The sequence below is a fragment of the Athene noctua genome, chromosome 3 (genome assembly GCF_965140245.1).
Source record: "Athene noctua chromosome 3, bAthNoc1.hap1.1, whole genome shotgun sequence".
NCBI lineage: Eukaryota > Metazoa > Chordata > Aves > Strigiformes > Strigidae > Athene > Athene noctua.
The window spans coordinates 28513168-28581916 of NC_134039.1; the positions used below are offsets into that span (position 1 = coordinate 28513168).

Below are 68749 nucleotides of genomic sequence, written 5' to 3' on the forward strand. Positions count from 1 at the left end.
ATCCAGTCTTCAAAAGATCCAAAAGTAGGCCAAAAGACATGTGGTTTCTTCAGCCATTCAACCATACAATATTGGACTAATTTTAATTTACTTTTTCCTTTTCTAGGACCACTTTCATTCCAATTTCTAATCATTATGCCTAATGGACTATCTGGTGGTATATCTGGTAATTTACTCATTTTTTTCTGGTCCTGGGTTTTTGATTCCTTTTGACCCATCTAGGGGTTTTACTGTGGCAACTCCTACAGCCCTTGTAGGGGGTTAGATCGAGGGAGTTGAATCTCTTACCCACCCACATATCTCCTGGGAATTTTCTACGGCAACTCCTCTCACCCTTGTAGGGGGTTAGATCCAGGAAGTTGAATCTCTTACCCCCCCATGTATCCCTTGGGAATTTTCTACATCAATTCCTCTCGCCTTGGGAATTTTTTACGTCAATTCCTCTCACCTGGGAATTTTCTACGGCAATTCCTCTTGCCCTTGGTTACCAGTAAGAGTGTCTTGGGGGGGGGGGGGGGGGGGGGATGAACCCTTTACCCACACGCACATACCCCTAGAACCCGTGCTCCCACCCATGAGTCCTATAGGATCCGCTTCGGTCCTTCACTGGCCAAATCCCCCACAGGAGTTTGGAACCGCGGTTAGAAGACCTCCACACTCGATTCGCAACTCAAATCCTGGTTCCAAAACTACTTTCATTTCCAGAATGAGGTTCTGTCTCAATCACATTCTCACACACAAGCAACCGAATCCCACCCAGTTGAACGGTATCCCTTATACTCACGTCTCCATCGTCTTCATTCGGGTCTTCATGCACCAGAATTACGGGTATTTTATACTACAGTCTTTCCTTTGGAGCTCCAATTCCTTTGACTATTGCTTCTCTTTTGTCCATTGATCTCTGGAGACTGACCCAGACTGCTACTTTCGAGCCACAATCTGTGGGGCGCCCCTCGAGAAGCCACAGTCCAGGAAAGCACACTGAGATCACGTCAGGGTCACCAAACTGTTATAATCAGAAAAAGCCAATTTTTATAAAAATATATAGTTTTATTTAGGTTCAATCGATTTAGGGTAGGAAGCAATAGGCAAAGCAGCGCTGGGTGCATGGAAAGCCGCAACTCTGCCACACGCATCCCGAGTTCCAAATCCAGCTTTTTTTATACTCTTTTGCCATCGTCTCTAACCCATCTCCTCCCATCAGATAGTTGTCCTGCTCTTCTCCATTGGGTCATTTGAGTTGCTGGGGTGCGTGTCCTCCTCCTATTGGGTCTTTTGAAAGTCTCGAAGCCTTGGTCTCCTAGCGCGCTTTTCTCCTATTGTATCTTTTAAAAGCCTCATGATCTCATCCTTTTGGCGGGCTTTTCTTCAAAGAGCAGTTACATGTCAGCTCTAGGTGGGGTTTCCGAGACACGTTTACATTGTTCTAATCCGAATGGCACACTTTACATTTAACTGCTTAACATTTACAGATCATTCAAGTGTATCGTACCCGCCTTGCCCAACCTAGCAAATTAGCTACAGTAGTTTATTACAGCACCCGCCCTGCTTAACTTAGCAAATTAGATACAATAGTTTACTACAGCACCCGCCTTGCTTAACTTAGCAAATTAGTCACAATAATTTATTACACTGACAACATACACTGCTGTTAAGTTAAACAGCAAGAGCCCCTGGATACACTATTCACGAATCAAGAAAGCTCCAGCACCATGGACATGCCAAGAGGAAGCCCCTTTAAAGCTCCAATTCAAAAGGCAGTAACCATTTTATTGTTACAGCTGGTGATGTATCAAAGGGGCACTTCACAAAGCTTGGGGACACTGTGGAATGATAATACCCATGTACAACTAATAAAACGAGTAGCACTGGCAATCAACATGAGCGAGCGCTGGGTATGTGCTAAATTTCCAAGGCACAGCTTGGCTACAAATCTTTCATTAATTGGCATTCCCACTCCTTTCAATACTACCTGGAATGATCTCTGGGGTACTCCCAGGGATTACTTTAAGGAACAAAATGAGGACCCTCAAATTTGGGAAGTTAGAGTTCCTAAACTAAAAGAGAAAGTTAAGTGTATGACAGATCAAAAAACTACGCTACAAGGTAATCTCTCAGTGGGAAATTATCCTCAGTGCGATTGGTATTTCCAGTTTCAATTACTAAAGAAACATGAAAATTACAGAGACATGTATTGTTAAGTTCCAAAAGGGTTGGTATTTGCTTTGTGGAAACGTAGCCAGAAAATCACTACCTCCTTGATGGACCGTCTGCACATTAGGAATAGTCCTTCCTCAAATTAAAATACTACCTCAATTACAGGGAATAGAGTGGGCTAGAATAACTATTGGAAGGCAAAAGAGGAGTATACCAAACCCACCCATTAGTTACACGTCCCACAGCCTTCCACTCTTTTGTAAGATGGTTTATTCCTTCACTAGGGATTAATGAGAGAAAGCTATAGTAAATGGTTCTGGTGTAATGGAAGAAATGGGGAATGCCACAACCAATGCAACTGGAGCTTTACAGAGGGAAGTTACAGAACATTCCAAGATTACTCTTCAAAACAGGATGGCTTTGGATATGATGCTTGCTTCACACAGTGGAGTTTGTGCAGTTGTAAATGCCAGCTGCTGTACTTATACAGATGAAACAGAAAGAATAAAAGCAGATTTAGGTATAATAAAACAACAAGTAGGCATATTACAGGAAGTGCAAAAAGATGATACTTCCTTTGGATTTGAAGAAATTTGGAATAAGCTCACTTCTTGGTTGCCAAATTTTAAATGGTTAAAACAATTGCTTTCTTTAATCCTAGGAATCATTGTAATGATAGTAGTAACCTGTTTGACTGTACAATGTTGTGATTGTTGTACTCATTGCAACAAATATGTATAACCCATACCTTAAAGTTACCTTTAAGAGTGTTAAGAAGTATTTGTAACTATTTGCTCACATGTTGGAATTAATCTTTAGTTTCAATAATGTTACTTTAGGTTGCATCATATAAATTCTTCAACCATGAGGGGAAAGGGGGAACGATATATGAAATGTTAAGAAATTTAGCACATAACTAGTAAGATGGTTAGTAGTAGTAGGCCTAAGAGTTGTCTGTTTAAGCTAAGAAGTTTCTAAGCTCTAGGAACAAAGAAACTCGCATAAACATAGGTAAAGGCCCCAAGGACAGAAGATGTGGAACCATGGCGACAGAAGATAACATGCATTTTATGACTCAAAGGAGTAGGCCCAGGCCCTGGCAACAGAAGATAACAGACATCACACTTCAGATAAGGTGGGTGACAAAGGATTTAGTCAGAGGGGTCAGGCTTTTAGGGGCTGGCGATGTTGAAATTGGGGAAAAGGTGATGAGGAAGACTACTGACCTTCCTCCTGAAGACCCCCGAAGACCACCACCTGGAGGCAATGCACAGCGCAAGAGTGACATGACTGTTTTAAAACTGCTGATAAAGTTTTTTGGACTAACCACACCTTAATAGTAAATATGTATGTTTGTGTTGTGCAATCCTATGAGTATGTGTAAGGTACCAGCATTTAAGTGGTAAATCTAAGGGGCTTGGTGTGCACGCTTGTGGAGGAGCGATCCCCTGTGCACCCAGCTCTGCAATAATGCCCACTTTCTAAAGCTCTGAGTCTTAGAGAGTTTTTCTTCAAGCGGCTTTTCCGTATCAGTGTCCATGCACTTTACACGAGGTGGTCAGTGCCAGAGCCGGGGCCGAGCACATGTGCCCTGTGTGTGGCCCACTCATGGCTCCCATGCCTTTGAGGGGGCACCCAGAAAAACCACGCTGGGGGTGCCTGGAGCACGGTGGGTGGCCCAGCCCTCCGTGCGAGCAGCAGTGCACTGCAGCCCCTCACTCTGGTCCCAGCCCTGAGACCGTGCGCTTGCATCAGCGGGGCATCGAGGGGTCGAGGGGGAGGAGGCCCCAGGCCAGGTCCGGGGCCAAGCCGTGCGCCCGGCGCACGGTACTCCGAACCCCACCTACGCTAGGAGCGGCGGGCCGTGGCGGAGAAGGCTAAATGCGCGGCGGCTGCCGCCCGGAGGCCACACCGCCCGCCCGGTGCGGGGTTGCGGCACACGAGACGCCCTCAGATGCTGGGCAACGGCGCTGCCCTCCCGGCCAGGCTATCGATGCGCTCGGCACTCCTGCACGCCGCCTTCTGACCCGCCCTGCGGGTGCCAGGTTGGAGGTGATCGGCGCTCGGCTGGCTGTCCCTGGTCCTGGCGCCGGGCGGGGTGTCCCTTGTCTCCCTCTCCAAGATGGCGGCTGTGGGCGGCGGCACGGCGGGAAGCGGCAGTGCAGCGTGAGGCGGCCGCGGCGCCCCCCATCCTGCGGCTCGGTACCGGTGGGCCGTCAGGCCCTGGCGCCGCTTGGCGGCCCCGCCGCCGGGGAGCGCTCTGGCCTGTTACGGGGCCAGAGCCGCAGGCTAGAGTGAGGCCGGAGCCCGCTCGGGTGAGAGGGCGCGCGGGCGGGAGTGGGCCGGCCGAACCCGCCTAAAGCGGCGGCGGAAGGTGTGTGGGCGGCAGTGGCGGGGCCCGGGCCCTGGGCCCTGGCGGTGTTGGCGCGCATGCGCGGGGCTGGCCCGCGGGGCGCCCCGGTTGGCGCGGGACGGTTTCGGTCTGCGTCTGCGGAGGGGCCAGGGCTGGTGTTTTCCTCTTCCGCCGCCCTCGGAGTTCCCGGCGGGGCCCGCCAGCCCACGCGGCTTCTCCAGGTCGCAGGGAGCGCCAGCGGGAAGTGGGGTGAGGGAGCCCGGCCCGAGCCGCTGCCGCCGCCCTTAAGCTTCCCCTCACCGCAGTCCTGTCGCTAGCGGGCTGTGCCGCCTCCCGAGGGGGACCGAAGTGCGGAAGCCCCCCGTACGGCCCGGGGGGCTGCAGAGGAGCGACGCTGGGCCTTGATCCCGCAAGCTTGTGCGTTAAGGAACGGGAGACGTGAAGAGAGCTTCTCCACTGAACCTGTACTGAAACCGAAGTATTTGAAGTGGGGGAACGTAGTTAGGGTTTATAGAATGAGACTAGTTAAGGATATGTTGTGTGCCTGCAGGGTTAGAGGTCTAGGTTGTAAGCCCCTTTGGGCATTATTTACCAGCCTTTATACCTGTCAAGCACATGAGATTTAAAAAGAGAGTAAAAGGTATACATGTAGCTATAAACAAATCTTAGTTTCTCCAAGTCATCCTTTCATGAATGACTGTCTTCAGCTTTGTTTTGCTGAGCAGTATCTAGATTAGGCCTTTATCCTCTTGAGTACAATGCTTTAGTATCCTGTGTTCCCACTGAAGTCCATATGACAACTGAACGTCATGAAATGTTGACAAGATGAGGTTCCGGATTGTGAGCCCACAATGGCAAGATGCTCTTTTTTTATTGCAAAGTGCAGTGCTCTTGTGGCTGTTTAATTTCTTTCTTTTTTTCCCCTTTCACATAAATCTTGGAGTTCCTAGAGAGTGGGCAAAGTGTTGATGTGGGACTACCAATAAATAAATTCTAATTCTGTCTCCAAATTGCTGTGCTTGCTACCAACAACATATAGTGGTCAGAATGCTGACTTAAAACATCTTGTGGCAGATGTTTTCCAGTATCTGAAGAAATAACATGTGTCTCTATGAATTTAAACAAAAATATCTCCTCTGTACCTGCAAGTTTGATTTAACTGAGACATTGTTTCACTTAAGTAACCACTATAGGATGAGTATGTTGTACTTTCTCAGTCAGTTATTCATAAAATTGAGGCATATGCAGGGATTTACAAGCACAAATTCCCTGCTCTTACGGTATTCAAATGTAACCAGTGTGGCAAGATTACTGTGACACTAGGATAAACAAGCTGCATGGTCTTTGTGGTTGAATGCTTACACATGTTTGCACATACACACAAAATCAGTTAGGTGCAATTGGTGTAATCACTTACGAGCAGAATCTTTTCATGTTTAGCTGGTTGCTGACTGAAGAACAAAAGCTGTTTGTTCTGAAAGAACCAAGAGTGCAGTTCTTCCATAAGGGCTCTGTCCTGCTATACGCCAGCGGTTGTGGAACAGAATGACTCAGAGGAAGCCTGAAACCTGGGGCCTGACAGGGTTGGTGTGCCGCAGGAGGCCTAGCAAAAAGGAGTGCTTTCTTCTGTTCCCTCTCCCAGGCTGGAATTCAGAATGGCTGCAGTGGTAGTGTTGGGAAACACATCAAAAGGATGCACACCTTCACTACAAACTGTGCAATCCTTTAGTTAAAAAAAATTGAAATAATTCTTTTGTATTACGTTGATTTCTGCCTGATTCCTTCTTGTCCTTCACTTCATCTGAGATTCAAGGGTTTGAAATCTCTCTTTAAACATCCCTCTCTTTGCTACAGTGGTTCCTGACAAAAAATGGCTTTGACACAAGTTTGGTGTGTCTTGAAAATCACTCTCAGCTCTCTTCTCACCTCTTTCTGTTTTTCTAAATAAACTACTTCAGTACTTTGGAGTTTTTACAAGGAAGAGGTGATCTTTTATATCTTTAAAATAATAGAACAACCTCCAATTTAACTTAAAAAAAAATTTCTGTCAAGCCTGAAGAGTGAGCATGAACTGACCAGAAGGTAGACTCCTTTCCTTTCCCACTGTCTTCCAGAGAATCTTCACTTGGTTGAGAGGAAATTTCCCATTTTGCATCATGATTCTTTATGGGAGGGTTATTTTCATTCTCTGTTTCTCAGACCTTTTCCTGTAGATGGGAACGGGGAAAGGAGCCCAGACGTGGCAACACAATCTCAGGCTCCTGCAGGACCACCATGGCTTATGATGACTTCAAGAAGAAAGAAGGTATGACTGCTTCAAAATCTCAGAGGGAGTTGCCAAAAAAAAAAAAGAGGGTACCCTCTGCAGCCCTTGCCAGGCCATGCAGTCAGAGTGTGAAAGGAAGCTAGTATGCTGTGGAGCCCTTAAATTTAACATGGCCAAGTTTCTGGAGGATCCCAAGCCCTTGACTTCCAGGTGTAAAGTGTGGGGATTAGAATTTGAGAGAAATGTGTGGCATTTCCTAATGCAAACACCTTGAATGGAAACTCTGCCACTGCAGCCTTTCTTCTCCCTGACAGGTCAGTGGAACAGGAGACCAGGGATAAGGAGATGTTTAGTCATGGTAACATTTCTAGGTCCAGTTGTCTTTAGGAAGAAGTATACAGGCATTAGAAATGAAGTCTTGAGTGACTGTGTTACAGCATTAGAGCACTGAGCCCCATCCCTGTGATCAGAGAGTACAGATTATTATCTTTTAGGTCCCTGTGCTTGTTGGGTCTTGTGCATCACTTTGTGCCAACGTCCACTGCTGTCTTTTGAGCATAGTCCACATGTCTATCTCTATCATTCCTTAATGGGGTATTTAATTTCTTCCTTTTTTCTCATTTCACGTAAATCTTAGATTTCCTAGAGAGTGACGGAAGTGTTGATGACGTGGGGCTGGCAACTGGCAGGATACAGCGAGAGAAAAAGCGCTCCTGCAAGGATCTGCTGCAAGAGGAAGATGAGATAGCAACTCAGGTCAGGGAGCCCTCAGAGGAAAGGTTGAAGGTTTAAGGATATGTGTAAAGCTAGTGATGGAATGGAATGGATGGGTTTCTTGTTCTTTTGCATATAGAAATGCGTGTAGAAGACAGCAAGAGCAGCTTATATTCAGTAACTGTCCTGGGGAAAAGGAGGGGTCAATCCCAATTACAACTGATTCTGATTTTTTTGGCCTCAGAAGATAGAGTAGTAGGATGCTGTCCTAGTCTTGATGTGGAACCCTGGAGTCATAAGATAGCATTAATAAATTTTTACACCAAAACAAAAAGTTTTAAAATTGATGGTTGTATAGATAGCCAGCAAAGAATGAATATGTTAACTGATGCGCTGTTGTCTTCCTGATTCTGCAGACAGCCTGAAACGATAGCTCTTGAGAGGGGGCCTTAACTCTGAAATCACATAGTGACAACTTAAGTTTCTTCAAAACTTTCCACTTTGAGCTAAAATTTCTGCTGCTAGCTCAAAGGTGACTATCTTTTTTTTCTTTTTTTTTTTTTTTTAAATCTGGAAAAGAAGTTCTAGTTTAAAATTAAAATCTTCTACCATGCAGATGGAATTCTGTAGAGGAGCTTCATTTTCAAACTGTGAATTGGTCAAGAGACAAATAATAATTAGGTCACATGACATATTAAAGACAATTTTTTGCCCTGTCATTTTAATTGTCACATTTCTACCTCTTTTCATTTCTTTTATCTTTTTCATCATATTAAACATGAACTGCTCACCTTCATTTTTAAGGCTTGACAGCCTATGCATGCTTTGTTATTTCTTAGCTTTATTAAGAGGTAGATGTCTGTCTTTTATCAACTCATCAGCTGATCTCCAAGTGCTGGCTTTCATTGCCCATTTCTTAGCACTTTCCAATGTGCTTTTACAAGTGTACTTGTGTATTGCTCCTCTTGCTTGGAGGAAGCTCCCTATAGAGATGTGTCTTTTAGTTTCCTTATAGCCCTGTCACACTGCAATGCCTACAGAAAGCATAGTGCTGGTTAGGTGGCTGATGTGCCAAAACCAGTCCTGACTAATACTGGTTTTTGTATTCTCCCACCTATCCATACCATGCTTTTAGTCTCTTACCTTAAACCTACACTGTGGGCTCTTGGGGACAGAGTATGTTTTCTTTGCTTGTTTTAGCACCTAGAATAATGATCCTGGTTCATACCTAGGGTTCCCTGGCGTTACAGTAGTACAGGTAACATTTGATATCTCCTCCAAATTATTATCTATGTCAGTAGTACTTGTAGATCTCATGTTATTTCCCTCTTCTTTGTCAGCAACTTTTTTCTTCCTATTCTAGGACAGTGAGCTTTTTCCAGGGACAGAACCTCACAAAAAGAAGAGAAAGCACTCCTCCGATGAGTTCTGCTACAGAGGTAAGATAGTAAACAAGCAGGGGAAGGGGCTAACAGATCATGACTTTGAGGAAAGGATGCTGTTAAACCAGTGTCATCAAGCTTTGTGGTTAGCACTTTATGGGGGGAGAATAGATCAACCTGTCTTAGGACAAGTAATCAGAAACCTGATGCTGATCAGCACCAGACATCAAAAGATGAGGGAATGATATTTTCAGAGTCTAACTTAACCAGTTGCCATTGTTGGGGGTGGAGATCTTCTGCCTTCCCTTTTGGCATTTGCATTTATTTTTTCCCTATTGCATTACAAGTGTGAATTTACTTGCAGTTGGTAATTACTTGCTCTGAATTTATAAAAGTAGAATGCATCAAGGTGAAAAATAAAGGCTTCTGGGTTCAGTTTAAATACAGAAACATTCTCACAATTAATAAGCTGACCAGAAAATGACAATTCAGTTCATAAAAGCTTATCGTTTAAGATTTTTTTTTAGCCCAATTTAAAGAGAAAGCTAAGCTGAAATTTTGTCAGAATCTGTTTTCAGTCTCACCTTAGCTAAAAAATTACACTTAAAACCTTGCACTCAGGGTGTTATTTCAGGCTCAGTAAGGTACATTTTCATCAAAATATGTTATTTCACAATAGAATATAGAGTTTGACAAAACTTCAAGAACTTTCCTACTCTTGTCTTCCTGCCTTATATTATTTTACCAGCTTAGGTTTTAGATCTCCTGAATTGTATCAGTAAGGCTGTGCTGAGCTGGCTACATTTTTCAGAGATCTGTTTAAGCCAGGATTTAAATCTGTTAGCTGCAATCATTAAGTCTTGCAGGATTTCCACTTCACTTTGGGCCAGTGTAATGCTGTCTTTAAGGGAATCATCTTGATGTACATTTCTCTTTATGTTTTTCAGGTGTTTCGCCTTTGGATCTACCATCAAAGAAGAAGAAAAAAGCAGTCTCTGGCCCATCCTCAGCTGATACAACCATGGATTTACTCAAGGCTATTACCTCACCTTTGGCTACAAGCTCAAAGTCTTCAAAGAAGACATCTGAAAAATCATCTTATTCCTCCTCTGGCCATTCCGAAAGCAAAAAGGAGCACCACAAGAAGAAGCTGAGTGGGAGCAGTGGGGAGCATTCAGTGGACGATGGCAGCTTCCACAAATCTAAAAAAATGAAACCTCTCTATGTGAACACGGAGACACTTACTCTTCGTGAACCTGATGGCTTGAAGATGAAGCTCATCCTTTCACCAAAAGAGAAAAGTAGTGCAGGAGATGATGATTCTTTTTCCTACTCTTCAGCACCAGCAGCTGCAAAGAAATCTTCAAAGAAATCATCTCGAGATGAGCAAGGTTCATTCCTGCTGGGTCATGAACTGCAGAGCTTCCTGAAGTCATCCCGGAAGAAGCACAAACCACCTTCAGATTCACATCCATCTTCTGAGAGTTTTGGTGCTGACACCTCCCTTTTTTCAGAGGGCCATGGGAGTGAGTATGAGATTTCAGGTGTGGAGGCACCACCAGAATCTGGTTCCTCTTCTGGTGGGGAGTTGGAGGCTGGAGAGCTAGTGATAGATGACTCCTACCGGGAAATCAAGAAGAAGAAGAAGTCAAAAAAAAGTAAGAAAAAAAAAGACAAGGAGAAACACAGAGAGAAGAAGCATTCTAAGTCTAAAAAGAGTTCTGGCCACACTCCTGTGGCCGTAGCAGAAGTAACAGTGTCACCACCACCTCCTCCCGGTACCCCTTATGTTCTTCCTCCACCACCTGCTGCTGTTTTTCACTCAGATGGTCAAGTTGAGAAGAGGAGGAAAAAGGAGGACAAGGAGAGGGACAAAGCTGAGAAATGGGAAAAGGAAAAGGAAAGAGAAAAGGAAAAGGAAAGAGAAAAGGAAAAGGAAAGAGAAAAGGAAAGAGAAAGAGAAAAAGTAAGGAAAAATCGGAGGGGAAAATAGAAATTGGGTGGTGGGTAATGGTGAATTAGGCACTCCATTACAAAGGCATGTTAAATTGAAACAGAAGGATAACTAATACCAGGATCAGTGATTTCACTGAAGCGTGTTTGGAAAAATGTGTCAGCCACTGATTTCTGTTTCTAGCAGTCTTTAGCCGATAGAGGTTCTTTGAAAGGTTTTGTACCAAGCACAGCTGCATCATTTTCTAAGGTAACTGGTTCTAGCTATTGCCAGGCAAAATTTTGGACTAGGTATCTAGTCCATCATCACAGTTCTGTAAAAAGGAATTGAGCTCTGACCTGAAAAGTGAAGATATTCACCCATACTCATATATTCAAATGAAATTTAATTCTTACAGACTACCACATTCCCAGTTTTGTCCTGTACTCATAAATTCAGTTTTCCATGGTCAGTGTAGAAAAATATGAGTAGGATAAATGGTAGCTAGCATATGCATGAGTTTACGGTGATACAAACTGAGGCCGTGTAAGTATATAAATGGTAAAAGCAGTTTCTTTATGTTCAGATAGACAGAGAGTTGCTTTGTGTCAGAAAATGGGCAGATGTAGCCCAAATTTGTTCAGCCATTACTCTCTTCGGTTTAGTAAGTTTTTTCTAATCATAGCTTGGCAACTGCTTATGCCTATGTTGTCAGTGTGCTTATACTCTCTATTTTCCTGCCAATTTGAAGTGTTTTGTAAGGATGCAAGGAATGGAATAAAACATTATGATGAGGACTGAATTGTTTTGACAGATATGTAATAGGTACTGTGAATAGTATGGCAGACTTTTTTTATATTATTTTAAGTTTTAAAACTGAGATATATTAACAGAGTTGTATGTTGATCCTGGATTTAGAATAGCAGGTTGTTGTAACTTATGAATGAAATGCATTGATAGAGTTGTTGCAAGATAAGCCTTGTACTGAGACTGATTCTGGCTGATTCCTGTCTTTCATAAACACTAAATTAATCCAGAATATGTAAAACACTTCTTTTTTAGGTTCCTGATCTAAGCACCACATCTTTAAGTCTTTAACAAATGCCAGATTCTTATTAAATTCAAGTAGGTCTCATGATAATTAAAAATCTTTGTTTCCTTTTCTTCTTCTGACTAGCCAAAGAAGAAAAACATGTCTGCCTATCAAGTGTTCTGTAAGGAGTATCGTACAACTATTGTGTCTGAGCACCCTGGAATAGGTGAGAGAATAATCTAGCTGCCTCTTTTGATTATACCCCAGTTAGATTAATTAGCAGAACATTCTGTTTCATACCAACCTCTTACTAATTTTGACAGAATGCAAAGAATCTGGCAAAGGGGACAGGAGTGGATTTCATTATTTGATTTCATTGCATTTTAACCAAGCTGTGAATCTGGATAAAGAAATTGCTAGCTTGTTCTTTCTTTACTTAAAGAGTTACCTTCATTGTGTCACTTTGCTGTATATACATGTGACTTTATATTCCCAGTATCAGCTTTATTTTAATTTTAAACAGTAATGGGAATGCACACTGTCAAGGACAGTGTGGAGAGTTTTGGTTGTGGAATGGGTTGCTTCTTAAATGTGTATGCATGGACCAGTAAATATTTTATGTTGTCTCCTTTATTTTATGATTTTTCTTCTTCTGCCAGATTTTGGAGAGCTAAGTAAAAAACTGGCAGAAGTGTGGAAGCAGCTACCTGAGAAGGATAAACTGGTGAGTGTGTTTGAGATGTTTTTGTAAAATTGTTTCTATAAACTAGATGCTTAGGTCAGAATGTGCTGGCAGCATTGTTACCATACCTTGAAAAATGCCACCTATGTTCCCAAAGTATGTAAAGATGTAAAGTATGGAAACCTTGCCCTTGTGATCATAAAAGTATCCCATTTTCTTCTCATGGTATTGCTTCACCAGTTAGCTATGTAAATCATTCTGCCTTCAGGTCCTGGCATCAGATTAACAGAATAACCTAATGTTATGGATCTCTCTTTTCATACCACGGTATCTGTAGATCTGGAAACAGAAGGCTCAGTATCTCCAACACAAGCAGAATAAAGCAGAGGCCACCACTGTGAAGAGGAAGGCATCATCTTCAGATGGTGCACCAAAAATAAAAGGTAATTGTTACACTTTATTTGCTCTGGTCTTTTTTCTCGGACAGGGAAGATAGTGTTGCCTGTGGAATAAGGAACAAAGGTCCTTTCCTGCTTTACACCTCCACCTCCTTTCTCCCGAGGCTTGACATTTAAATCATCACATTACTCAAAAATAATTTTTCTGTGAGAGCAAGCAAGATGTCAGCATTTTTCAAAAATATTTCCTTGTCTAATTCATAGAATGATACTGGTTTTAGCAGTTTAGGGATTGAAATGTAAAATAAGAAGATGCAGCAGGGAAGTTCTAGGGGGATTAGTTTCCTGCTAGAGGAAGAAGGGTTGTCTTGGGTTGGCACCTATGTTTATCAAATCTCCCAAACCAAATGTCCAAAATCGCATTCAGCTGAGGTAGGTGCTTTGTACATGTAGAAGGAAAGTTTTGACTCCAAAGACCACAGGACCAGGTCCACAGAACTATTTAAGCATCTCAAGCCTTTGAGATTTGAACTTTACTAAGTAAATAGGCTTGTGAAGAACGAAAGAAGAGAATACGAAATTTTAATTTGTGTGTTTCCAGCTTCTCCAACAGGAGTGATTTCCCCTCATAAGAAATCCCCCACCAGCACCATGGTGGTGTCTTCCTCACCAGCCAAAGTCCCTGAGACAGATCCTATTGATGTAGCTGCACACTTACAGTTGCTGGGTGAATCTCTGAGTCTCATTGGACACAGACTGCAGGAAACAGAGGTAAGTCTGTAACCAGCAATGTCACAGTGATGTCATGTAATCTACACACAGGATTGGGGGGGGGGGGGGGGAGTCATTATTTTGTTTTCCTTAAAGGTTTAACCAATGCTTTTCAGTTAGGAAGGGAAATTAGAAATGGCATGTTGTGTTTCTTTGATCCACTGCTGTTTTCAGTGAAATAAAAGGCCTTGTTTCTCAGTAAACAGTAGGCATCAAGGACAGACAGGTCCTTTGCAGCTTGAGGTCCTTGAAGGCTGTTCTTAGCTCAGCAAACTCTTCAGTCTTTTCTTACCATATGTTCACCTTTAGATCTGGTATTTCCTTGCTATCTTTGCCAGACTCTGGTCCAGTTTCTGCTACTGTCTCAAGCCTTCTTAGAAAACTGTCAGCCAAACTAAGATGTTTTTTGCATGTCCTGTTGCTTTCTGGCAGTATCATATTGCCAGTGCATCGGACAGGGGGCTACTATGGTTTCTACCTGGCAATGTAGAAGATGTCATATTTTAATGGTTTCCTACTGTTAGATGGTAGTGATTCTCTGCATGCACACACATGCACTTTCAGAACGCAGGCCAGCCTGTAAGGAGAACACATAATTTGGCTCAGGTAATATAACTGAATTTTATGGCTAGCATGATCATCTCATCCCACTATGCTTGCTTGTTTTGTCAGCAGTAAAATAACTTCTTGCATTTTGTTTCTAGTATGACAAATTGAGGTAATTTCTCAGAGTAAAATCTCCCCCTTTATAGAAAGGCACACAAAGAAATTCCCTTTCCTGAAAGTATATCAATGACTAAAGCATTTGTTACAGATTTAGCATTTCTTTAGACTTAAGTAATAAAACTACTGTCTTTAGGACTCATGTAGTTAACAAAACAGACAGTATGAAATGGCAAAGAGGTTGCATTACAAAAAATTGTGGAATTAAGTGCTTTGTGTAACTGACAACTCTCAGACCTTTTATGTTATTCCCTACTTTTTTCCTACACCATTTGGTTGCCTACTAAATTATTAAATTTTTTAAGCCAGCTGTCTCTCTGTGAAGTGCATGACATAGTTTTGTTACTGTGTAAATAATGAAAGTGGACTAGAGGAGCTCAAGAGTGAAGATACTGTATCTGCATGAGAATTCAATGCAGTTGTGAAAGACCCATAATTTCCATTACTCATTCCTATCTAAATTTTTCTTTCCTTACTTCCAGGGAATGGTGGCTGTTTCAGGAAGTTTGTCAGTACTTCTAGATTCAATCATATGTGCTTTGGGCCCATTAGCATGTCTGACCACACAACTACCTGAGTTGAATGGCTGCCCTAAGCATGTTTTGGTGAGTTCCTTGTGGTTATTTCCCTTCTGTTAATTTCAGAAGAGTCCAACTAGAGTTTTTTGACCAATCAGTCCTATGATGTGACAATAATTTCAGTGCAATAAGAAAATTGTTTTGGTCATACACTTTTTATAGAGGAATATTTCTTGACATTCTTTCAGACGTTACTGTTACATGGTATTGTGCAACATTTTTTTCCCCAGTGTCAACTTACCTAATGTAGCATTGATTGCAATGTGTGTAGGTCCTGGTTTAGTGACTGAATCAATCTATTTGAATCAAACAAAAGCACCTGTACACATGCCAGTATTTTTGAAAGTTCTAATTTTCCATAAAAATAAAAAGCACCTTCTAGCTGCTCTGTATCACACTGTCTGTTTTTTCCTTTAGAGGCATAAAAAATAACTTGTGATCTCAGGATTCCTAATATGATTGAGTGTAGGGCCTTTTACATGTGGCTCTAACCTTTACCAGGGAAAGAAAAATAGTCTCTGTTTTAAGGAACTTCATAACTAGAGGTTCTTTTCCACTTTGAACTACACTTAATATTGAGCTTTGATTTAGCAACAGCTTGTGGCACCTACGTAGCATGATGTGAACATAGATTAAGATGGTAGCAGCATAAAAGGAATCAGGAGTCATACCTCCAACAGGAGACATGAATAAAGCAGCAAAGGAGAGGAGCAGAAATTAAAAATAAACCTATAATCGGCAAAAGTTAAGAGATTAAAACCAAATCTGGCAGAACAGCAAAAATGGGATGTGAATTTGCATGTTGTAACAGGGCAGCACAAACATTGATTCATTCTGAGAACACGCTATTAACAAAAATCAGCGAAGCTGACAGCTTAAGCTGTGAGCTCCCCCAAACTGGCTGCCTGCACAAAAGCTGAGTCAGTGGGGTGTTCCCATCCTAAGCCATGGAAAAACATCCTATGCTTTTTTCCTTCTTGCTTGCCAAGTACATGCAGAGCAATGACACCACATGACTAATGGTGCGTATATTGGAAACTTGATCAACTTATTGTTAGAAGGAGCAGTGGATCTATAGGTGAATTAAGGCCCTTGCCTTCAAATTCTGAAAACTGGTATTCACATTCGATAATATATAAATTATTCTGATTTTTACCATCAGATTCATAATGACAGTGGTGTTTCAAGACATGGATAAAATTGCCAGCGGTCGTGTTGCATGTAGGATGCAATTTATCTTTTCGGTCAGTAGGTGGCATTGTTAAATTCTAGAATCACGACTGGTGCAGATACAGCTCCTCTGTCTTCAGTAATTAGAAGGTGGTATTCCTAAGGCCTTCTTCAGCCATCAGGCCACAGACTTGAGTTTACTGAAATACTGCATTTGAAGAACATGCAGATAATATACTGCTGGGTCTTGTTTTCTGATGTGCACAAGAAGGACTCTTACTCTCAGAATTCTATTAGGTTTTGCAAGGAAAACTGGAGGGCATTTCTTCCCATCTGACAGCCTATTAGGGGGTGTGTTTAAGGGGGTTTCTCTTTACTTTTATACTACAGAATTTCGTAAAGGATTTTTATGAGTGTAAAGCAAGTAATTTTTTTTAATGTGCTACAACTTTGACCACTTTGCTCAAGTCCTTCATCACTAGTCTTTCCTGTGGTTGATGTGATATGGTTGATATGACTTGTTTCAAATTCAGAGACAGAGTATGGGGTTCATAAGGAGGGGGTCACTTGAGGAAAGCCTCAAGCATTTTGCTTCCAGGTGCTTACAAATACTGAGGCTACCTTTATGTTTAGTTGACTTATATTTCAAAAAATGTGAAAGTAAGCCTAGAAATGGTGGTGATGACTAGGCAGATTTGGTTGTCTCATCATAGGATAACTTGTAAGACAAGTGAACATGCTTAGTACTCTCACCTGTGTCATTTTTTAAGGATTTTGAGTCATTACCTGACACTAAAAATTACTGAATTTTTTTTCCCAGTCAAACACACTAGACAACATCGCCTACATCATGCCTGGACTTTGATGGGAAAGGATCCTGGGATGTACTCAACCTCTGCATAACTGACTTGTGTACATATGCACTACGCCGGCACTCCTAAAGGGCTCCGTGTGTAGGGTTTTAAAGTTTTATATCTGTATAGTATATACACAGGATTGTAACTATTTGACTTCTATTTTATGAAAAGTTGTGAAGCTGAGAAAGTCCTTTTGTGTTGGTGGGTGAAATGTCCTCCAATCTGAAAGTATTTTATATGAAGAATTCAGAAGGCTTTTGAAATACTCGCCTTAAATTCAGATCCTTTAGTGGGGGAAGCAGCCCAAGAATGGACTTCTCAATATAAAGAAAAAAACATCACCATGATAGGGGTCATTGAAACAGGTGGCCCAGAGAGATGGTTGCCTCTCCATCCTTGATGATACTCAAAAACTGAATGAGCAGCCTGCTCTAGTTGGACTTTCTTTAAGCAGGGGGATGGACCACATGATCTCCTGATATCCCTTTCAACCTGAAGTATTCTGGTATTCTATGGGCAGGTAGAGATGATATTTTGGACCAAGGAATAGAACTGAACTCTTCACCAGCCCTATTTCTAACTGTTCTTCAGTTTAAAATCTACTGCTTGAGGGGAAAGCTGGATAGCTGATCAAAGATACAGAGGTCTTTGCCTCTTGGTCACTTCTTCCAACCCCTCCCCTCTCTTCAGTCAGTAATAACTGAAAGTTGTCAGCATCAGCTGGCTGGTCTGGTAGCTGGTATTTGAAGTGGAAGATGGCAGTGAATTTAGTCTTTTCTTGTGGACCTGCACCCAAACCATCATTAGCACAATATATCAACCAACTTCACTGGCTTGAGAGAATGAACCTACTGCTGATTTTTCCAGGGCATGGTCAAGCCTGCTTTGATGGATAGGAGTGTGGAAGCAGTTGGGAAAAACATGGATTGCTTCTGCCCATCTTGCACCTGTTTTGTGAACAGACAACTTTGTTTTCTGAGATCACTCATCCCCCATCCCTTTCACCAGCAGTATTGAAAGAGCCATGGTGCTGCTGTGAGGCAGTGAATAATGACCAGTTTGAAGCAATTACGGCTGAGTAGGGTTCATGTGGGTTGATTGGACTGATTCCCTTTTCTTCCAGCCACATACTTGGTGTTTGGTTTTCTGCTCCTCTAGAAGGAGAGTGCTTGATTCTCATATAGGCTTTTGTGTGTCTGTATGTACATATATGTGGTATTCATATCATATGTATTTAACTTTTACCAGTATCTGTAAAAGATTTTCATTTATCCTGTATATTTCTCTGTGTGTATATATATACATAATTTAAAAGCAAAAATTCCTCCTTCCACCAACAGTGTGTGGAAAATAGGAATCAGGTTTGCCTCACTTCACCTCCTGCAGGAATTTGCTGCATGCCTAGTAGTAAGCATTGGCATTGTAGGGGGAAACACCAGGAAGATTTTAACTGGTTGTAGAAACAGGCTATCTTGTGAAGGTAGGTAGAACAACTGAAATATCATGACTCTAGCCTTTCTAGCTTTATAACATAAAAGTTTTAAAGTAACAGAAGAGCACTTTTTTACTTCCAGTCTGTTGTCTACCTTGTTTTTCTGGGCAGTTGAAACTGAACTGTCTGTCATTGTGGCTGAGCCCGAAATCACACTTAAAGTAAACCCTCAGAAGGGTTTTTCTCCCCATTCCTCTTTACCATGTATTCCCCAGTTGTGCCTGTAAAATGTAGTCTGTCTCTTACAGAGCTTTTCTCAGTGCAGCGTTAGGTTTTCTCAAGGTTTTCTCAGTCAGTGGAGGCAGAAGGTTCTCAGACCACGGTACAAGTTCTCAACCCAAGCCTCAGACCAGAGCATACAAGTTTCAACAATATATGACTAATCCCAGTGATCCTGGAATTGGGAAGGGCCTGGGAGGAGGCAGTCCAATCCCACTCTAGATCCTGAGCCGTACTAAAGCATCTGTTGTTGGGAGAGGCACAAACTAACTGGCTCTTTCCAGCCCTTCACAATTGAGAGCATTGTGATGAAGGGGTAGATCTGCTCGCTAAGGAACAGAAGGGGATCAGCTTTAGCTTTGTTGTCTGTACAATGGAAGACTCTTGAAGAGTGAAGAACACACACAACCCTGGTGTATTGTATTTTTATTTAAAGTTTGTACACTTTGTATAATCTGTATCTTGTGGTATTTGGTACTAGAGGGAAAACTTTGGCAAAACTTAGCAGTTTTTATATTTTTGTTATTTCCTTGCTGTTTGATCCAGATTACAATTATACAAAGAAACTTTTGTACTGTACTTACAATATAATTTTTTTTTAACATTTGGAGTATTGTCATTCATTTCTGGCACACACTGTTTTCTTCAGCTATTACTACTAGTATTTAATGTTTCTCAGCAAAGCATTCAATTTTAAACTTAAGTTTGCAGGCAAGCAATACTATTTCCCATAGCACCTAAAACATTGCTCAAAGACTACTGACCATTTGGGGACCTTTCTGCAGGGAGAGTGCCATCGAGCATGGCAGATACCATGGGGCCATGCTCTGCCCTGCCGCCTCAACTCAGGTTTGTGGTGGTAGGAGCAGTACATGGGACTCAAGGCGAGCGCGTTACAGGCACGGTGGTGTTAGATCGTGATTGGCGCTCGTTATTAACACATCCCCATCCCCAGGGTCTGAGCGTCGGTCGATGGCTACCTCGCTGCAGGCCGGGAGGATGCCACGGGACGCACTGCCTTTATGAACCAGCACGCATCCTCCAATGCAGGGTTATGGAAAACGGGACTCCTGTCGCCACCAGCTTCCCTGTATCTAAGCCCAAGTCTAGGTCGTGGGTTTTCTGCACGAGCTCCGCCGCATTGCTCGGCTGCAGAAAGCGGCGGAGACTCGGTGAAAGTCGGTTCCTGCGGGCCGCTGCTCGGACCCGGAGAGCGGCGGGCGGGGCCGGCTGGCCCCCGTGCCGCCCCGTGCCTTAGTCCCACGGCAGGGCCGGGCCGGGCCGGGCACCCCTCCCGGGCGGCGGCCGCTGGCGTCACAGCGGGGCCCAGGAAGGGGCCCGCCCCGGCCTGGCGCGCGGGTCACGTGAGCGTCGGCGTCAGCTGATCGCGGCGCGGCGGCGATGGACTTTCTCCTGGGGAACCCCTTCAGCTCCCCCGTGGGGCAGCGCATCGGTGAGCCCCGCGGCCGCGCGCCCCCCCGCCCCTCCCCGCCCGCTTCGCTCGCTCGCCCTTCCCTGCGTCCCCGGGGGCGCTCACCCCGCCGCCCGCCGGACCCCTTCCTCCGGCAAGCGACGGCCCCGCCTCCGCGGCGGGATGGAGGGGACATTGACCAATGAGGGGGAAGCTGCGCTCTGACTGACGGGAGCTACCGACCAATAGGAGACGCGCATCCCGAGGCGGCTTCGTCGGCGGCCCCCCACCAGCCAATCCGGGCGCGCGGGGGTCTTCAGGCGGCGAGGCGAAGTTTCCTCATTTAAAGTGGAGGCAGGCCGGCGGCCGAGCCACGCCCCCCGGTAGAGCCGCGGCTCATGATTGGCTCGGAGCCATTCCCGCCCACACCTCTGTGGGGTCTTCGCGGAGGGGCGGGGGTCCTACCGGGGGCGGGGAGGGGGCACAGAGAGAGTTGCTGATTGGCTGGGCTCCAGCTGCATCGGCCTACCGCGTTCTGGGCGGGAAGGGGCCGTGCTCTCCGGGGGTGACGGGCTGGCCGGAGCGGCTGAAGGCTGCCGGGGGACGTGGGCTGTGCGCTGGCCAGGCCCTGGGGTGTTGCGGCTCACATAGTCGGATCAGCGTTCCCCACCTGAAGGACAAGCACTCTGGCCACCACGGCGGCGGCTGCCCACCCTGAACTTCACAGCACACAGCCTGGGACAAACCAGGCCTGGCAGGGCCGTGCCCTGGCTCTGTGGAGAGAACCACCCCTGCGCCACCGGCCTTCTCACAGGGCTGAGTACCAGCTCTGGCCGTGAAATCAATGGCAGGAGTGTAGTGTCCACTCTGTGACCTTACAGGCCTGTGGATACACAGTGTCTCTTAGTCCCTGTGCTCAGGTCAACTAGATTAACACAGGAGAAGGACCTAGTCTCAGAAAGTGGAGCAAAGATATACTACAGTTAGAAAGAATAAGAGCATTGACAGCTGCAGTGGTCTCAAAACAGGTGCAGTTCTTATGATACTTAGAACAAAGATTTTCTTCCTGTGTTGTATTGTCTAAGTGCCTTAAAGTTGTGCTTGAAGTTGATGTTGCCCATTTAAACTCTGGCTCATGCAAAGGCCATTTGTAAGTTTATGCACTTGCTCAGTCTTGCTTTTTGGCAGTTGTGCAGACCCTTGTTCTTTGCTGTGAACATCTGGCCCCTGATTCAGTAGTTTTTGATGTGCTTGCATGAGTGAATAGGCTGCTGTGGCTGGGGTAGGAAGGGAGCAAGAGGCTGCTTTAGGTAATGCTTTTGTAAGTGTGGCTTACTTTAGAGGCTACCCAAAGCGCTGTCTGAATTATGTGGGTCAGAGGCACTGCGATGTGCCCCTTTCTAGTGTTGGGCAAGATAGGTAAGACGCACTATAGCAAGGTGGGGGAAGGATCACCAGGGAAGATTTTCTGTAACAAAAACCTCCAGATGATCTTTGACATCTCCCCAGATGAATGTCACGTGTTTCATCACACTTTCTAGGAGAAGCTCTCTCCTGCCCTTTCCAGAATGAATGCTCTTTGATTTCCTCAGTGAGCGTGTCAGATATATTTCTGTGTTTGGGTAGAGGCCATCTGAAGTTATCTTTAGATGTCACAGATCACTTTTTCCCTCCAGACTGTCTGATCAATATAGTAGCCAGATTTTAATTGGGTTCCTTCATGGCTTTGCTTCAGTTAAAGAAGGGATTTTCAAACAACAAACCAACAGCAAAGAAGAGGGAAAAAATATTTCAAGGGTGTTGTCAAACTCAAGGAGTTTACAGTCCTTAGTACCAGAGGTGTGACAGTAGAGAGATCTTAATGACTGGGGTTGATTGGGGTTATGGGAGTCCAAAGGGGTGGAGGATTTGTAGTCTATGAGAAATGAACTCCATGTGGAGGACTTGAAAGGGCTGGTGGCACAAAATATGAATGTTTTCTCCTTTTGAACATTGCCTATCAACATCCTGGGGACATGAATAAATGCTGTCTTCCTTGTTTAATTTGAGACATGAATATGACTTACTCAAACTTGTTTGGTAGGTCCGTGGCAGCTGCATGTTGAATCCATGAGCCTGATCATCAAACCTGCATAGCACTGCTGCTTTGGGCTGCCTGCAGAAAGCTAATACTGCGCCCTTGTAAAGTACTTAGGCAAAGTCATGTATGCCTGTTACAGCTTATAAAGTCTAAAATAGCTTTAGATGAAGGCTAAGGAATGAAAAAAAAAACCTCCGTGGCACACTGCAGTGACATTCTCAAATTCCTCCATTAATGTTAATCTAGTAAATCCCATTTATTTTGCTGACAAGGAAACCGATGCTCAGATAATCTCACTGATCTGTCACAGAATGAGCCAGTTGCAGATGAGTAGGTTTTCTAGATTCTTACTCCAGTCCTGAGATTTAGTCACAAAAGATGCCTCTGTCCTGGTTTTGGACCGTGATGTCTCTTCTCAAGCAAGATGAATACACACTTGTTTGTTGGGGGTTTTTTGGCATTTGTTTTTGTTGTGTGGAGGGTTTTTTTTCAACACAGTACTTCTGACCAGCAGGAAAATTGCCAAAGCGTGCTAAAGTATCACAGTTTGGATTCCCATCTCAAAAGGGAAATCCACTGCATCTCCATCTAGGAGCTAAGAGAAACTTCAAAATGGAAAATCTAATTTCAAGGAGGTGCTCTGAGCAAGAGAATGGAGAGGAAACCACCAATGCTGTCTCTTGACCCTGGAAGTCTGGAATAACTAGTAATTATATCAATACTGAAAGGCACAGAGAGGGGTTATTTCAGTGAGTGAGGGCAGGCAAGGGAGAGAAGTAACAGTGTTAACACAGAGAGGAAGAGGTTTTTTTATGGTTTGATGTTGATTTAAGCATGAGAACCAGGTAAAGTCGATTGTAAAAAGGGAGCAGGTAAGAGAGGCTCATGGTTGAGGAAGAGGGCAGATACAACACAATTTGCAGGAAAAATCCCCACAGCCATTTGTTTCCCACCTTGTAGGTGTCCCTGCACCCTTCTGTCAGTTGGGAGCTGATGGCCAGCAGTTATCAGCTGTTGTCAGTCACACTCTCCTGCCAGAGCCAGATGGGTCCCTGCAAGGTAGTGCCTCTCAAAAAGGATTGCCTTGTCTTCTGTGCCTGCTCTGGAGGAGAAGGGGCAAAGGCAGCAGTTGAAGAGTCATTTAATCCCTAAGAGTTTGAGCTGATTCACAGGAAAGGAGCAGGAGGAGTAGTTTAGAAACCCACAGCACTACATCAACGCAAGTCTGTGTCCATCACCATCCTTGAATTAGATTTGGAGCCTTATCTTTGTCCTCTCTAGAAAGCGCATTGTCCCCTCTGTCTTTGGAGGAGCAATACAGCTAAATGGTGGAGTCCCAACTGAGTTGGTTGTGAAGTTTCCTCAAGGGAAGCAAATCATGAGGCTTAGCAAAGAGACTTTGGGCAGGATGTTGATTTGGGCCAGTGGGGTTTATGAATTGAATGGAGGTTGTGAGAAAGGACTGTTGCATTGCTTTCTGCTGAACCTATGCTGTCTCGTGCAACAAAATGCTTGGTGCCCTCAAACACCCATTGAAATGGGTGAGAAGGTGATGATGCTTTGCTGAGGAATTTAAAACCAGTGAGACCGAGCGCTGTAGGGAACACTGGGAAAGGGCTTAACTTGGAGGAGGGGCACACAGCCTCTGATGAGCTGTCAGAGCATGTCATGGGCAAAGGGTTTCTGAATGGCACCTGGCTCATTATGGGTGCTTCAGATCTGTGACGGGGAGAAAACAGGAGAGGAGTCTGTGCAGTATCTTCTGTGCAGCCCCACAGTGGGCTCTCCCCTGACACGAGGGCAGAGACAATAAACTTGAAAAGAAGGAAAGCTGTGGAATTTACTCATACCACAAAGCAATGTACAGCTCTGTTGTGTCAGTTATGCCAAGCTCAGAATTCTTTCTTATCTGATGATTCCAGATAACATTTATAACCTAGTTGCAGTCAGCAGGAGTACATCAAATGCCAAGTGTGAAAAGAGTTAATGCTCTGGTTCAATCTACACCACAGTCCTCCATGGTTCTGGGTCTAACCCAGCAATTTGTAAGGCAGGAGGCTGGAATCAGACAAACTCCAATGCTGTCATACCCAGGGAACCGGACTGGCTGCCAAAACAATGTGGCTTTGAAGTGGTCCTGTGAAGGGCCTCCTGTATGTTCAACAGCCAGTTGCTTTCAGGCTTGGAGGCAGATGGCATTCATATGTCCGCCAATAACCTCCGCAGGGCTGAGTTCTCTGCAGCAGGTCAGGCTCAGTTCGTTAGCACGCAGAAGTAGATGCTGTCTGATGAGCACCACCTGGCAGGGTGCTGGGCGGGCGGCTGTGCCCTGTCTCCTGTGCTTGCTGTTTTTAGGGACTTGTTGCTGTCCCCAGCCATCTCAGGCTCAGATTTTGTGAGGGGCAGACAGCTCATGTGCAAATTACAGTTTGGGAAATGGGGCCAGCCACCCTGATCCTTCATGTGACTAATGAATAGGCTTTAGTAAAAGGATGGATTTCAGGATTTCAGAGAAAACTCCAACATACCTTACTATGCTTGGACAGTCCCTTAGTGCTTGAAAGCAAGCAAGGAGGACTAAAACAGCATTAGCTCCAGTTCTCCCAAGGCCAGCTAGGCCTGGGTAAATTCAAGCGCTTTGTCCTTGGAAATGCCTCATGGTCACATTCCTGTTTTCCATATGTCCTAATACTGCTCTTCCAGCTTTGTATTTTTTGAGCCTGTGTTGCATTTGTGGCAGGTTTTCTGCTTTCCTGCAGCTTTTCATTGACCCACATGTGAACAGGGGTGACAGTAGCAGGATGATCACAGCATTGTGGGGTAACAGCGGAGCAATGTGGGTCACTTCTGAGGAAGCCCCATTTTCCCTTAAGTGGCCAGCCAGGTGAAGGAGCACGCACTGTTTGTTTGCATTCCTGTCTGAAAAACAAACCTGCTGCCTGACCTTGGCAGGACTGATGTGTTTAGAGGAAAAGGAGCAGTGGTTGGGAGCAGGTTACAGAGTGCCACCAAACTTAGGGAAGTGAGGGAAAGGTGTTTGCAGGCTCAGTGCATGTTTGTGTACAGTGAAAATGAGGATGGGGAAGTGTTAGGGAGACTTGACCAGCAAGGACTTGATGGTTAAAGGCAGTTTTCATTTCATCCCTGTTTTTTTCTGTAGCTCAGAGCTTGCCAGCAGGCTCAACCCTGTTCCTGAGTTGTGAGTTTTTTCCTTCCATGGGCAGTGTTTTTCTCCAGGGGTGAGAAGAGTGGATGTGGACTTCCTTTCAGTAGAGCAACCCCTGTGTGATTGAGTGTTTCACTACCAGAGGCAGCAAACAGCATGGAGAAACTTCTGGCTAGGCTGGGGTTCAAACCAAGGGGATGCTGGAGGAGAGTGCAAGTGAAGGGTGGCTTTGTGACCATGTGTGCCAAATCCATCAGACCAACCTGAGCTGCAATCTGCCTGCCAGCAAGGTTGGCTGTGTGGTGTCTCAGAGCAGGAGGGCATCTGGAGCGCTGCTACTGTACCAAGTCCTGATCCCAAAGGAACCCTGATGGAAATAATTTTCCCCCATGTATTACCACAGCTCCACCCATTCATTGGAATATGTGCTGGTATACTGGACATGCTCCCCTGTAGCCCACTGCCCTAGATATATTTTCCACCACATCACCCAATGCGGTGCTACCTCCTAAGCTGCCTCAGGGAAGCTTGGATCTGCAAGAGACCAGGATTCCTATATAAAATTAATACTTTGTGACAGAAGTTCCACGAATCAAGGGGCTTTCAGGATGTTACAGTAGTAGCCCGACCTCCAGAAAGGTGGAAGAGCATCAGGAATGTTCTGCCACTCTCCTTCCCTTGTTTGCCCTCTTCCATCTGTCTGTGGCCACAATGTAATCAACATAATCACAGTGCAGTCAATACATTCTGCAATCAACAGAAAAGGTGGTGGCTAGACTGTGGTAAAATAGAGATAGGTAGCTTCACACTGTGGTGTGTAATCTGTGGGAGGGGCACGTGTATAAGAAGCTGCATTGCACAGCGCTGTGAATAGCTCTCTGCCTGACCCTTAAAAACAGCACATCCCAAAAGATGAAGGATGTGCTTACTCAGATAGGAGTTAAAAAATCTTTTTCCTGTGACCCTATCCCATTATTTCATGAATGGACATTTCATTTCATTCCCACAGAGGGATCATTAGCTGCTGAGTCAAAAGCAGAAAAAGGCAGCTCTGCAGAGGAGGGGCCTCTCCAAAGGGGTGGAGGACCCACAAGCAGCAAGGGCCAACTCCAGGTTTTGCAGGGACAACAGTTTTGAAAATGCAGGTCCTTCTCTAAGTACCTTGTTGGGTCTGAGATCTGAAGAGCACCTGGGAGGTGCTAAACTGGTCTGGCTAGTTTTAATTCTCTTGCCCCAGTGCTAAATCAGGTAATTCGTAGAATGGGAGAGCTGGGAAGGATGATTCTTGTCCTCTGCTTGCCATCTGCTGCATCTCTATGTTTCCCTATGCTCTGGAGAGTGGCTGGGTCCTGCCTGCCCCGCTGGCGGTTCTCTTTCTCCCAGCCTCTGGTGGTGTCCCTGAAGGCATCAGTCAGTCGGTGTGGCTAGAACAGAGACGTGGCTGATTATAGGGTGGTGACACTGGTGCTCTCCGTCACGGCTGCTTGTTTCCCAAATCTCTGCCTTGAATAACATCAAAGCTGACTGAGGAATTCCTAATTAAAGGGAACACAGTCAAAGCTGAAACAACATTTCTTCAACTTCAGCCTGCAGTCCATACTCCCCAGAGGCCAGAAGTTCAGGGGAAAGAACTTGTTAAACAAGAGAGAGCCCTGCTTTGGCTGTTTATGTTTGCTTGCTTGTTTTTGTAGGGCTCATGTAAAAAGACAGGAGTCAATTCTTTTGTCTCCTTAATTCAGTGCCAACCGAGAATGGTGCCATTGACATTAGATCTGTGTCAGTGTGAGCAGACGAAACTCACAATTTCTGGCCCTGCAAGCAACAAAGCAAATAATCCCCCATTTCTCTAACCGTGGAGCTGAAGTCATGCTGAGCCCCTTCACTTCGCCTGCAGGACACCAGTGTGTGTTTGTGTCTTGGCAGCACAAGTGGCAACACTGAGCAACCACGGGTCCCAGTGCTGGCCAGTCTGAGCTTTGTGGTGGTGACATGTAGCGCGGAGCATCTGGTGGCCTGGACTTTGCAGAAAGATTCACCTTCCTGTGTGTTGTGGTGGAAGTCAGGGAGAAGGTGGCAGGGCTCTGAGGCGTCCTGACAGCTGAACAGCAGCCCATGAGAGTGCCAGGGCTGCTCTTAGCCTTGCGGTGTCCTGGTTTCTATTTTCCAGAGAGAGCTACCGATGGGTCCCTGCGGAGCGAGGACTGGGCTCTCAACATGGAGATCTGCGACATCATTAATGAGACTGAAGAAGGGTAAGGGAGCTGGCAAGGGTACACATCCAGCAGCCGATCCCAGCACACCCTGTAACACTGCATCCCTAGGCTGCAGTGGTAGCATGCACTGGTGGAGGTAATAAGCTACACTTCCCAGCAGTCCCTTGGACAAGATTCTGCTGGGAGACCTAGAGACACAGCAGAGCTGTCAGAGCATCTGTTTTGATGCTTCCCTGTAATCTCTGTGAGCACTGGGAGCCATTCAAACAGGCCTTCAGGGTCCCCAGAGAAACCCTGATTCAAGCCACGCTGCCTCCGATCTCCCAAAGGCATATTTGCCATTCTTCCAGTTCAGTTTATTTCTCTTTCATACCCCTCTCTTTCTCTCCTCTGGGAGTGTAAAAATCTGTAGGCTCGTGACTGAGGAGAGAGAAAATTCTCAGGCTGCTGTTCAGTCCTTTGTCTGCAAGTCCTGCTGAGGTTCACTTCTCAGGTATTTTCATGTACAGTCACTCAGACATGCACAAAGTGGGTAGGGGAGTCCTCATCTCCCTCTTCCTATGGGGAAATGTTCAGAAATCTGCCAGACTTGTTAATTCTGGACCTGGGGATTTGCCAGTGAATGCAAGAGGGACTGCTCCTTCTCACAGTGGAGATTTCAAGAGCAGCATGTAAAAAAGAAGGTGCTACATGGAATACAAAATGTAGGTTTCACTCCTGCTGTTACCCCACAGTGATGCTGACAGAGGATTAGCAAGCCCAGTTTTCAGCTTCACAGCTGTATGAAAACAAAGTCAAACAAACATCTCTACTCACAGATCTGTGACCACTTCTTTTCCATGCTATCCCCATGGTGCAAATACACCTGTCTCTGCCAACAGTTCTCAGTCCTGAGCTGTGGCCACTTGGTGTCTCAGTTCTGGGTGCCTGATAACAGCTGTAACCCTCCTGGCATGGCAAGCTCTCCCATTGCCCTGGTAATGCCTGTCCATTGTAGACGTGCTACCCCATGGGCCAATACACTCCTGCCTTCCTTATCACATCAGTGTCTCCACCCCACTTTTCTTATCCAGCACTGCTGCTCTTTCCAGCCCAGACTCTCTTCCTTGTGCTCTGCCAGAGCATGTTGGTTCATTAGTGCCCTCTCCCAGGACCACAGTGGGCTGAGACCAAGGTGCTTCTTTCCTTTCAGAATGGTTAAGGATACCATGTTATGCTGCTGCTCTCTTGCCCACCTGCAGCATAGACAAGATTTTGCCAGTGTATCTGCCTTGCTCCTTTTTAGCCTCCTTTCCTCCAGGGAAGTGTTGTTAAACAGCTTTTCTCTGAGAAACACGGGGATTGCAGTAGCTTGCTCTCTCCTTCATGTTTCTAAGCCATGCCAAGCTTTTTTGTTCTTTCCTCTCTGCCATGGGATTTTGCTCTGCCCCCAAGTAGTGCATTTCTAGCATTGCTTTTACTCTGCTTAAGTTGTACACAGCACAGAGGCACAGAGGCCTCAGTTTCATTAATAGCACTCATTAGCAGGACCCTGCTCCTCTTGCAGAACCACAGGCAGAAGCTGCTTTACCAGTCATTGCTTCAGGCTGCACTGTAAACATGGTGGGGAGGGTCACCTGATGAATATGAGGCATACAGAGCCAGCGGCTGTTTTGCTTTGCCTCTCTGTAGGGGGATCTCAACCTTCTGATGATCTTTCTTCATCTGATTTCTCCTGCAGACCTAAAGATGCCTTCCGAGCCATTAAGAAGAGAATTGTGGGCAATAAGAACTTCCATGAAGTTATGCTGGCTCTGACGGTGAGTGGTCAGGGCTCTTTCTCAGCTTTATGATATCCTGCTGTAAGGCTCAGTACCTGACTGAAAAGACATGGGCATCTAAAGCCAACAATATGAACACACGTAGGCAGAGAAGGATATAGCTAATGCTTCATTGCCTTTGAAGGTCCTGGAGACATGTGTCAAAAACTGTGGCCATCGCTTCCATGTCCTTGTATCCACCCAGGACTTTGTAGAAGGTGTCCTGGTGAGAACAATCCTGCCGAAGAACAATCCACCTGCCATAGTGCATGACAAGGTGCTGACCCTCATCCAGGTGAGCCAAGAAGCGTGAGCATCTGCGCCCATTCAGAGAGTGTTTCTGTTCAGGTGTTTGTACAGAAGACTACTGTAAATGATGATGGGTTGTACTGTCTCCTTCTCCCCAGTCCTGGGCAGACGCCTTCCGCAGCTCACCGGACTTGACTGGTGTCGTCGCTGTCTATGAAGACCTGAGACGAAAGGGCCTGGAGTTCCCCATGACTGATCTGGACATGCTGTCACCCATCCACACACCACAGAGGGTATGGGAGCATTGCTGAAGAGAAGGATGTTGGGCAGCTGCCATTCTGGAGCTATGAGGGGACTTCAGGAACTCTAGCTTGCATTTAGAGGGCTTCTGGGGAGTGAGAAGCTCCAGGACATCCTCTTTGCTAGAAGAGCTATTGAAAGCAAATGGGGAGTTACCATCAACATTTCTCTCCTAATTATACTGCCCTGACAGCTGTGAGTATCTAACATCTCCTTCTCTCTGTCACTTTTCCCACCTTTGTCTGTAGTCTGTGTATAGCTCCAACTCCCAATCTGGACAAAACTTACCTGCAGTCAACTCCCCTCAGCAGATAGAGTCCATCCTCCACCCTGTCACCCTGCCCACCGGGAAAGGCACATCCAGTGACGCACCCATCACACCCACACCAGAGCAGGTGAGTTGGGCTTGAGCCCTGTGATGCTGCTGACTCTTCCTGCATTTGGGGGCTGTTTCACAAACACTGTTCTGGGACTGCTGTCCTGGTCCTTCTCCAGTCTCTGTCTTCAAGGAGCCATTCCTTCAAAGCATAGTCCCTTGAGAGCTTCTCAGAGCTCCGTTGTGGTCATGGTGATGAGCTGGGATATCACAGACACAGAGTGGTTATGTTTTTCTGAGGCAGGACTGCTTGCAGGTAGAGGGAGGATCTCCTGGCTATAGGGAAGTGGGGAACTGAGACACAGAGATTTTAAGCAAGGTCTTTGACCAGCAAAAGCCTTCTCAGTAGATGCCTCCTTATCATCTTTGTTTATCTTGCCTCACTGCTGACTATATGAATCAACCCTCTCTGGCTATGTGGTTTCCAAAGGCCAGGGCTTTCTCACTTGTTTCCCATCCTCTTTTCTCCTTCCTCACCCTGACTTCATGACACCATGTTCAGCACCAATCCTCCATCTGTCAGTAGCTTGCATCCCCTTGCAGAACAGAGGCTAGAAACTGTTCTCAAGAGGCTCATTAGCAGCTTCTGAAACCAGAGGGGTAAAGCTTCAACTTCACACTTAGCCCAGACTTGCCTTTTGAATGGAAATTCTTTTTTTTCCTTCTCTTACGTCACTTTGGAAATGAAATTATTTGAGTGGCTGCCACACAGAAGCTTCTAGTTGGGAAGAGGTTTGGATCATAACAGCAGCCTGTGCCAGCTATTAAAAATGAAGGCTAGGCTAGCTGCCAAAGATCTCAGGTGAGGGCCTGGCATCTGTTATCAGGAAATGAAATTGATGGTAAGTAATGGAGCTTCCTTCTGCTAGGAGCTCCTGAGAGCCAAACTGAGCAGTGACAAATGAGCTCCCCAGTGGTGGTTCCCTTTGGCTTTGTGAATGCTCACACACATGTAGTACACAGCCATGCAGAGCTACCTTAGCTGTCTCCTGAGTCTCCCAGGCAGAGCTGTCACTTCCTCTCCCTTTTTCAGATTGGAAAGCTGCGCAGTGAGCTGGAAGTGGTGAATGGGAACATGAAGGTCATGTCGGAGATGTTGACAGAGCTGCTGCCGTCTCAGGCTGAGCCTTCCGACCTGGAGCTGCTGCAAGTAAGGAACATTGGCAGGATGGAGGGCTGGCACATGCAGCTCGATTTAGCAATGACTTGATAGACTGAGGCATGATGTGTGACAAGCATGCAGAACAGTTGCACTGGATAGTTTAGTCTGGGCATCATCAGGGAGTGATGGGATAAGGGAGTCACAGGGAGGGCGGGGTTTCAACAGCTAAGGGAAGTTGCACTATTGAGGCTGGAATCATCTCACATGGGGACTTGTAGACCTGTAGAAAGGCCTTTCTTTCTGGGTGATGTGTTACACAAGAAGCATACAATTATTGTCTGTAAAGCTCAGACTCAGTTTACCTCTCATACCAATATCTGTTGCCCATCAACCCTTGCTGACAGATCCCAGTAGCCTCTGGAGTCTGTCTGTCCCAGTCAGACTTCCAAATCTGTGAGTGCTCAGCCTTAGACTGACCTTTGTAGTAACTTCCCCTTGCCGTGAACAGGAGCTGAATCGGACATGCAGAGCCATGCAGCAACGTGTGCTGGAGCTGATTCCCCGTGTCCTCCATGAGCAACTCACCGAGGAACTGCTCCTTATCAATGATAACCTCAACAACGTGTTTCTGCGCCATGAAAGGTACCTCTCTCCTCCCTTCTCTCCCCAGCTCTTCCACAGGAGTTTACTGCCCCTTGAAGGCCTTCTATCCCACCCTTTTGATCTGCCCATGAGTATAATGCTCAAGATGTATAGTCCTGTATCATTCATCTTTGAGAACAAAGACAGTTCTCAGTTTTTGCTGATTTATTCCTGTCCCTTCAAAACTGCTGTGTAAGTTAGTGATGGAAGATGTCCCTGTAGCATAACCCAGAAGAAGGAGAGAACTGCATGGAAAGAACTGGTTTTCTAGCTCTGAGGCAGACAGGAACAGAAAGGACTTGCCCAGGTGGGATCAGCACCCTTTTTTTTTTTTCTTCCATTTTATCAAACCCGTCTCTTAATCTAGGATGAAGTCTGGAGAATTTAGTCCCTATGTCTGTAGGAAGAGCTGGGTTTGAATCATTTTGGTTAGAAGTAGTTCTGGAGGATCACAAGAAGCTTCCTCACACAGCCTTTCAAGAAGGAGGCATCAGTTCTGTGGGCCTTATGGTGTCTTTGGTCTTGAGGGGGAATTGGGCCCTGAGCCATTGTCCTTCTTTCCTACTATGTAGGAAAGAGCAGTCTCTGCCAAGATTTATAAGAAGTCTCTTGGGCTGTGGGTGAATAAGCATACACTACTGAAATGAATCCCATCACCTTTCTTGCAGGTTTGAGCGTCTTCGGACAGGACAGCCTGTTAAGGTAACTTGGATCAACTGCCTCTCTGTGCAGCTTGGTTTGCATCCTGCAGGTCTGGCAGTGTCCTGCTGAACTGGAGAGAGATTCAGTGTGCCCCACTTGCAAGCTGTAGGCTTTGCTCTCCCAGCCCAGCTGCACCAGGTCACACTGGTATGCAGGACACTCCAGTTCCCACTGGTAGCCTCTCCCTCCCTGCCAATGGGAGCCTTCCTCTCACCCAAAGAGTGAGAGCAGACCAGCAGCAGTTACGGTTTTCCAGTACTGAACACTGAGAGGACCAGTTCCCATATGAGCCTCCCTCATCTGCACACTGCCCTGTCCAGTGAACCAAGCACTTAACCTACTCACTGTCATCCAGCAGAGCTCAGAGGCTGCCTACCAAGGTGTATTCTGCCCTGGGACACTATTCACAGCCAGTTATCTGATCACCGTCCCCTGTCTCACAAGGAGAGGCTTCACAACTGCTATCTTTTGATGATTACAGAAGAACTTCCCTCTCTAGTGTTAGTGAGCTGTGACTGAAGGGTCAGGGTGTCCAGGCTTCAGAAACTTTCCACCATCTTCCTTTTTTTTTTCTTCAAAGGCACCAAATGAGGCAGAGAACAGCTTGATTGACCTGAGACCCGGTACTCCTTCTGCAGTGAGACAGCCTGAAGTCACCAACAACCTCTCCTCTCAGCTGGCTGGAATGAGTATGTTACCATGCAGTTTTCCCCTCAGTCCTTCTCCTGTGCTGTTCTGGGAATCCTTTCATGCCCTTGAATCACCTTCCAAAATTATTTAGTCACATTCATAAACTAACCTAGAGAAACAGGGTGTATTGTCAACCAATAAACTCATGAAGAAACTCGTATATGCCCCAAGGCACACAAGCATATGTCTTGGCATCCACACCTCATGTTGTGCAGGAGGTGGACATGACTTATGAAGGACCTCAGCATTACACTGTGGCTGAGGACAGAGCCTTCCAGCACAGTAGGAGAGAAAGTTACTCCCTCTGCAATGCCTAGCAGCAGTGCAGTTGCCTCTCTTGCTGTGGGTGCCAGACTGACCAATGAATTTTGGGAGAAGAAAAGTAGCTGAGCTGTGCTGCAAAGGCAGCCATGGCATCTTGGGCTCAGGACACAGGAGAGGTCCTGAGGGTTCCTCAAGACATACTAACAGCCTATATAGCACTGCCTGAAGCTTTTGCTAGCTGTTAGCATATTCAGTACAGCTTTGATGCAGCTACAGAAAATTGGCAAGTATGGACAAACCAGTTGAGGTATTTTTTAAGTCAGGGTTTTTCAGATGCCTGAGTCATGAAAATCTACTCATCTGTCTCAGAGGTGCTTGCCCAGAAGCACAGGTTATCCTCTTCCGCAGGTTATGGAGCAATTCCCTCTGAGGAATTTTTGAGGAATTTTGAGGAATTATGGGGAATTATTGTCTTAAATGGTCAGGAACATCTAGCCTTCAGGATCAGTACAGTAAATTGATGATGATGATGCTGCCTGAGACTGGGCTAAAAATACCTGCTGAGCAGATGAAGAAACTGCTTGCTTCACCCACGACACTGCACACATGCATAGACTGTGCTGCAGCTGAGGGGCAGGATAGAGAGTGGGCCTAGAGCAGCTGATCCTGTTCTGATGCTAGCTTTCCACCTAGCACCCTCCAAGCCCACAGCCCTCCATTTACTGCTCTGTGCTGCCTGCTCACCCTGCTCTCTCTCCCACAGACCTTGGCTCAAGCAGCGTAAGCGCGGGGCTGCACTCCCTCGACACCTCTGGCAAGCTGGAAGAAGAGTTTGACATGTTTGCCCTGACCCGTGGCAGCTCGCTGGCTGAGCAGCGTAGAGAGTGAGTGTAGCAGCCCACTCTGTCCTGTCCTGCCTTCTTGCAAAGGGGGAGGGCTCAGGGCAACTGGGGCTGTGACCCCAACCAGCAGCAGTTCCTGGGAGACAATAGGATGCAACAGAAATGCACTCTTCTGACATACAGTGTTTGTAGGATGACTTCTGTGTTCCCAGTCATTCTTCCTGCTGCCATCACCTCCTCTTCACAGTGTCTTCCTGGTCATGAGACGAAGGATGCGGCCTCTATGTGCGCATGTCCCTTACCCCTGTGTCAGTGGACCATGGTGCCACATGTGCTGGGGAGACTTAGTGTCTGAAGATGAAGGTGTGGCGTGGGACTGGCTGAGTTTTCTTGTCTGTCTATGAACTCATGTGCCCTGACTGGAATGATGTGGAATTTGGGAATCACTGAATATTGATGCAACCTCATGGCAGAGTATTGAACTGGAGTGCAGAAAGTGTGCAGTCAGTTGTGGTTTGCAAGGCAGGGCACTGCTCTGTGCCTCAGCTTCCCTGTTGGTAAGCGGGACTGATGTTTTTTCCTCCGTAGTGCATTTGAGACCTCCTGGCGTAAAGCATTAAGAGTTTGGTCTTAGTACTGGCTGAACTGAAGAGGTCTCCATCACAAAGAGTGGATTGCTGAATCTTTGTTCTGGGAGGAGCTGACAAGAGCTGTGCTGACTGGATCCCTTTGGCTTGAGAGACTATGGCTGATTTGCCTATCAGAGTCACCCACTGCTTTCCATCAGTGGAGCCCACAGGCACATGGCTCTCTCCAGTCCTCAAAGACCTGTGTTCCTGATCTCCATCCACTGGAGTGCCTTGTTCTGCAGCTGAGCAGCAGCAAGTTAAGGTCTCTTAAGGAAAGGTCCTCTTTCATTCCTCTGCCTCAGACTGCTTCTGGTAAAAGCAGTGGGGAAACCCATGGCCTACACACAACTGCATGTGTTTTGCCCATGGGTTTCCCCACCACTTTACTGTGAGGTGTGCTGCCTAAGGACAGCTGCAGTCCAGGACTAAAACAGTGGCACCGACAGCACCCAATCTGGGGTTGAAATCCAACCCCCGACTACGTGCTTAGTATTGGAGGCTGGGGGAGAAGTGGAATCATATCCTCTCTGCTGTGGCACACTCCTTAACAGACTGCAGCTTGGGATCTCTGCACAAGGAATGAGACATCTTCTATTTATTCCTCACTGCCCTTCATCTGCCTGTGCTGTACTTCTGCCAGGTAGCCTCTACTCTCACTGGCTCAGGCTTCACATTTCACTCACCAGCATCCACTTTCAGTGTCTCCCTCCATCTGAACAGACCCATTGCCCTGCTGCTCCTGCCAGGAGACACAGGCAGGGCTGCTGAGTTTTGTTCCTGACCTTCCCATGCTTCATGTGTGTCTCGGTGAAGCAGTGCTTGAAACACCTGAAGCCTTTCCTGCCATTCTTCCTCATCAGTGGCATGATAGCAGCGTTGTACTTCATCCTTGATGCCATTGTCCACAGTGGCCCCTTCACTGATGAGCACTTCTTCGAAAAGTTTGAGTGCCAGTGGCCCAAGCCCCTGGCCCCCAATAAAAACAGCTCCGCTTGATGGTCTGCCAGATCTGCGAAAAGGAGCCTGGGAGCAGCTGGAGAGGAGACTTGCAGAGAGTTTCTGGGAGAGGCTTCAATCTCTCAGCATGGACGGACTCTTTTCTCCACTCTGCATGGATCAAATGGTGATGTGTGGTATTAGCATGTGTGGTAGCAGCCTAGAGGGGACACAGAAAAGGAATGAGGGAGATTATGGGTGAGATGTGTCTTTGTATGGAAAGAGGTTGCTGTAATGGTGCATTTGGAGATCCTGAAGCAACATTAGGCTCTTCTGATCATCCAATCTCACCTGTGATGTAGCATAGACCAGTGAGTCTCTGCCACCATCAGTTCTTGAGTGGCATTGATTAAAGAGATGTTTTTGAGCTGTGTTTGTGACTGTGAAGGTAGGTGAGTATGTAGGGTCTTGTTGCTTGAATCCTTTCTGAAGTAGCTGTAATCTTCTGGTCAGTCTGTGTTAGATATCTCTCTTCCATAGTCAACCCCAGAGAAGATGACTGTCATGGTTGATGCGCCTAGCTCTGTAAGTCTGTGTTTTAGTCTGTTGGATGGTTTTCATATGATGCCTTGTCATCCTCCTGTCATGTGCCAGGGCTATCCTGTGGTATCCCACAGTGATGTTGCAGTGACTAGATTAGTCTGGTTTGTGGTGGGCTACGCCTTTAGTAGGGGTTTTTCACACCTTTCTAGAAGCTCTTGGGAGCAGAATGACAAGAGATGAAAAGTTGTGCAATCAGAATCATGTTTAGGAGTTCTTGCTCTTCACTCTCAGGCATCTCATCAGTTTGTGTGTTATCTAACTTCATGCTTTCAGGGTGAAGTACGAAGATCCCCAAGCCTCCAAAGGACTCGCTGGCGCCCTCGGTGCCCGGCAGCAGAACACAGGAACGGTAAGTGGCCACAGAGCTTTTAGTGCATCTTCAGGAATGAGAAACAATCAAGTTTGGAAAAAATCAATTGTTTAACATGACTGATGATAACTCCCAGTCTCCACCAACCTGCATTTCCTATCTAGGCTATATAATTCATTCTTTAAACCCCAGAGCTGGGGAACTATTGAAAGTCTGGGGCTGACTCAGTCAGTAACAGGATGGTCTCCTTATATCTGCAGTGAAATTTTCACCTGGAAATGTTTGTTTTATTCCTCTTCAGCAGGTTTCCAAATCCAGTTGCCTTCTCTCTGCAATCAGAGAAGTAGGCCACCAGTGTGTTCTTTCTCCCACTCTAAACCCACTGCCTCCCCTCTCCCTCACCCTTCACAATACCAGCTTTCAGTGCAGACTCCCTCTCGACCCGGGGGAGTCTGGTGCCTCCAGTGATGGAGCTCAACTGACTAAATGGATGATGCAGCAAGGAATGGTGAGATCATGGAGCGCCAGCAGGGTGGAAGGAGGCTGGGGCTGCTGAACTAGAGGTGGTGCTGGCACAGCATGGGAGGATGCACAGCAGACATCAGTGAAGACTTCAAACTGAAAGGGAGCAACCCTGGTCTGGGCCAGGTGTGGAGACCAGGGCTGGAATGGAAGCAGGCAGTGTCAGTCCTTCCTTAAGTAAACATGTCTGTAGGAAGAAATCCTAGGAGCTCAGAGGCCAAGAGAGCATGTGCCATTCTTGGAGCTAGAGGATAGCCTGTTTTGGGGTGGGTGCCTGGGGCAGAGGGACTAGCTGGTAGCATCATGAGGAAGGCTGCCACCATTCATTCACCCTGCAGCCTCTCCTGCTCAGCATGAGCTGCCCTGTTTGGAGGAAAACACATTCTGGCTTTTACCCTGTTCAAGGCCTTCTCCTCTAGCTAAAGTGTTTGAGCCTTCAGGCTGTTGAATTTGGTCTTTTGGCAGCAGGAACTCCTGCAATTACATCCCCTCAAGCACACTGAGGCTTTGACACACTCCCAAGTCCGAAGTTTGTTAGCCTGTCTTCCTGAAGTCGGCACTGCCCAGACTGATGTCTGCTCTAGGAAGTTTCCTCACATGCTGTCCAGTTGGCTTGATTGCATTTCTACCCCAAAGAGCTCCTCTCTGGGTAGACAAAGCCAGTTCACTTTGAAATTGCTTAATCTCACACATCCTCTTCCATCCCCATTCATTCATCTGCCAGCTCTGGTTGCTATCTGAACTTGCTCCTTGGTTTGGGGAAATCTGCCTGTCCTTGGTAAGAAAGGATTGCTCTTTTTCTTGGTCTTGCTGTTTTCTTGAGTGCAAGGGAGCTATCTGTATTAGGAGACTAATAAATAAGTTCCCACAAATACTCTCTCATGCTTCTGCTTATGGAGCCTCTAGCAAGGGCTGCTCCTTGCTCAGCTTTGTTCAGGAGCTTGTGACTAGAGAAAAGGATTTGGGGTTTGAATTAGACTTGGTTTCCTTCAAGGTTATCCCCTGTCCACTAGGATAGTGTCTCTTTGCTTGTTGAACTGGCCAGGGACATTAAGTCTCCTGAGCTAGCCTCATCCCTACTGGAAGTAAAATTTACTTAAATTGCAGAGGACTTTCTCTGATGGATCTGTTTATGTAGTTTGGTGAGATGTCAAATCCTGCTGTGCTCCATGATCCTACCAGATAATCACTTCTTGGCAGGTGTGTTTCCTCCTTAATGTGGTGCCAAACCTGGCACACCTGATATCTTAAGCATTGCAGTCTTTGACATCAGACCATCATTGGTTTGTAGAAGGGAGGAGGTGTGGAGAAAAGCATATCTCTTGTTCTCTGGCTGTCTAGCACAAGCAGCCAGTTTCCACCTAGTGAGTCCTCACCAAAATGGAAAGCCTGGTCCAATCCCAATACCCCAAAGCCAAGCACCAAACCCTAGATACTTTTGATTATGTGTATTCTGGAAACTCTTTGTGTCTAGGTGTGGATGGGGCAGAGTAAGTAGGTGAGTGGTGGCAGTGGTAGCTGGGAGAGCTTTCCAGTAGCAGCAGCTGGACTTGGAAGGGCCTGAGCTGACTGAACGGTGGAGTGAGAGGGTTAGCTTTTGGGTTGGGCTTTCCCTTTGCAGAGTGGGTTTCCTGGAACATCCTCTCTTTTCTTGGCTCATCCCTCTCTCTCTTTCTGTCCCAGGTGCCAGTTCCCCAAGCCAGTTTCATGGAAGACATAGAAAAGTGGCTTTCCACTGATGTGGTAAGTGAGGGGCTGCTTTCCTGGAGCCAGCAGTCTTGCCAGAGTTGCCTGCAGGGCTGGATTTTAGGCAGTCTACAACAGCACTGGCACTGCTTAATGTGTCGTGCAGGCTGCTTGGAGGGAGCAGGGCAGGAAAAGCCAAGGACATGGGGCTTGGGATACCACACCAGTATAATTAGCCTTCTGGGAGGCATAGCTAATGAACTGAGGCTCAGGGCCACTCTAACATGTCTGTACTGCAGAATTGGGGGGAGCACTGTCCTGTCTCTCTCCATGCAGATGAAGAATCACATCTGTGGATGTGCCTTTGTCTACCTTGCCTCTAACCATGCCCTTCTCCTCCTTCCCTAGGGAGAGTCAGAGGATGCAAAAGGTGTCACCAGTGAAGGTAAGACTTGCCAGCCAAACCCTTTCTCCAGCTGTTCCAGGCTCTTCCACAAACCTCCCTCCTTGTTAATGCTCTGCTCTTCTCTTGCCACAGAGTTTGACAAGTTTCTGGAAGAGCGAGCAAAAGTTGCGGACAGGCTCCCCACTTTGTCCAGCTCCTCAGCAGGGACGTCCATCTCCCCTCCTGCTGCCAGTCATCATAGGAAGCAAGCAAAGGAAGATGATGCTATGTTTGCCTTGTGAATGCTATGGACTGGTGTGCTGTGGAGCAAGAAGCTGTGTGTGCTATTTTGCTTGCCTCTGACCAGGGGCCAGCAGGGGAAGGACTCTGTCCCCTTCCTCTGCTCTCTTCCTGTTTTCCCTTTGCGTTGTTTATTTTTAAGCTGCTTTCTGATTTCAGATAATCTTTGTTGTGTTTAGGGATGTCACACAATAGATTTGTGAAGGGGGTTTTCAAAGCTGCTAGAGAATGTGAGAGTTCAGTGGGCTTTTTTTTTTTTTTTTTGGTACAGCATGGGCAAAGCGGAAGAAACTCCCCATCCTCCTCTACAGTGAGGTAGTTAGAGATCTTGCCCAAGCAGCAGGAGAGGCTGCAGTCTGCTGCTGAAGTCATTCCTGCCTGCCTCTTTCCTCACCCCATCCCTAGAATGGATCTCCAGCCCTCCACCTGCCACTATTAGACTGGAAAGCATGGGGATGCAAAGTACTACAGGTGGCAGGAGGAACACTAACAGTAGAGGGGCCCTGTCACTCTAGTCTCTCTTGCACAAGTGCTTGTGGTATGCACCACCTTCCACTCACAACCTCTTCTTCTTCCTTTCTTCCCCCTCCCTATCAGTTTATCCAGAACCCTACCCACAGCCCAAATATTTCCACTGCATGACAGCCAGTTACCAAAGCCCTTTGCTGCACAGAGGGCTTGAGCTGCGAGCAGTACCCCAGGCTGAAGGGGCTGTCTGCTAGGGGGTAGGATGTGCCTTCAGCAAACTCTCAATTAAATCTCTTTAATTCTCCCATTATTATACTTTTCTCCTCTCTTTCCCTAATGCGATCCCACCGCCCTCTCTCACTTCCACTGATGCCTTCTACCACATTGTGCCGTAGTGTGGGGAGTCTCTCTGAGGGTCAGATCAGGCCAGTGCTATAGACTCCCTCAGAGTAACCACATGTGCTGGGGCTGCAGAGCTGTGGTCCCTAAAGCAGAGGGCCCTTAATCGACACTATTGCTGGGCTAGCTTGTTCAGCTGGTGAGCAGAGGTGAGCTGAGACATCAGCCATCTCATGCCAGCAAAGCAGCCCTGCAGCAGCCAGGAGCTCCTTTGCACATGGGGAGAAAACCCCTTCTGAGCAAATCGCACATGCTGCCCGATTGTAAAACGTAGCCAGGGGGAGGGTACCAAGCCTGGGGCTCCTGCTTGTGGTATTTCTTGTTGAGCGTGGGAGAGTTGCCTTTTTTTATTGCACATTAAAGGAGCAAAGTCTTGAGCCTCCCTTGAAGATACATGTGAGCTCTCTGTGCTGGCATGGGGAGGGGAGTGCCCTGTGGGGGAGGAGTGCAACCATGCAGCCACATTCACTCTCCACAGAAAAGCAAGGGCACTGTGGTGCTGAGATGAGGCACAGCATGGAGGCCGAGGGTGCTGCGAGCCAAGGCAGGTGTTCGCTGCTTTTTAGCACAGTCACCAGGGGATGGGACCACAGCCCATCTCAAAATAGCAAGAGGGTGAGCTACCTCCACTCATTTCCCTCTCTGCCTTGTGACCAGATCAGAATACCCACCTCACAGCCCAAATCACTTAAAGACATTCAAGAAATACAGTTGCTATGAAAGGACTGTCTGGTATCCACAGTGTCCTCAGTTGTCCCCGTGCCATCCCCTGGTGTTGCTGAGTGGGAGCTGGGGGAAGGATTCTTAAAAGGAGGTTGAACAGAAGTGTCATCTGAGCCCTAGACTTGTAGGAAGGAGTTAAAATAGCTGAAGTTGTCCAAACCTCAGCACCCCCCTTTCCCCATGCCTGCGCTGCAGTATCAGCTCTGCCAAACTCAGGCTTGAGGGTAAGAGCTGTGAGCAGAGCAAGTCTGCAGCTGGTGGTGGCAGGCCTGGAAAAAGCAGGGTGCTGGGTTTCCTCCTCTGTAAGCAATTGTGGGATGGGAGGAGGCTTTGTGTCTTCTTCAGCATTCCAAGACAGACAGCACATACTATCCTTGGACAGTTTGTCCCTTGATAAAATGAATCACCATTTCCAATTCCATTGCATTCCCAATGCCTCTAGGAGGAACCAGGGGAGACCCACCTCTTTTCTGAACTAGGTGGTATTATATATATAATATAACCCTCTTTGAGCAGCAGTCCTCAAACCAGGGTGTGTATGCTATCTTCTGGAGGTGGTGGGGAGGGGAAAGCCCAGGCTAATGAGCCTAAAATTTGCCCATCCTGCCCCATCTTGCTCATGAGTGCATGAGTGGCTCTGCAGAGCTAACCTGAAGCTAAACAGTCTCTGAGCTACTCCCCCTCCTGAAGCCAGTTCTGCATCAGGACTTCACCGTGCCATAGGACCCCCACTCCTCACCTAAGACAAGCTTAGATCGAAAGAAGTGTGCAAAGTACTTCCTTTCCGAAGAGCATAGCCTAAGAGCCATGGGTTTCCGCCTTACCAACTGCATGAAGGCTTCATGCAGCAAACACAGGTAAACGCTGGGGAGTGGCACAGCTGAAGACCTCTATTGCAAGTCCATTTTTACTAAAGTCACAGCTTCCTGAAATATCCTCCTTTTTTTGTTTGTTTGGTTTTTTAATCCCCAAAGCATCCTTGTCCCAGCAGATGCTAGAAGTGAAACCTGGGTGGAGGCTGGACTTGCCCATGTAGTGCTGGCTCTGGTCTCTGCTGCCACTCCCACAGCAAGCCCAGTCAAACTCAGCTCCCTGGAGAGCACCTCCCTGCCACCCCAGCTAGAGCATGCAGAGCTTGTGCCAAAGGCTCTGTGCTGGGACTGCGGCCCACAGGAGGACCCTCGAAGTCAAGGGAACATGAGCTCCAGGCCAGCACAGCATCCCCTCAGTGCTGCAGACCTGCAGGTGAAAAACTTCCTCATCTCCTGTGAGACAGAACTCTGAGCTGAGACACAAGGGACTGAGAGCCCCTGCAGCTTCCCTCCTCTGAGTCTCAACAGAAAAGCAGACCAAGGAGGAAAGGCAAAAGGGCCAAATGCTGAGCTTCCCCTCCTGGAACACCTGCAGGAGAGGAAGCAAGAGCAGAGGCATGATGGAGCCCAGGATGGTGGGGTTTACAACTGTGGGGCCAGAAGGGCCTCCAGAGCAAGGGGTCTGATGCCAAACCCTCTTGCCAGTGCCTGGACTCAGGCTGCCTGGCTGTTGGAAAGGGAGGGTTTCTGGTGCCCAGTCAGCAATTGCAAAGGACACCAGTCTGTCCACAACAGTGATGTTTTGAACATAGGTTTGTGCCTCAGCGAGCTCTTAAAGCTTTCAGTGCCTCCAGCCTCCTCAGTGCGTTGCCTGCAGCCTCCTCTGAAAGAGAAACAAAGCTATCCACAAACATATACCCCAACCATGGGGAGTTCAAGCTCCTCCTTGCTGCCCCTGGGATGCCCTGAGCCCACCTTGAGATAAGGACTCCTTCTCCACTCTCACCTTGTTTTCTTCCTCCCCAGGCAGCTGGCACATGAGCTGGCAAAGCTGAGAGGGGACTGTCCCCTACTTGAGCGCAAGGGAATTGGCTCACCGCTATTTTCATCATGAGGTGAACAGGTGGGAAGAGTTTTTGGTGACTGCCAAGTGGGGTCAGCTTGAAGCGATGACCAACAGGAGTAAACTCAGAGTGCTGCTCATGGCCCTCCGGGTGAGCCTGTCCCCTCCCCAACACACAGCCAGCCATGGTCACGGTGCTCTTCACTGTGGGCCACCCAGCGCAGAAATTTATCCAACAGGAATGATGTATCTTTTTTCCAAGCAACTGAAAATATGAAGAATGGAGATGAGGGCATGTAATCTTTCAATGACCAAATTAATACTGTCATAATTGCTATAGATTATACCAGTAATAGCTTGAATAATTTTGCAAGGTTTCTTTGATGAGGAACTTGGAAAAAAAACCTGGCAGGTCTGCAAGGGATCATTTTAAGTAGAGGCCAGGAGTTACGCATGGGCAAATGATTTATGATTATAAAAAAATAAAATTACACCACTGTAAAGAATTCCTTTAAATGCCTTTCCCTTGTTAAAAGTGCTTTCTAATGTTGCTATTTTAAACAGAAATAACACTGCCTGCTCGCTTCTGACCGCCAGATGGCTGTAGTCCTTCACACACTCAGCCTGAGCTCCACCGACTGTAAAGGACAGCTTCTCGCTTCACTTCGACGTGCTTAGCCACTGTGCAACCAGAGCGGTTTCCCGTATTACACTCCAACCGGACTCACACAGCAACTCTCCAAGGGCCTGCATTCAGGCGCTGAGACTGCATAGGGGCTGGGAAGGAGTGCTTGCACTGTGTCTAAGCATTCATCTAACCACACCGGGAACAGGATCCTGACCTGGATGGATATTTTGCATGACCCAGAACAGTTGTTTCTATGTAAGCTGAAGAAAGGCATAACTTCCTTGTACTGGTCAGAGTTGTTCAACATCTCTAAAAATTAAATCTATGCTAAAAGTTGATGAGAATTTCCATGATGTTTGAGTTGTGTGGTTCTTGGCATACCAGCATAGCATTCACAGAGGCAAAAAAATACGTGCTTCTCTTTTACCCACTACAACCTCCAAATAGTATATTAATTCTTTCTTTTTTAAAGAGTGGTTAACAAAAAATATCTCCTAATTTCCCACTGCATCATCTCACAAATCAGCACAGAAGTGTCCCAGGCTAGAACACTGGGAAGGCTGTTCTCCAACCCACAAGACTTTCATGTTGCTCTGCCACGTCAAAACTTCCTCAAAGCTTATTTTGATAACAAAATTCCCCCTTCCTTCATAAAATGAGGATAAAGCCACTTCCCCTTACCTTCAGATCATTGTTAGTGGCGCTGCCTAGGGCAGACGGAGATGCTGGGAAGGGACATACACCAAGGACCCAGTGGGCAGCAGAGAGGTGGGTTGTGAGGAAGGAAAACATTTCTGTAGGTAACTAATTTTCATCTGTGTGGGGGTATAAGCAGATGGAAGCACAAAAGAAGAGAGGAAGGAGTCAAAAAAAAAAATGAAGGAGGATAGGATAATGCAAACCCATGAGAGGAAAAGTAGGTGCCCCAATGCTTGGGAGCAAGGAAATGGAGGTGGCCTGTAGTCACCAGTGACACACAAGGAGTTATACTAGCAGCCAGTCTGGGTTTTTTTCTGTTTCTCCTGAAGGTATTTCACAAACCACACAGACAGAGGTGACTTCTTGCTCCAGGGTGATGACAAGGTGGTTGGTATCCCTGAGATTTATCTGTCGTTGACTTGCCTGCTCTCCCCTGGCCTTTAGGGCACCCAGAGCATCCTGCACAGCACCTGGCAGCTCCTCTGTGTGTTGAGTGAACGAGCATCCTTGTTGCTTTGTGTCAGTGTTGGAAGCGTGGGAAAAGCAAAACAGCGAAAAATCTGCAAAACACACATTTCCTTAACACATGGTGCCCAGAACAAACACAGGATGGGATGGAGATCCAGTGATTTGTGTTGCCGTGGCACCAAGGAGGAATGCAAAGCAAGGTGGAGACTGTACAGTCCCATTCTTCCACTCTTCTCAAGGAACATCTGACATGACTAAGCAAATTTATCTCCTGCTCTTCCCCTTCTCTCAAGGACTGTTTTGCAGTACTCTGTGGACCTTATCTCTCATTCTTCCTCTTTTCCCACAAAACAAGTGCAGAGCTGGCACCAAGGAATGTGCTGTGCTGGTACTCAGGAAACAATGACTTGACCACAATTCCACCCACTGACACATACATACTTAGATAAACACTACCCCAAGTTTGTACCTAACTCAGAGGGACAATAGTCCAATACCAAATCGGAGGGACAGATTGACAGGTTTGTGCTCCTTACCCCCCACAGAAGGGATGCCTTTTGGTAAGATTTGGGCCCTTGGCTACACCGAGTGATTACCCAGGAATTAAGTGTATGTGACTGCAATCGGGTTTTGTGTGTAGTGCTATAGAACCAGCCTGCAGTTTGTGCATTTATCGTAGGCAATCTCAAAGAATCTGTAGATGTTGCATAAGAATAAACTGTACTATTTGTGAACCTGACTGCTTCTCCTGAATGCAACCAGACCTACGGCATATGAGCTGTTCGTGTATCTGGTGTCAGGCCTATAGTTACGGCCATAATTGGCATACCTATGAAGAGATAAGTCCAGCTGCCCCTAGGCCCTCTAACCTCTGAGGACCAACTAGAATGCAAGGGGATTCATCTCTTACCAAATTAATTCGTTACCCTAAATGCAACAGTCAGTGACCAGTGAAACCTGAGCAAGGGAATGGGGACTCAGGGGCGCAGGCTCAGAAGCAAAAGCTTTCTGTTCCCTATCTGCATCATCCTTGCAAAATCTTCTCTCTTGTGAGGGTACACAGGAACTGCCGTGGGCTTGGACTGCATAAGTGGGCAGATTCACTTCTCCTTCCCAGCGGGGTCACCAGCAGTCAGAAGGATAGAGATGGGTGAGGGGTGACAGGATCGCTCTACGTGAGTAGGAGAAGTTTGCTGCAATGCTGCATCCAACAGCATTTCTGTGGGGCTGGACCTTGGTCCTTACCAAGACCCTCTGGCCAGGGGGCACAGGCGTGTTTCATTCTGCAAAGCAAGGCTGGGGGTTCAACCCTGGTGAGGAGACCCCCGGGGAGACAGGCTCTGCAGCAGGGCTTTTCTCAGGGGGGATCAGTAATTCCCTCCTGGCACAGAAAAGCAGGATGTGCCAGTCTCCAGGTGCTGTGTTTTCCTGGCCACTCTCAGCAGAAAAGCATGGATCGGGCACAAGGTGAATTTGATAGTGGGGTGAGGCAAGGACATGTCTTTCCTGCAGCTTTAGGGGAAGTTCTTTCACCAGCACAGAGCAGCAGGAAAATCTGTGTTTAGAAAAATTGCTGTGAGGCACTTCAATGGTAATTTTAGCTCCTTCACCTATTTTAAAGGGTCTTAAATACCAGACCTGTCTCAGTGGGAGATAATCGGTGCCAATTTCAGTCCAAATAGGAAAAAGAAAAAAAAAAACAGAGTATGGGTGATCTGCTGCCAGCAGTGCCCCTCTGCCTGTCCCTGCTGCCTCCAGGCAGGGACATGTTTTGTGCAGCAAGTCACACCATCAGTCACCACCTCCAGCAGAGCAACAAGAGGGTGGCTTACCCCATGCCAAGCACCTCTGGTCCCTCTTGCCTCTGCCAGATCACACCTGGCAGCTGAACACTCCAAATCCCATGTTGCCCAGGTGCTCTTGTTAATAAGTATTTAGCTTAAGACCCGCAGCAGCCCCAAGGTCCTGATGTGCTGGCACTGAGCATAGAAAGGGGGTCTGCCACACAGAGTCAACAGCTCCAGCTCCCCAGTGCCTAGGATGCTAGGGAATGCCTCCTCAAAAAGGCAGATGTTCTTGCTCTTTTACACTAGCAGCTGCAGTCCATAAGGACGGTGGTGCACAGGGCTCTGCAACGCTGAGCCCACTCTGCCCCTAAGCGAAGGGTTCTGAAGAAGTATCTGCCCTTGCTAACCCTTCTTTGGCTTGTTTCTTCTTGTTAGCCTGTAGCCATCACCCTTCAAAACAGACAGCAGCTCAGTGGTGTAAATACAGTCTTGCCTGCCTGTCCTGGTAGTGAGTGAAGAAAAAGGGAGGGGGAAGAGGAACACAGGCTATGCCACAGACACCCTGCATGGCCCTCGGTAAGCTGCTTAAATTTGGCACGCTCCACATGCCAGCCTCTAAAATAAACTCATTCCCATACCCAGTGGGAAACCCAGATCTCCCCGGTTTGGTGTTTTCCACCAGCACAGGTGGAGCCAGGTGCCCATGCAGCGCCCCAGAGAGCAGTGTTCCTATGCCTCGATTCCCCCCACAAGGAGCAGGGACTGTCCGGGTCCCAGGACAGATGGCCACAGGGTCCTCCGTGTCCCTGGGTCAGCAAGGTGTGCAACCTTCCTGACCTGGGACACCAGCTTTTACCACCTTTCCCAGCCCACCCAGTGCAGCTGCAGAGGGCTGGGAAGCACAGCTGGAGGGGGGGATTTTTGCAGCTGCCAGTGATGCCACACGTCCCCCTAGGACTCCCCACTCTTGTGTGAGCCCTAAAACCTCGCAGCCTGCCTCCTGCTAATGCTGACTCACCCTTTCCCCAGCATGGGCGTCCTGCTAAGTCAAGGTCAGGCTGGGCCACCCCGTATTGCTGAGTAAAGGTTTCAGGCTGTGGTGGAGGGGCTCTTTTGCTGAGTCACGGTGGTGTAGGGTCCACGTGAGGCTGTTTATTACTGAGTGGTTTCCTGCACACCGCCCTGAGATTGCAGCTGTTGCTCTTGGCCCTGGTCCCACTTCTCGGGACAATTAGAGAAATCTCCAGAACCAGCCCCAGCTGCCCACAGCACATTGGCTGCACAGCTCTCACAGGAGGAGGCCACGTCTCCAGTACCCCAGGGGCAGGGAACCACGCAGGGGTGGTTGGGAAACTTGCACGGGGGGTGTCTGAGTCTCACTGTTTGCAAAACTTGGTTTCCAGCTTCATCTCCTCCCCTTTCCTGAAAAAGGGGTGTGAGCTGTGGCACAATGTCCTTCTTGCTGCATATGTGTGACTTTCACATACAGATTTTTAGAGTTTGACCTATTTTGCAGTCAGGGCACACTTTGTTTTACACAGCAGTAGCACTGAAACAAAGGAGGCAGCATGGACTGAAAAATTTACACAAATGGGATTTTTGTTTGCTAACTCTGCCCTACTCCCTTCCACACCTCCCTTTTCTCCCGAAGAAAATCCCCAGCAGGGCACAGGGTTGATCCCCACCAACACCAAAACTCTAAGGAGCACGCTGGGATTTATGCACCCTTAAAAATTTCAGCCCAGTGTACCCATAACCTGAAGACCTCCTTCATACTTTAGGTCGCTGCCTGACCTTGGGTCTCTGGTCACAAAGAAGGCACATGCCTTGCAGGGCGTTTTCTCTGTTCTCCCTCCTTCTCCTTGCTCTGTTCGCAGCCAGCCCAGAGCTCTCTCCTTGCTTATAGCCATGTACTGGAGACACCCATGCGCCACAGCACGCATATATGCATACATCTATAAAAATACATACTGAAATCTGCATGTCCTATTTTTGTCATGCTGGTTCATTTATGTTTAAGAAATCTGCCTGCACCTTCATCTCCCACCACATCAGTCTCTGGGATTCTAGTGGGGGGGTTTGCCCAGCACAGCCATGTCCATCTAGAGGACCTTCCCAAAGGCATCAACAGTGCCAGCCCAGATGAGAGCTGCAGGGCCTGCACTACCCACGCGGATTTCCAATGCATTGTACTCATGACCTCCCCTTTTGCCACCTGTATGGTTGATCTAGACTCAGAGTGTTCGATGCTGACTGCAGTGAACACAGTCAGTTCTGCCAGGGCCAGGCTGGGCTGGGAAATCTCCCTTCGGTAAACACGAATTAACCCAGAGTACCCCTGAGTACTCCAGCACTAACTCCCTTCTTCAGTGAGTCATTTTAAGTGGTTATTGCAAGTTCTTTTTTTTTCCCCTGCTATTACACAGCAAGTCCTGGTCACTGAGTCAGCTTTCTGGGTACAAATCAGGCAGCTGTGTTTTGCTGTGTCATGGTCCCAGAGAACCCATTAACCCCTCGGAGCCAGCGAACACTAGTTTTCACTGGGTGATGCCTTCCCCGACAAGACAAGCCAGGCTGAGGTGCTGGGAGCTGCCTGCTGGAGCCCAGCATGGAACAGTTCAGGAGTGCTGACTTGGCACTCCATGACTGCCTATGTAACTAGACATTTCTGACCATAAATCTGTTGTCAGAACAGGCTATTAAGTGTATAAAGATAAAATCCCCCACTTCCGTATCCCTGATGAAAACAATGAAATCCCTCAATAACTTTCCACTGTTGTTAACCATTCATCTACACCATCTTGATGAAGCATTTTCTCAGGGGCTAGGCTGTGCAGACTGAGGCTTTTAAGCCCAACAGGAACTTTTGCAAATATCTTGCCTGAGGCTACTTAATTCATCCTTGCTAGAAATCTCCTGGGCAGTTTCACTGGTGCCCATGCACATCGCCCTCACAGCAAGTAGTACTGACTGGCAGCACCCAGCCGCTGCTCACTGGAAGAGTAGGAGATGACAGGACTTCTGGCAGGCACAGTGGAGACTACAGGTCTGACACTTCAATGAGGTCCAAGAAAAATCTCCTGGTGATCTGGATGCAGGCTGGCCTCAGCTTTCCAGTGGCCCACTATGCCCAGAATGAGTTGCTCTGGGGGCCAGTTTGTTCCTTCTGCTAAAAGCACACACCTCCTTCCCCCATGCATCACTCTCAAGTGTCAGCTTTCCAAGTTTGCTTCTGGGAAGAGATGGTCCTTCACAGATCTCTGCCAGCACATTGGCACACTCGATGTCATTAACATCCCTGCAGCACATAATAACAGCCCAGCAGAAGCAATACAAGTCCTCACTGCAGAGCCCTGAATGGGGCCAGAAATGCTCCAGGCCAGTAACTGCAAAAATGATGACACCCACTTCCCACTTTTGGTTCTCCTTCCATCTTGCTGCAGGGCATTTGGACCTTTCTGGAGAGCTGGGCAGTCTCACAGCTGCTGCATCCTAAGTAACCCATATCAGCTTGAGGTCAGACAGCATAAATCAGTTATGGGGCACAGCTTGCTTGCCTGCACCTATGGAAAAGCTCACAGCAGAGGTGAGCTGCAGTAGGCACCTTATCTCCTGTCACCAGCCCAGGAGAAAGTAAAGGCCCAAGATCCAGAAGGAGGTACATTGGCTCTGTGTCCTGGGGCAGTGTGGTTATGAGCCAGGACTTCTTCCTGGAAATAAGTATCCTACCTGAAATGGCCACAACATGACTAGACACCCTCTCTCTCTTACCTGCAGTCTCACATCTACATCTACCACAACCCTGGATGGAAAGGAAGGAGGAGGACCTCTTGGATACATCCTTTATAGCGCCTCCAAGCATGCAGCCTCTTGGAAAAAGCCAGGCAGGCAGGGGACAAAAGCACTGACCTGAAAGCAACGAGAAAGTCCTTGGGGAAGAAGTGGATGCATTAGCAGAGCTGCAGAACTAAGGTGAAAGGAGGGGCAGAGCTTGACGGTTCGATTTTTTTCACATTATTTCATACAATTAAGAATATTATTCATTTTCATATTCTCATATAGTTCCTACATCCCTCCACCAGTACTACAGGTTCAGTCTGTGCTTCAGCTTCACGTGTCAGAATAGGACTCACTGAAAGGGACAGAAAATGTGAGCTTTAAGGAGCAATGTCAGAGAGAAATGCTCATTTCTGGGCCATCCCTGGGGCAAAATGGCATGTTTTCAGGCGGGACTGGCCATGCAGCCCTGTGCTCCCATGGACTCAGCACCACAGCCATCTCTCAGGGGATGTTTGGGGCTTTGTCACAGTAAAGACTAAGACATCCTGATACCTTTATTTTGCCATACAGAAAAACAAGCAAGCCAGCTGCAAGTTACCTGCAATGGCATGGGGTAAGAGTAGAACATAACAGCTTTTGCTAACAGGCACTGTTGCTTTAAAAGACAAAAGCACGACAGGAAAAGTCTGGGCTGAGTCAGAGCGGAATCGCCGAGTAATACTTCCCGAGTGCTGCACCGCAGGCCAGATGTCTTCCTGAGCTGAAAAACAAGCACAGAAACATATTTCTGTTAGGACAGATTCCTAACCTACAGCACAAACCCAGCTGTGGGTACAGTGACAGGAAGACGTGAGGCACGCAGCCTGGATGGCAGCACCCATCAGCAAAGCCCCAGAGTGGACTCACTAGAGAGGACAGACAGACAGAAGATGCCACAGTCCTTCCCCCTCCTCCCCAGGCACTGCCTCCATACCCACCGCCCTGCACACCACTGCAGCACAGGGCTTCCTCACCCCCACAGCAGCAAGGGAATGGTTGCTTCAAGTGCTCTGCTCTTTGGGTTGAGCACAAAATGTGTCTTTTTGCCTAAGCACAGTTGACCGATGCATTGTCCGTCCTGGCTCGCTTTGCCTCCAGCACAGCTACAGCTGGAAGAGAAGGGCCTGCTTTATCCATTGGCTGCCTCATTGACCACTTAACCAGACAGAACAGCAGAGCAGACAGCTACTGGCAGAAGCACGTTGTCCAACTCTCTTTTCCCAAATCAGATAAATTATTTGCCTTTGAAAATCTCTGCAGACTTCCTCAGTTTCCCCCAAGTCTTATATCACATCTTTTCAGTCCACGAGCTTCCCAGCTTTCTGGGCATCTAGGAGACAGAGCACTATTCTAAATTGCCCTGCACACAGCTGTGCTAACAGTAGAGGCCAGTTGCCACACAATCAGTATTTTTATCATGCACAAGGGAGCATGGAAAGGATTTCTCTGTGCATCAATGCAGGCACACCTGTGCTGGCTCAATGCAAAGAGACAGGGTTTACTCCCCAGTGCCCAGCACTGTGCAAGGGCAGTTCCAGTGCTGGTGCATGTATGTGCCACAGCACCCAGATTACCCTGGGTGCCCATGACTGGTACCCAGCCCAGGGTCCCTGGCTGTACTCCCTGCCATGAAGGGCGTATGCTCCTAATCTGTAGTGCTGAGCTCCCCATCCCGTGGCCCACAAGTACCTCATTGTCGGAAAGACTCTCTGAAGATGTGCACAGTTGTGGGAAATAAGATGTTTATACCACAGCTGTGGGGGCTGTATTAGCTCCCCAGGCAGGGTGCAGCTGGGACACAGGCTGGGGTGTAGGGAGAGGAGGCTGCCCACCCTGACCCGGGCACTAGCGCTGTAAATCCACCCCTCCTTGCCCAATGCCACCGTCCACAGCACAATGAGCACCTCTTGCAGCACCATGGCTCTGCCTGCCATGGGCACTGTGCTGAGCAGGTTACAGAGCCAGACACTCTTGAAGAGAAGTTGCTGGACATCCTCTCATTTGTGCTTAGTTATCAAGACACATCAGGTGACTTCCTTCTGGTCCCTCAGGGCTGCAGGCAAGGCAAGGGTGACTGCCACGCTGGAAAGGGACGTGCAGTTGCGCTGCAAGAAGTTTGTGCTCCCACTGAGGTCAGCGGTTCGGCTGTTCACGTGGCCTGGCGGTATAAAGCAGGATGAGGGAGCCAGGCTGCCCAGCTCCGAGCTTCCTTGTCCTGTGCGCAGAAGGGAAGGAGAGAAGCACGAGCAACAGAAAACAACAAGGAAGGGGAGGAGTAAAACGACGTGGAGAAACATGGAAACGTCCAAGACACACAGCTCTGAGAGGTGAGAGCGGGACGGGAATGAGAGGGAAGCTTTTTGCCAGAAGAGTGTTGTGTTTCTCTCCCTGCTTTCAAGCATGCTGTTCGTTTCTGCTCTGCAGGGAACGGCATGCTCCTGCTTTCAACTCTAGATGGAATCTGGCCGTCTTTCTTGCTCAGGACAGTGTTGGGGTGCTGGTGCTCCCCGGTTCCCACCCATGGCTCTCAAGAATGCTTTGCCCCTTTTCCTGCCATCCCAGGCTCCCCTTTTTTTTCCTAGAGAGCTAAGATCTATTTTGCCAGAGGAGAGCGACAGCACTGACATCTGTTCTGCTGCTCTTTCCCAGCATGTCCAGGGACCTGTCAGAACTGATGAAGGAAGCTACGAAGGAGGTGCATGAGCAAGCAGAGAACACACCATTCATGATGAATTTCCAGAAGGGGCAGGTGTCACTCCACGAATTTAAGGTACTTTGTTAGCAGCATTGCTTGAGGATGGGATTTCCTCGCCAGGAAATACACTGTTAGATCAGACAGGCTGTGTGGGGACTAAAGGAGGCAGGATGGGGATGGCACATGGAAGGAGGTTATTTGCATTACAGCTGTCTGGTATCAGTATCTCCTTTGCAAAACATGCTCTTCATCACACTCCAGCACCCTAAGAGCTTACCAGCTCCTCTTGCAGGTGGGGCAGGACTCTGCATATCAGGATGGGCAGCCAAACTGACACAGGATAAAAAGACAAAGAAGTTGATGAGATTAATGCAATTGCTTTCCTTTTTTTTTTCCATAAATGCCTGTATGTTAATTACTGGCAGTGATAGTTAATGGACGTACAACTATGTGCAGATACCTGAGTGTCTGAAATGTCAAAAAGAGGGAGAATACTAAATTTACAACACTCATAGCAGCTATAGCTAGAAATAATGATGGAATACTGAGGATATAGGATCACCTCTGGCACTGAACTTTGCAGTGTTTCAGTTGTCACTTGGGTTATACCAGAGCTGAGATTGTGAACAATAATAACTAAAAGGCAGACTGAATTTGAGCAAGCCATGTCAGCTGCTAACAGGTAGGAGCTTGTTTCTTTTCTTAAGAGAAACATATGCAGATACTAGTCTGCACCTAACCTGGCTACATAAGTGATTCCTGGGATCTGAGCCACATAACAAAGGCATGAGCAAAACCAAAGCACACACCTGGGCCAGTAAAATTCCTGGGAGGCTATAGGATGTGACACATGGTCTTGCAAATAACAGCTAGTGATTCAACCTGTGGTTTAATTATTTTGTTGTTGAATTGCTCCTTGGCAAATAAATACACAAGAGTAGGAAAAAGACTACTTATTTCTGACAGGTTGCATTCAGGGTACTTAGTCAAGCATAAATTTAGTCTCAGGTGCTGAGAAGTGGGGTATTGATTAGGCAGTCAACTTTAAGACAGGCTGGCAATAACATAGAAAGCCAGGCCTTCAGGAATACAGCTCAGTTTCTTAGAAGATATTTGCATACTGTCAGGGGGAGTGAGATGTGATGTGGGTTTTAAGAAGTAATGACAGTTTTCAGAAGTCATGTTTCCCATTAAACCTGCCTCTGAAAACAACCAGTCAAGTTATATTTTCTTAGGTTGTTAGGCAATGTTCCCATATGATGTTTCTTTTCCAGTAAGCTCGATAACAGGTTGTTGTTTTAAAACCTCTATTTTTGTTTAATCTCTTGGCAAACCTATATATCTGCTTTGACACGTGACTCCAGAATCTGTTTCCACATCCAAGCCACTGCCTGTGTGCTTATCAAAGTCCTATTTGCTGGCACAGTGAGGAAAAGTTGAAACAGTAGTTCTTTTACTGCCAAACTGATTGCTTTGTGGGAGAGTAAACTGCTTTCTCTTCTGTCATCAGCATAATCCCCCCTCCTCAAACCTGACTCACCTGTACTGCAATACCTTCACGTTTTACCCTTTGCTGTTGGTAAGGGATTCCAGTGAAAGGAAGGGGTGGTGTAGGTGTAAATATGAATACAGCCTCTGAAAACAGAATGCCTGCAGAGGAAAGAACATAGCTAGATTGTCTTACACCACGTGGAAAAGTTGGCAGATAGAAGAAAGTATCATGTAAGCTGGGAAAAACAATAACAATGGTTTCAAAATAGAGGAGAACACACAGCCTCACAGCGTTCCTTCACAAAGGCATCTTTCAGAGGCAGCCCCCTTTATCTTGTCTCCTTGGGGCAACCAAGGAGGCAACTCCACTTGCAAGTCTGAGTGAGGAGAGCGGTGCTGCCTTAGTTGCCAGGATGGTGGGATGCCAACAGGATGAATATCATGAAAAATAAACAGGGTGTGTCATTCTCTCACAAGGCCCCACAAAGGCAAATCACATCGTGAAGCATTCAGATTTGAACCATGCACCAGAAAATAAAACTTTGGGAATACCCTCTTTGTTGACTGAAGGAATGAGGAGAATAGACCAGGCATGACTCAATAGGGCTCCATTTTCCATTACATCAAACTGCAAGACCTTTAACTTGAAGGTGATTGCAACAGCTTTTAAGGGCAGGTAAGACCAATGGCTGCTGGAAAGGGCTTAGGTCTTACCTGATGCTGCCTCAAGCACAAGGGGAAGGGCTAAACAGTGTCTCACTGCACCCTGAAACTCTGTTTTCTGTATGGGAAAGCTGTAACATCACAGATGTGCATGACTCCTACTGGGTGTGCCCATGAGTAACTTTTCCTGATAGCAGGATTTCTCCCCAAAACCTGAAGAACAGACAGATGCACCTGTAGCTCATCCTCTTCCTTCTCTTTCAGCTGGTTGCCACATCCTTGTACTTCATCTACTCTGCTCTGGAGGAGGAGAGTGAACGTAACAAGGACAACCCAGTTTATGCCCCTGTGTACTTTCCAGCGGAGCTGCACCGAAAAGCTGCCCTGGAGCAAGACTTGGAGTACTTCTATGGCAGGAACTGGAAGGAAGAGATCACATGTCCTGAGGCTACTCAAAAATATGTTGAGAGGCTCCACTACGTAGGCAAGAGCCACCCAGAGCTCCTGGTGGCCCATGCCTACACACGATATTTGGGAGACCTGTCTGGAGGGCAGGTGCTGAAGAAAATTGCCCAAAAAGCCCTCCAGCTGCCCAGCACTGGAGAAGGGGTGGCTTTCTTCACCTTTGATGGAGTCTCCAATGCCACCAGATTTAAGCAGCTTTATCGCTCCCGCATGAATGCCCTTGAGATGGATCTTGCCACTAAGAAAAGAGTCTTGGAGGAGGCCAAGAAAGCATTCCTGCTAAATATACAGGTGAGTAACCGCCAGCCAGCCCTTCTGCCCACACCCTCTCTGAAACCAGATAATAGCTATACAGGAAATGCAAAGCTGGTATTTCTACTGTGGAGGCTATGGGAAGTTGTGGATTAGGACAAGCTAGTAGCTAGTCAGAGTTAGGTGGCTACACTTGTCCAACCTGGAAGCCTATTTAAAGGTTGGTCTTTGAAAAGCTCTTCTCCCTCCTGTAGGGTTTAAATTCCAGTCTCTTCCATGTACCAGTATTCAGATATGAATGAGAACTTATATCAGGAGTGAGGATCACCACCTATCTGTCTATAGTACAGCTCCACAGGTCCTCTGTGGATGCTGACTAGATGCATGAGTACCTTGCTTTCCTTCCCATCAGAAGATGGGTGATAGCCTCCTCCTGAGCTGGAAGCTTCAGGGAGAAGCTGAAAAGTGAACAAGGAGTTTGAAAGACATGCTTTTGACCCCACAGGCAAATTATGTTCTGTGCAAAATGTGCCAGGAGACTTGAACTGAATGCTTGTGTCTTCCTCTAATTGTTAACACGCCTGGGGCAGGGGGCCCAGTGAAAGAAGAGGAGGCCACATAATAAGACAGTGTTCCCTCTTCTCAGGTGTTTGAAGCGCTGCAGGAGTTGGTGTCTAAGGGCCAGGAGAATGGTCATCCTGTGCAGCTGAAAGCAGAGCTTCGCACAAGAAACATTAATAAATCATATGAGCATGGTAAGATACTTCTAATGGCAGGTGTTTAACACTGTCCCTTGTGGGTTTGTTCTTCTCCCTTCCTCTGTTCTTGTTTGTAAAAGCCACTGAGAAATGAGCATGAGGTGCTTGCCCTGTCTCTTCTCCAGCCATCATCAGGCAGTGCAAGGAGAGGCACTGGTGCGTGCAAAGTTTCCTCCAGACATGAAAGAGCAAGGATGACACATGTGGGCTCTCCAGAAATAGTGTCAATGAGGGAGCTTTATAAGAAGAGACTCTCCTCTCCTCCTCTTAGGTTTTAACAAGTGTAAGTTTCATTTGCCACGTGAGTTTTGACCACAGGGAAAACTGGCCTTTAGTTCACAGAAGCAAAGGCCACAATTTTGGGCCCAGCAGATCAGCTGTGTTGCTGTGATGCTGACAGAAGGTTCTTGCAGACACACAGCCCTATCCAATGGCCTGTCCTTTCAGACTAAATCTCCCTCTGGTCATTTTCCTGCCTTCCAGAAATATTTACTGAAAACTCTCCCAAAAGTGTGCTGGGTTTATAGTGAGCACTGTTCTGGATGGTGAAATGTAACCAGCTGGTAAGTGGGGCTGCCCATCAGTTTTGTAAAACTGAAGAAACTCTATTACTGGCCAGCACCAATCCTGAACTAGGCAAAGCCCAAGCTGCAGCTGCAAACAGAGCAATCCCTTTTCAGAGTCGAGTTTGTGACTGAGTGAGGAGCAGGCTCAGATGTTTACAGAGGAGAGTGGTTTCCTTGATAATGTGTGATTCAAATGAAAAGCCCTTATGACCTCCTATTCTGAAACTAAAAGGGAGATTTTTCAGTGCATACTGAAAAACCACAGTTTTCCCATGGCAAAGAATGAAAAATAAACCTTGTCTTGCACATATCTAGACAATGAAGCTTAAAGCAACTTCTCTGCGAAGGCCGTAAAAGTTCTCTGTGAAACTTTGCTGTGCCTTTCCCAACACATTGATGAATGTAGGTTTTTCAGAAAAGTTTGGTGCTGGATGAGGAATCCCATCCTGAAGTTGTACTGGGAAATTTATTTGTTTGGAGTGCTGAAGACTACCTGTTTAAGGTCATTAGATGCCTAACCAGTTGAATCAATGAGAAGGAGGAGACCTTTTAAAATTCTGGCTTAAGTATTTGGCTGTCTCCTGCACACATCAGGGGTCTGATGAAGCTGGGCACTGCATTTCTAAGTCTGTAAGGAGACAAGGTTAGGGGCTGGTACTCACCTACAGGCAGAGGGGTTGTGAGCCTTTGTGATACCCAGGTCAAGTCTGCTGCTTCCCTTCTTCACCTACCCCAGTAGAGCAGAACGAGCTGCTGCTGTTACCCCCAGCCCAATTGGGCTCTGGGCTTCCTCCTCCCCTTGACAACTTCAGCAGGGTCTGCTGCGACACTGGGAAGAGCAAGAACACAATAGCAGCAGCTTCTTGCCTCAACCTCCTCTCACTGATCTCTTTTTTTTTTTTTTTTTTTTTTTTTTTTTCTCTCTCTATTCGATCTAGGCCCAGCACCTGGGAAAAAAAGCGAGAGGATAAACAGGAGACACACAGACATGATGCCTATCACTCCCCTGGTGCGGTGGATCCTGGCGCTCAGCTTCCTAGCCATGACAGTTGCTGTGGGCCTATTTGTCATGTGAAGGAGCTGGACCTTCACCTTCTCTTTGTGCCTTCCCTCACCCTGAACTAATCCACCTTCCCCATTCCTTGTGAGAGAAACTCCCTCCGACTGGTACTGTGATCTTGGCTCTGCCACTAACATTAGGAGACTTTTCTCCCCAGAAATCAATGCTGTAAGGGAGTTCAGGCAAAGTCTCTCCTGTGCTTGGTGTGAGCTCTTCTCAGAGATTAACTTTATCACCAGAAACTAAGGGTAGAAAAGGCTAAAAACACTGCCCAAGAATTGTCGTTGCTTTACAGAGTGCCTGCCAAAATCCTGCGGGATCAGAAATGCAGCTTTCCTCAGAAATATGAAGCTCCCCGGAGCTCCGTTTGCTCAAATGTTTTTTATACTGCTAGATAATACTGTGATCACATTCTCTGTGGAGTCACACAGCTCCTGTGGGTTATAGACTGTTTTATATGACACTAGTAGGTCTTTGTTAATTCTTTTTCCAATCATTTTTGTTTTTTAAAAAGCAGATGGTTGTTGAAGATAGTGTCATTCTCTTGTATGGTTATATAATTTATACACATAATAAACTTCAATGTACAGTCTTCAGGCCTGGTGTTTCCTATTATTAAAGCCTTACCTGGGGAGAAAGGAGGTGTCTGTCTTCCTCTCAGTTTTATGTCTTTTGGAGCTGCTGCCTCCACAGACATGACAATAGACAAAAGTGGGAGCTATCATCAGAGCCAAACTCTGTTCCCACTCAGTGCTAACAATAACTTGTTACAAGCTGGGGCAGGTTTCTTCAGCTCCTACACGCTGGTCTCTATTTCTAGAAATGGCACAAAATTCTGTGAGTGTACAAAGTATTTTTAAGGGGTGGAAGCCATACATAAAAGCTCATTGCTATTCTAATAAAAGCAAAAGGTGACAGCACCCTTACCTGGTCAAAACCAGGGCAGCTTTCCCTTACCACTACCAGCTAAGGGCTCCAGTACCAGCCTGCCTTTGTGAGATCTTCAGCGTGAATCAGAAAAGCAAGTATGTTTTCACCACCCAAAAATTAAATACACACTGAGTTTTGATCCTACAAGGCAGCTAAATGAGAAACATCAAGTATGCAACTACATATGCAACTCACCTAAGCAACAAACCAACTCAGCCTACTCCCAGGACTGGGACACACACATGGCATTGCTAAAGATGCTCCAAACACACAGCACTGCTGGAGCAGCCCATGCACATAGCTTGCTTTCCTCCTCTTTTGCTGAGGCAGATAGGGAGGTCTGGCTTTGTGGCCAGCCACCGTTAGGGCCATAGGCCCTATGTGCTGCAGAGGGTCTTCTAACACAGCAATCACTGCAGGAGAGGCTGCAGTTTGGGTATGGCACAGCAGGTACCAACAAGGCTGTTATCTCTCACCTCAGAGTCCTTTCCTCTTTCTATCAGAAAGCCTCTGTGATCAACCTGTCTCCATGATGCTGCCTGTTCTGGCTGTGACCTTAATCCCACTTCCCTACCAACCTGTTTTAACGACCAGCACTGAACCTGCTCAAAGAGCAAGAACCAGAAGGTAGCTCCTGCTGAGAATAAGCAGTGGAAAAGAGGGGCTGTCATTATTCTTAGGGTCTTATCTACCCTATATCTCTTCCAAAATCCCCTTTACTACTTCTCTGTTTGGACCCATTTGCTAACCCCTGGTAGCAAAACCAGTTATTTTTTAAAAAAGACAGATGTTTGAAAAGCAGGGATATGAAGCTTGACAGCTACTGAAATACAAGAACTTACTCATTCAAATTTATGTGAAGTTCCATCTATTCAGTCCCTCTAACCCACCCCAACTAAATCATTATGTTCATTCAGCCATACAATAACTAAACATCCCAAACATGCAAATAAATGCCCATGAGCTCAAAAATGCACTCTACCACATTTAGTCCCTCTCCACTGCTTGAAGAGATTATAACTGTGACCTCAAAGTTGGGAAATCTGGATTCAGACTGACATCATGCCCTCTGTGCTAACAGCAGAAGCATGGTGTTTTAAGTAACTCACAGCCATTGTGCTATTGCTTACTGGGTGTGAGCCCAAGTCATCAGAGATGAAGACTGTGATCTTTATATCTGGTTTTCTCTGCAACATGAGTTGGTTTCTCCGTGATGAAATGGACTTTATTTCCCACCTGCTACAGTTATAACCTCCCTTGCAACGCACTACGCTTCCCAGCTTTGTTTACATTTAGAATGTGCACTAACACATTCCTGAAGGGCCAAAATTCTTGCCCAATGCCCTGACAGACTTCTCCCAAAATTCACTACTAGTCAGCAGAAGAGCACCGCAGAAAACACATATCCTGAAGCAGCAGCTTGTTTGCAGGCCACCAGGCTTCCTGCTCACCGTCATCCCTGTGGGGCCCCAGCCAGACCTCCCTGCCCACCACTTCCCCACAGTATGTCCCACCGCATCGCCCCGGCCCCGGCCGCTCACATCGCATAGGCCCAAACACCCCACCCAACCCCACAGACTCCAGCCGTCTCCAAGGAGGCTACACCAGCAATTTCCTTTATTCTCGGTAATTAACGCCCCCACCTCGCCGCCGACCTGTGACGGCCACATTTCCGCCCGGAACGGTTTCACCCGCGCGCACTCCCCTCCGCGCACCGCCACAATGGTCTCGCCCGACCGCCATTTCACCTCCCCCAGCTCTCCTCTCCCAGATTTCGCGCCAAACTGCGTCCGGCCGACAGGGGGCGGAGACCTCCGGCCAATCGGCGGCGGAGACGCTGCCGCGCGCTTCCTCTGGGGCCGGGGCGGGAGGGCGGCCGGGGCCCAACCCGCGGAGGGCGCGCGGCGGCCGGGCCAATCGAAGCGCGCGGAGGCGGCCGGGCCAATCGGAGCGCGCATGGGCCGGGCCAATCGGAGCGCGCATGGGCCGGGCCAATCGGAGCGCGCGGTGCTGCAGTTCGGGTTCCGCCGCGCGCCGTTTTTGCCGCGAAAAAGTCGTTGGCGGGTTCTCGCGGGCAGCGAGGTGCGGAGCGGGGCCGGGTGCGGGGCTTGGGGTGGAGGATCCCGTGGGGCACTGGGGCGGGGGAGGGCGGCGGGGGCTGCGCGGGTGCGTGGGTGCAGCGCAGCCGGGGGGGGGGGGGCAGGATCCCGTGGGGCGCTTAGTGCGGAGAAGGAGGCTGAGGCTGACCGCGCGTTCTCGCCCCTGCAGGGAGCAGCACTTGCCATGTCCGGCTTCGATGACCCCGGCATTTACTACAGCGACAGCTTTGGGGGCGATGCGTCGGTGGACGAGGGACAGATTCGGAAGTCGCAGCTGCAGAGGCGGTTCAAGGAGTTTCTGCGGCAGTACCGGGTGGGCACGGACCGGACAGGCTTCACCTTCAAATACAGGTGCTGCTGTGACCCCTTTTCTCCCTCTGTGCCTTACCCGCTCCTCTTCGCACATCCAATCTGCCGTTAACCTCCCTCCTGCTACGCATGCCCCAGATGTATAATAGCAACGTCAGCTTTTCTCTTCCCGTAGACTGTAAAGAGCTCTGTGTCGGTATAAAAATATTGTTCTCATTTAATTGCATAGAAAAACTGAGGTCTGATGTTCTCTCAAATTTTTAGGCAGCCAGCCGGCGGCAGAGGTGGCAATAGAGAGATCTGCACTGCCGAGCTTGTACCTGCTTCTGAAATTCAATGTCTGTCTTCAAGTTCTAGGGCTTTCTGATCTGGAGTTTTGTCTTGTATTCATTAAAATCAGTGCAGCACTGTCCGTGTGTGCCTTCTGAGACTGAAGGTCTCTTGGCCATCCTTCTGCCTATGCAGTTTGGAAGCAACTGTGAGAGAACGTGGACATGTATCTTGCAAGGGCTGGGACAATCTTTCGTCTCTGAATTTTATGCACCCTGGCCTTTTTAAGGAGAATGTTGCCTCCTGTGCTATTACTTCCTTTTTTAAAATCATATTTTGGGTATAATGGGTGTTACACTGTGAGAAGTTTCCTAATTGCTTATCTAGTCATGTAACTCTAGTGAACAATTAGTGCTGTACTTTACGTTGTTACTGTAAGCACTGGTGTCCCTGGTCTTACATCGCATTTAAAAGTGGGTTTGGGTGAAAGATTTGCCCAGGTCCCCCTATGTTTCTCTTGGCACTCTCTTGGTTTTCCCTGTTTGCTTTCCAAACCAAGGACTCCCTGCAGAACCTGCCTTCTCTGCTTTACGCTTGTTATAAGGTCACTATGGGTGACTGGTGCTTTCTGCTGCACCATCCTTTACTGCTTACTGTCTTCCAGGGATGAGCTTAAACGGCACTATAACTTGAGTCAGTACTGGGTGGAGGTAGAGATGGAAGACTTGGCCAGCTTTGATGAAGATCTTGCTGACTATCTGTACAAGCAACCAGCGGAGCACCTGCAGCTGGTAAGGATGGAGGAGGTTGGCAACCTGGCAACATTGTCACATCGTGAGAGCAACCTTGGGGATATACTGCAATATACCCATAATAGCCTAGTTGTTCCCTTTGTAGTTGGAAGAAGCAGCAAAAGAAGTCGCAGATGAGGTCACTCGTCCTCGCCCTTCAGGGGAGGAAACTCTCCAAGACATCCAGGTGATGTTGATATCGGATGCCAACGCAGCCAACATCCGTAGCCTGAAGGTGAGGTGAATCAGCTGCCCTGCTGAGCAGCGAGTGGCAGGGCTTGCTTATGTATGGGTGTGATTGTAGGAAAGCTTTTGGTACTTTACCACATAGTTCAGGACATGGGCCGTATGCTACTTTACAGGCAGGGGTACTCTGCAACTGAAATCTGACTGTAAAGGACTGTTATGGCTGATTTCTGCTGTGGGGACATTATTGCTATTAATGATGTTCTGCATGGAGTGTTTTGTCCTTTATTGCTTTGAAATCAGAATGGTTACATCATGTGACATTACTACTGTAGAGCGGAAGAGTGACGTTGTGCAGGCTTTTTTTGTTGTGGTACCTTAGTCCCATGACTGTGGATAGTGTAGCTAAGAATGAACTGTATTTCTTCTTTAGTTTCCTGTCCATCCTTCAGCGATGACTTTCTCACCTTCTCTTCCCTTTCCCTTTCAGTCTGACCAGATGTCCCACCTTGTGAAGATCCCTGGGATTGTAATTGCAGCAACCCCTGTGAGAGCCAAAGCCACCAGAATATCTATCCAGTGCCGCAGCTGCCGCAACATCATCAGCAACATTGCGGTGCGCCCAGGCCTGGAGGGTTATGCTCTCCCCAGGAAATGCAACATGTAAGGACTGATAGAGGGGATACATGCTGCAGGCTGGTGAGGAAAAAAAGGCTGTGTCCCCTTCTGCTCCCCTCCCATCCCATGCTTGTTGCATAGTCAGCTCCCTGTTGCACAAGGCAGAAGCATCTTCACTGCTCCCTGCCTCCTACCTTCCTGTTGCCCTTGTGCCTGTGTGCACCTGTGGCTGGCAGGTTTTAGCTCCATCCATCTGTGGTCACACTGGTCGTGATACTGCCTGACAGTGCTACAAGCAGTGCTGAGTGGCCATGTCCAGGGATTTCTTTTTATCTGTTCATTCCTGCCTCCAGCTCTACCCACAGTGCTCTGTTAAGCTGCTGTCCTAACTTCCTATCTTGTTTCCACATTTGCTCTCCCCAGGGATCAGTTTGTAGGGATGCTTTGCTACTAACCTTCAAATCCTGCTTTACAGCTCTTGATGCCCATGCAAACTGTAAGCATTAGGCTGCCACTGTGCTGCATCTCTCATGCCGACTGATCCTGGTGGGTTGTGTCTTCAAGCTCATGCCTGGCAATATTTATTTACTGTGCCTTATCTCTAATGTGGCTTGAGAGGCCTTTGGGATAGGGATCATTCTTGCATGTGGTCTGTACAGCACCTTGCATTGATCCTTGACTCACAAGTGCATCTGCACTCTTGTGTTATCCTCCCAAAAGCCTTGTGTGGAGTCAGGCATCAGTAGTGATGTACTGAGACAGCAGCAGGACATGGAGGTGCTCCTTGTGTTGGAGGGCTTGTAGCCTAGCAAGGCAGATACATCTTGAGAGACTGGGAAGTTGATGGCAGCCTTGTTACATTGCTAATTGTTTTCTCACCGGAAGCCACTTAACATTTGCTTTGTGCACAACATTATAACAAAAAAATGCCCTGCCGTGTTGCTGAGTCTATACTGTTACCTTCTGTGTAATTAATGAATTGCCGTTCTCCCCAGTTTTAGCTAGCAGGGGAGAGGGGGAAGAGGGGAGGCAGTACTCAGACATTACCCTGTCTTTGGCTTGTTAATCATGCCTGCTTTTGGCAGCTGTTGAAGACAAGATGGGTGGCCTGGTGAGCCTTGGTTCAGCGCTGTGTGACTGCCCTTCTCACCTGCTCGGTGCTGCTTGGAGGGGTGGCTGCTCTGGGCTTTGTCACTGCTATCCCCTCTACAGGGGGGCTCCCATGGGTGGCTCTTGAGTGCCAGCAGCCTTCCCTGATTGATCTCTCTGTACAGAGAACAAGCTGGCCGCCCAAAGTGCCCACTGGATCCCTATTTCATCATGCCAGATAAGTGCAAGTGTGTGGACTTCCAGGTGCTGAAGCTGCAGGAGTCTCCAGACGCTGTGCCGCATGGAGAGATGCCCCGGCACTTGCAGCTGTACTGTGACAGGTATCAGCACTGTCTCCTCACCCTGACCCTAGTGGGTGTGCTGGTGGCATCCTTTCCCCCACTACCATCCTCTGCTTTCCTCTTCCTCCTTGCAGGTACCTGTGTGACAAAGTTGTCCCAGGGAACAGAGTCACTGTCATGGGCATTTACTCCATCAAGAAATCTGCCCAGAGCAAGAACAGAAGCCGTGACAATGTGGGCATTGGCATCCGAAGTGCTTACATCCGCGTGGTGGGCATCCAGGTGGATGTGGAGGGCTCAGGTGAGGGCTGCTTTTGGTGCCTGTCTGGTCTGTGTTGGTAGCCTGCTGTTGGGAGAGACCCCTTCTGGAACAGGGTGATCCTTCAGCAAGGACTGTATGAAATCATGGTCTGGGTCCTTCTCTGCTGCTTATTTATATAGCAAGTCCAGGAGTCTAACTTGCCCTGGATGCTCTGTAGTCATGTCCTTTATGACTTTTTCTCAGTGATATCAAATGAGGAGGCTTCAGCCTGAGTCCTCCAGGGTATTTAAGTGCTCTTTTCTTATTAATCTTAGTGGAAATCTGTTAAGCCATCCCTGAGGATCTGGGCTGAAGTCGATGGTTAAAATTAAGCTATGTATTTAAGACATGGTCCTGACTGCAATTCTTTCTAATTCCTCCAGAGCTGGTTTGCCCAAGATCATTGCTTTTTCCTGCCAGCCTCTTAAGGACACAGCCTGCCTCACTGGGATAGCAAATGCCCTCTCCACCCTTCCCACCTGGTGGCACTTGGCATGATCTTCAGGAAGGGATTTTGGTGGTAGTGGGTGTTGGGGGAGTAGTGTCATTTACTTTTAAAACACTTCTGTTCACTGTTGTGTCATTTTCCTCATCCCTGTACAGGACACAGCTTTGCTGGCTCGGTGACTCCTCAAGAAGAAGAGGAACTTCGTCGTCTTGCTGCCATGCCCAACATCTATGAGACCATTGCCAAGAGCATTGCACCCTCCATCTATGGCAGCACTGACATCAAGAAGGCCATTGCTTGCCTCCTATTTGGAGGGTCTCGCAAGAGGTGGGGAAAAGTCAGCCAGGTGGAGAGTGAGTGGTAGCAGGGGTGTCATTCATGGCACAGAGCCCTCGTACAGTCTTCTGGCAGTGCTGCCAGCTGCCTGCCTCTCATCAACAATGCTTGGTTATCAAAATAAAGGCTCATCCTCTCTCCTCCCTCTCCCCACCCTGTCACTCCAGGCTCCCAGATGGGCTGACCCGCAGAGGAGACATAAATTTACTGATGCTGGGTGACCCCGGCACAGCCAAATCCCAGCTGCTGAAGTTTGTTGAGAAGTGTTCACCCATTGGGGTAGGTGGTTTGAGGTGTCTGCTTGTAGCATAGCTTATTTCTTCCTTCTGCTCCTTGCATAGCACCGAAGACCAGACTGTGGTCAGAGCAGATACCTGCCCGCGCATCCACAGCTAGACTGGCTGGTAGAGATGCGAACTGCCGTTTCTGGTGCTAGCCTGGAAGAGATGGGGTGTAAGACAGGAGACAAGGGAGGGAAGGGGAAGCAGGTAATGCCTTTCATTATGATATAAGCCAGACTATTTGCAGATGTCCAAAGACATGACTGGTGCTGTTGTTTATTGTTGAGACTTGATCAGCAGAGAGGCTGTCTGATCATGACAAATGAAGTTGACTGCATCTCAGACACGGACCTCTAGGCTGAGCCCAGGCATGAAATTATATTTTCAGCTGTGTTTTCTTGTAGTCTCTATTAAATTCAGCCTCTGAATGCATTCTTCCCTTGGGGGGAAAACAGCTATTGCAGCAGCCTACCAAACAATGAATCATTCCCTGTTCTGTACTTAATACTTATATTTGTGTGTCTGCAAGCCCTCTGGTGCATCACAGCTGCTTAGTCCGAGGCCTGGGACTAGGCAATAGTCCTGCTCTGTACACAGTAGGTCTGCTCTTGGCATGTGCTGAGTAGTTCTCCTGGAGGTCGTTGTGTTGCCTCCAGCAGCTCTGGATTTTGTGGTGTCAGGGTGTGCTTTGTCCTCCTGCTGAAGTGGTGGGCTCCTGGGTCCCGCTGTAGCTGACATGCTGTTCCCTTCCTTGTCCCACATGCTGCTAGGTGTACACCTCGGGGAAAGGCAGCAGTGCTGCTGGCTTGACGGCCTCAGTGATTCGCGACCCTTCCTCCAGGAGTTTCTTCATGGAGGGAGGAGCCATGGTGCTGGCAGATGGAGGAGTGGTGTGCATCGATGAGTTTGACAAGGTACCTGTAGGGCTGCCTGCATAGGAGCAAGGAGGAGAGCCCTTGGGCTGCCAGCTTCTCCTGGGAGAGCCCAGAGGTACAGGAGAAAGGGCAACTCTCCTGAGGTTGCCTCACTTTCTTTAAGGGAAGGTTGGGGGATGGGGCTGCAGGGAAATTCTGGTTATGTCCTACCCTCTAGGGCAGAGGTCCTTAGAGTTTTACCTCAGGGATCAGCATCAGTGGGTGTGTAGGTGGGGTCTGTCAGTGGCTGATGATGACTTTTTTTTCTCCTTGCCTCATTTCTTCCACCTCTGGTGAGAAGATGCGGGAGGATGACCGCGTGGCCATTCACGAGGCCATGGAGCAGCAGACCATCTCCATTGCTAAGGTGAGGTGTGGGTGTAGGTGTTGCCCCAGGGTGGGAGCCTGGCTTCCCGCTGGGTTTCTGAGAGACCAGTGACCAGTGGCCATGCATCTTTTGCCACAAGTGTCCATTTTGGAGTCTAGGCAGTGGGTTTGATGGTTACTGGTTTCTTAGATCTGAGTGGTCAGCCCTGCCTGTAGGCTTTGGGTTGTCTTCTCTCAGGCAGCCTGATCCTGAGTCTCAGCAGGACTGAAACAAGCTCCCTCTGCTCTGTCTGACCTCTGGTCCTCTAGATTTAGTAGTTTTGCTGATGTCCCTGTGTCACAGCCTGATGTCACTTCTGGTTTTTTCCTTCCCACTGCTTTCCACCCCCTCATAAGATCTACAGAAACTGCCTGACATCCTGGTGTAAGGTCTTCTCTTAAATCAGAGTTTCTCTTCATTTCTACTGCTCAGTGGGTTTTTTTGTAGCTCCTCTGCTCCTTCCTGGTCACTCTGGCTCACCCCTTAGCTGTTCAGAGAGCACCCTGGTTACAGCACCCACCATGGTTTTTCCTTGCTGGTCGCTCTTGCCCTGCTACCTGCAAACCTGTGCTTTGCCTCTGAGGCTGCCATGGGTGACTCAGCCCTTGCCACGCAGTTTCTGGCTCAACTCACAAACTTGGGGTGGGATCTTGTGTGTCTTTGACATGACATTTTAAATGAAGCCACTCAGTGCTCAAGTCTCAGCTGAAGTCTCCTCCTTCAGAAGGACATGTGGGTCCAGCCTCATGTAGCTCCT

The 68749-nt window shown here is 47.6% G+C and overlaps 4 protein-coding genes across 10 annotated transcripts in view; all 4 read left to right on the plus strand.

Moving 5' to 3' along the window:
* The first annotated feature begins 3944 nt into the window (after positions 1 to 3944).
* Positions 3945 to 19332, plus strand: HMGXB4 (HMG-box containing 4). Of its 4 annotated transcripts, none has more exons than XM_074902393.1 (11): positions 3945 to 4472; positions 6710 to 6815; positions 7414 to 7532; positions 8854 to 8929; positions 9820 to 10838; positions 11983 to 12064; positions 12498 to 12562; positions 12858 to 12963; positions 13520 to 13689; positions 14895 to 15017; positions 16981 to 19332. In XM_074902393.1, the coding sequence occupies exons 2-11, from the start codon at positions 6785 to 6787 to the stop codon at positions 17023 to 17025; spliced, it is 1836 nt and encodes a 611-aa protein (XP_074758494.1). In that variant the 5' UTR covers positions 3945 to 4472; positions 6710 to 6784; the 3' UTR covers positions 17026 to 19332. The 4 variants fall into 4 exon arrangements, with proteins under 4 accessions (XP_074758494.1, XP_074758495.1, XP_074758496.1 ...); XM_074902395.1 differs by lacking the exon at positions 6710 to 6815 and adding an exon at positions 7907 to 8022 and having other exon boundaries at positions 4337 to 4472; XM_074902394.1 differs by lacking the exons at positions 6710 to 6815; positions 7414 to 7532 and having other exon boundaries at positions 3946 to 4472.
* Positions 19333 to 20086: 754 nt separating this feature from the next.
* Positions 20087 to 41181, plus strand: TOM1 (target of myb1 membrane trafficking protein). Of its 4 annotated transcripts, none has more exons than XM_074902397.1 (15): positions 20087 to 20181; positions 27553 to 27637; positions 29319 to 29397; positions 29543 to 29692; positions 29805 to 29939; positions 30195 to 30341; positions 31356 to 31472; positions 31933 to 32066; positions 32735 to 32768; positions 33349 to 33457; positions 34486 to 34606; positions 37006 to 37081; positions 39248 to 39307; positions 39659 to 39695; positions 39789 to 41181. In XM_074902397.1, the coding sequence occupies exons 1-15, from the start codon at positions 20130 to 20132 to the stop codon at positions 39935 to 39937; spliced, it is 1485 nt and encodes a 494-aa protein (XP_074758498.1). In that variant the 5' UTR covers positions 20087 to 20129; the 3' UTR covers positions 39938 to 41181. The 4 variants fall into 4 exon arrangements, with proteins under 4 accessions (XP_074758498.1, XP_074758499.1, XP_074758500.1 ...); XM_074902398.1 differs by having other exon boundaries at positions 29603 to 29692; XM_074902399.1 differs by lacking the exon at positions 29805 to 29939.
* An 11797-nt stretch (positions 41182 to 52978) lies between these two features.
* Positions 52979 to 59343, plus strand: HMOX1 (heme oxygenase 1). Its single transcript, XM_074901326.1, has 5 exons — positions 52979 to 53128; positions 53451 to 53571; positions 55915 to 56406; positions 57014 to 57122; positions 58630 to 59343. Exons 1-5 carry the CDS (start codon positions 53097 to 53099, stop codon positions 58764 to 58766), a joined length of 891 nt encoding a protein of 296 aa, XP_074757427.1. The 5' UTR covers positions 52979 to 53096; the 3' UTR covers positions 58767 to 59343.
* A 2313-nt stretch (positions 59344 to 61656) lies between these two features.
* The window catches only part of MCM5 (minichromosome maintenance complex component 5), a 9967-nt gene continuing 2874 nt past the window's right edge, over positions 61657 to 68749 (plus strand). The window contains exons 1-11 of the mRNA XM_074901327.1: positions 61657 to 61763; positions 61950 to 62131; positions 63024 to 63150; positions 63257 to 63385; positions 63827 to 63999; positions 65229 to 65384; positions 65480 to 65646; positions 66250 to 66421; positions 66598 to 66709; positions 67482 to 67625; positions 67927 to 67992. Of these exons, the coding sequence (XP_074757428.1) occupies positions 61965 to 62131; positions 63024 to 63150; positions 63257 to 63385; positions 63827 to 63999; positions 65229 to 65384; positions 65480 to 65646; positions 66250 to 66421; positions 66598 to 66709; positions 67482 to 67625; positions 67927 to 67992 (1413 nt within the window). The 5' untranslated portion in view covers positions 61657 to 61763; positions 61950 to 61964. The remainder of the gene's footprint in view (positions 61764 to 61949; positions 62132 to 63023; positions 63151 to 63256; positions 63386 to 63826; positions 64000 to 65228; positions 65385 to 65479; positions 65647 to 66249; positions 66422 to 66597; positions 66710 to 67481; positions 67626 to 67926; positions 67993 to 68749) is intronic.

Bases quoted from the DNA above. Each gene is read 5' to 3' on its own strand.
- HMGXB4 (XM_074902393.1), top strand. From the start codon at position 6,785: ATGGCTTATGATGACTTCAAGAAGAAAGAAG. The intron at 7,533-8,853 runs GTCAGGGAGCCC...TTCCTATTCTAG, and splicing joins AAGATGAGATAGCAACTCAG to GACAGTGAGCTTTTTCCAGG. The intron at 8,930-9,819 runs GTAAGATAGTAA...TATGTTTTTCAG, and splicing joins CGATGAGTTCTGCTACAGAG to GTGTTTCGCCTTTGGATCTA.
- TOM1 (XM_074902397.1), top strand. From the start codon at position 20,130: ATGGACTTTCTCCTGGGGAACCCCTTCAGCTCCCCCGTGGGGCAGCGC. The intron at 37,082-39,247 runs GTAAGTGGCCAC...TTTCTGTCCCAG, and splicing joins GGCAGCAGAACACAGGAACG to GTGCCAGTTCCCCAAGCCAG. The intron at 39,696-39,788 runs GTAAGACTTGCC...CTCTTGCCACAG, and splicing joins AAAAGGTGTCACCAGTGAAG to AGTTTGACAAGTTTCTGGAA.
- HMOX1 (XM_074901326.1), top strand. From the start codon at position 53,097: ATGGAAACGTCCAAGACACACAGCTCTGAGAG. The intron at 53,129-53,450 runs GTGAGAGCGGGA...GCTCTTTCCCAG, and splicing joins AAGACACACAGCTCTGAGAG to CATGTCCAGGGACCTGTCAG. The intron at 56,407-57,013 runs GTGAGTAACCGC...CCCTCTTCTCAG, and splicing joins CATTCCTGCTAAATATACAG to GTGTTTGAAGCGCTGCAGGA.